The sequence below is a fragment of the Vicia villosa genome, linkage group LG3, assembly GCF_029867415.1.
Source record: "Vicia villosa cultivar HV-30 ecotype Madison, WI linkage group LG3, Vvil1.0, whole genome shotgun sequence".
Lineage (NCBI taxonomy): Eukaryota > Viridiplantae > Streptophyta > Magnoliopsida > Fabales > Fabaceae > Vicia > Vicia villosa.
This window is the reverse complement of record NC_081182.1, coordinates 147769222-147830169: the sequence shown is the minus strand read 5'-3', so window position 1 is coordinate 147830169 and position 60948 is coordinate 147769222. Positions and strand designations below refer to the sequence as shown.

The 60948-nt window shown below is 32.6% G+C and overlaps 2 protein-coding genes and 1 long non-coding RNA gene across 3 annotated transcripts; all 3 read right to left on the bottom strand.

Annotated features, from left to right (window-relative positions):
* Window positions 1-1047: 1047 nt before the first annotated feature.
* On the bottom strand, window positions 1048-3663 carry LOC131659137 (uncharacterized). Its single transcript, XM_058928370.1, has 2 exons — window positions 2791-3663; window positions 1048-2637 (listed from the first exon to the last, which is right to left on the bottom strand). Exons 1-2 carry the CDS (start codon window positions 3661-3663, stop codon window positions 1048-1050), a joined length of 2463 nt encoding a protein of 820 aa, XP_058784353.1.
* A 921-nt stretch (window positions 3664-4584) lies between these two features.
* LOC131656786 (uncharacterized) lies at window positions 4585-6966 on the bottom strand. Its single transcript, XR_009300292.1, has 2 exons — window positions 6503-6966; window positions 4585-5509 (listed from the first exon to the last, which is right to left on the bottom strand). It is a non-coding gene; the product is annotated as an uncharacterized LOC131656786 (long non-coding RNA).
* Window positions 6967-20691: 13725 nt separating this feature from the next.
* Window positions 20692-25665, bottom strand: LOC131656785 (coniferyl alcohol acyltransferase-like). Its single transcript, XM_058926394.1, has 2 exons — window positions 25153-25665; window positions 20692-21846 (listed from the first exon to the last, which is right to left on the bottom strand). Exons 1-2 carry the CDS (start codon window positions 25594-25596, stop codon window positions 20854-20856), a joined length of 1437 nt encoding a protein of 478 aa, XP_058782377.1. The 5' UTR covers window positions 25597-25665; the 3' UTR covers window positions 20692-20853.
* Window positions 25666-60948: the final 35283 nt, after the last annotated feature.

The window sequence follows — 60948 nt, the reverse complement described above, 5'->3', positions numbered from 1 at the left end:
AGACACGGTAGGGGCCTTCCCAATTGGGGGAGAGTTTGATATCGTGTGAGTCCTTACTTCTGAGGAGGACGAGGGAGCCGACCTCGAACTCGCGTTTGATGACTTTTGCGTCGTGGCACAAAGTGATTTGTTGTTTTATTTTGGCTTCACGGAGCGATGCTCCTAGGCGAATTTCTTCGACCATGTCGAGTTCTTCCCTCATGGCCTCGTCGTTTAGCTCTTCTTCAAGGGGAAGCTCGGTGTGACGGGATGGTTCTCGGATTTCTACTGGGATTACGGCTTCGGTCCTGTAGGTTAATCTGAATGGAGTTTCTCCTGGGGTCGAGTGGGGAGTGGTTCGGTATGCCCATAAAACGTTGTGGAGCTCTTCGACCCAAGCCTTTTTCGCTTCTCCTAGGCTTCGCTTGAGTCCTCGGAGGATAACCCTATTCGCGGCCTTGGCCTGCCCGTTTGTTTGGGGGTGTTCGACGGAAGTGAAATGCTGCTTCGTCTCGAGTTTGGCAACGAAGTCCTGGAATTTTCTGTCCGTGAATTGCGTCCCGTTGTCGGTGACGAGTGCTTGGGGTATTCCGAACCGCGCGAGCCCGTTCCGCTTGTAGAATCGTAGTATGTTGAGGGAAGTGATTTTGGCGAGGGCTTCGTCCTCGATCCATTTTGTGAAGTAATCTACGGCGACTATTAAATACTTGTTCTGATACGAGCCAACGGGAAATGGTCCTAGGATGTCCATTCCCCACCAAGCGAAGGGCCAAGGCGATGATAACGTTTTCAGCTCGTTAGGGAGAGCGATGTGCATGTCGGCATGGCGTTGGCACTTATCTCATTTTTGGATGTGATTCTTGGCGTCTTGTTGCATCGTCGGCCAGTAGTATCCTGCCCGGAAGCTTTTCGGGCTAGCGAACGTCCGTCGGGGTGTTGTGCGTTTATGCCCTCATGGATTTCTTGTAAAATCTCGAGGGCTTGAGTGGAGTCGAGACATTTGAGCAAGGGGATGGAGAATCCTCTTTGGTAGAGTTTGTCTTTGATCACTACGTAAGAGCAAGATCTTCATTTGACTATCGCGACCTCTTTTTGGTTGGATGGGAGCTCGTTTTTCGTTAGGAAGTTGTACACAGGGGTCATCCAGCAATGGGCTTCTCCGATGGTGTGAATCGTCGGTGGGTGGGCGGCTGCTTGTACGCTTGGTCGGGGGAGGGTTTCTTGAATTACAGACTTGTTGCTCTCTTTTTTCCTGGTGCTCGCCAACTTGGAAAGGATGTCTGCTCGTGTATTGTGTTCACGGGGGACGTGTTCGACTTTTGCCTGGGCGAAGTTCTTGATTTTCTCTTTGACCATGGCCAGGTATCTAATTAGGAGTTCGTTTTTGGCTTGATAATCACCGATTACTTGGGGAGCAACGAGCTGAGAGTCAGTGTAAATGGTAATAATCCGTGCTCCTAGATCTTCGGCCAGACGGATTCCCGCCAAGAGGGCTTCGTATTCGGCCTGATTGTTGGATGTTTGGAAGGATAGGATGAGCGAAACTTCAATGAGGATGCCCTCATTGTTTTCGAGGATGATGCCTGCTCCGCTTCCTGACGAGTTGGATGCTCCGTCGACGAAGATTGTCCATTCGTCGTTGGCGGACGTTTGAGGCCCGGGGATAGTCATCTCGGCGATAAAGTCGGCTAGGGCCTGTGCTTTCAGGGCCTTTCTACTTTCGTATTGGATGTCAAATTCAGACATTTCGAAGGACCAATTTAGCATTCTACCGGCCATATCTGGACAGCCTAGTAATTGCTTGATGGGATGGTCGGTTCTCACGACAATGGTGTGTGCGAGGAAATAATATCGTAGTCTTCTCGCAGCGATGATGAGCGAGAGGGCCACTTTCTTGATTTGCTGGTACCTTACTTTAGGCCCTTGGAGGGCTTTGCTCGTAAAGTACACGGGTTTCTGCCCCCCGCTCGTCTCTCGAATGAGTGGCGCGCTTACGGCCTCGGCGGATACGGCTAGATAGAGGTAGAGTGACTCTCCGACGTCTGGTTGGATGAGGACAGGGGGGTGTGAGAGTACTTGTTTGAGATGTGAAAAGGTTTCCTCTTTGCGCAGAAGTTTGAAAAATGGGAGAGCGTGCTGGGGGGCTTTAGCGACGAAGCGGGATAATGCGGTGAGCATCCCGTTCAGGACTTGGATCGACTTCTTGTTGTTCGGAGTGGGGATGTTGGAAAATGCTCGACACTTGTCGGGGTTGGCTTTGATGCCCCGTTCGGTCAGATAGAAGCCGATGAACTTTCCAGCTCTTGCCCCGAAAGTGCATTTCTCAGGGTTGAACCTTATCCTGCATTGTCTTGCTCGGGCGAAGACTCGCTCGAGATCGTCAGTGTGAGTTATCTCTTCTCGAGATTTGACGATCATGTCGTCCATGTAAACTTCGAGGGTGTCCCTGATTTCTCCTCGGAACACCGTGTTCATCATCTGTTGGTAGGTTGCCTCGGCGTTCTTGAGTCTGAACGGTATTACGTTATAGTAGTAATTGCCTGATTCGGTCATGAAGGCCGTGTGTTTCCTGTTGCTCCTCGCCATGGGTATTTGATTATATCCTGAATATGCATCCATAAAAGATAAAAGTTTGTAACCGGCCGAGTTATCGACCAGCTTATCAATGTTAGGTAATGAGTAAGCATCTTTATGGCATGCCCTATTGAGATCAGTGTAATCAACGCACATCCTTCATTTTCCATTAGATTTCTTAACGAGTACAACGTTTGAGAGCCAAGTTGAATACTTGGTCTCGGAAATAAAATTTGCCTCTAGAAGGTCTTTTACAACTTTCTCGGCAGCCTCCGCTTTTTCGGGAGACTGCCTTCTCCTACGTTGAGCTACGGCCCTAGTGGCTGGATTGATACTAAGGTGATGACAGGAGACCTCGGGGTCGAGTCCGGGCATCTCGGCAGCGCTCCAGGCGAACAGATCGGCATTCTGACGGAGGCAGGCTTGCAGCTGTTTCTTCGCGATCTCTGGGATTCCTGCTCTGATCTTGACCTTCTTGTTGGGTTCGTCTCCCAAAGGGATGAGCTCGAAGTCGCCGTCAGGAATTGGGAGGACGGGATGGGCGGACTTCCCTTTTGTTGCTTCCGGGTCTTCGGATGCGTGCTTCAGCTCCTCTTCGGAGAAACGTGCATCCAGGTCGACGGAGTGGACGTCCGGTTTGTTGCTCTGTTCGCCTTTCTTGTTCTTGCTGGATATCTTGGGCTGTTTGTTTACGGATTGGTAGCCTTTGACAGCAGCGTCGAAACATATCCTTGCAGCCTCGATATCTCCCTTGATCGTCACGACCCGGCCTCTCTTGGTGTAGTATTTCATCATCAAGTGGGCCGTGGATGGGACAGCAGTGAGCTCGACAATGGCTGGTCTTCCCAATATGCAGTTGTAAAGGGATTCGCAGTCGACGACGAATTGGGTCTTGATCACCCTGGCGGTTTCCTCTTCGCCCAGAGTCACTAGGATTTCAACGTATCCCCAGGGTTTGGAGGTAGAGTCGTTGAATCCTTGAAGGTCGGCTCCTACATAAGGAGTTAAATGGGAATCGTCGAGTTGGAGTGTTTTGAACAAGTGCGAGTACATTATGTCGCACGAGCTACCTTCATCGACCAAGATACGACGAACATCAAAGTTCACCATTTTTGTTCGCCATGTTGGCGTTGGGCGCTCCTCCGGGTAGTTCTTCGAGGTAGAAGGTGATTGGTTCGGATTTGCCTCTGAATCTTCTTAAGGAAGGGCCGATATCGGCGTTGCTGTCGATGAGATGATCAAATTTTCTTTTCACAGAGTCGATCGTGAGTTGGCCGGAGATGGCTCCATTTGAGATGAACATCGCTGTTGGGAAATTTTCCCAGTGGCTATATGCCGAAGTTAGACCCGGAGCGGGGAGGAAATCCTTGGGCCTGGTTACGGAGAGAGCGACCTGGAATGGCCCGTGATCGGGGGATTTATCTTCTTCAGACTTGTCTGATCTTCTATTATCCTACCGAGGGGCGTGTTGCACCCTAAAATTTGTCCACCCAATTTTACATCCATCTGGCTTATGTTTCTCGTTCATCTGCATCTCATCCATTAGGTCAGTTAACTCATCATACATCATCAATCGATAAACTGGCATTGGGATCAAGGTTTTTGGTTCATTTGTTTTAGAAGGATTTATTTATATGATTTTCTTGGGGAACAAGGTACTTGTTTGTTTGTCTTGCGAGTTGTGATTTGGATTTAGGATGCAAGTTTGAAGTTGGTTTAAGTTCAGAGTTTGTTCAAAAGAATCAAAGTCTCAATTATGCAAAGCTTGGGACATTTATGGGATTTCTTGGTTTACAAGCTACAAGTACAAAAAAGAGTAAACATATTCATGAGAATGTCCACCTTTCATTATCATTGGTCAAAATTCCATTTACATTCATTTCAAATATACCATTAAGAAAAAGAAAAAAAAAAGGATCTCCATATTTTGACCAAAGTCAGAATGATCCCAAGCCAATCAACATCATACTTGTGCACTACCACACTACATTTTCTAAGTGTGCTTTATACAGATAGATGTGAATCCAAATCTCAAAGAGGATGAAATCTTGTCTCATTCAAATCTGACCCGTGTTCATGATACAAGTCATCATCATCAAGAAAATTACAAAAGAAAAATTACAAAGTTTCATCAAAATCAACATTGTTTTACTAAAATGGATCCTAGACTTTTCTCCCTAAAAACACACTGCTGACTATATGGCTTCAGTTTCCTTTTCATGATCATTCATTTTCATTACAACACGCCTTCGCTTCTTCTCCGAACTGCCCATATTCCGTATGCAACCTCATGTCGTGCTAAGTGTATTTGTACAAAGCTTTAACAAACCAAGATTCAGCCCTGCAGCATACCAAAACATCTTTGCATCAGTTCAAAAAAAAAGAAAAGAAATTAAACCCGGTAGCATACGCAAATACAAGCCAACACTGCCTGCACACAGTCAACATTCAAACCAGGTCCATTTGATACTACAGCATAATTTCAGAAGGAAAAAAAAGAAGAAGCACTTGACAAGTAACTGCTGAGGATCTTGCACTTGGCCTGTTGCTAACAGTCCCTGCTCATTCAATACACAAGGCCAAACCAAAGTCAGCCTATAAACCAAATCACATCAGTGAATCAAAATAAACCAGTTTGCCTAAATGTGTGGCAGAAGAGCTAATGCTTAAACTGAATATCGAGTGGAGCAGAAAGAGGAAAATAATTGAATCAGAACTCCCTAACAGCCTACTGCAGTTACATTAATACAGTCACTAAAACATGTTCATCATTACTAAGGTTCATCAAATTTAGACTATGACAATCCATACATCTATACCAGACCAAAAAGCCAAACTCGCATCAGGTGGCGTCAAGCAATTCCCGTAACTTGTTGTGAAGACACTTACCAAACAGCTCCATGTTCGATTATGCTCCACATACTGTGACACCGGCTTGTCAAGACCATGCTCGGATCTGCAACCAAACAAGGCTTATCAGCATGGGGCAACATCATCATCATGCCAACAGTCAACGTCAGAATTCAATACATGAACATAAAAGAAAAAAAACAAGTTCAGAGTTAAGCCAAGACAGAAACGCCTCACATGTTGAAACAAGGAACTCTCACCAGTTCAAGCATAATGCATACAAGGCATGGCAAAGAAAAACTCTTCACAAATACATAACAGAAAATACAATTCCAATTAACCAATAAACCTAGTACAAAACAATTTCTAAACTAACCGAACCATAACAGAAAAAACCAACCTCCAACTAACTTTCAGAAAATAAGTTACAAGCCTAACTAATCCATAACTACCTACAACAAATTTAACCAATTCTAACAGTCTCTAACCAACTATCTCAACCAACCTAATAACTTCTAACTAACTTCAAACATCAATATCCATCACCTAACAGAATTACAACAACCTAGAACATCTCTAACAGATTTGTAACTGATTTCTAAACTACAATAACCAACTTCAATCCTCACCTTTCATTTCATAATCGATTCCTACTAATCTAAAGGCTGAGATTCCTCCATCCCCAACCAACTTCCTCATTCATCAACATCTATATAAACTCAACTACTCCTTCATTCAGCTTCTCTTCACGACCATTTTCCCCATTCTCCATTGATCTTCATCACTCTCATTCACCTCCATCTTCATCTTCTTCCCACTCTTCTCTCACTCACCCTCACCACTACACGCTCACCACCTAAAAATCCATTGAAGGTTCTCATTGAACTTCAATGGAGTAGAGCTAAACTCCATCACCAGAATTCGTCTCAACCTCTCTCAGATCATCTTCACGGAATCAATCTTTCAACCTCCCTCGGTTCAACTCTCCCATTCAGTCTCTCTGTAACTCGTCCTCACAAAATCACTCAGAAATCACGAAAAAGAAAGAAACTGAAGAAGAAGAAGAAGAAGATGTAAAAGAGAACTCATTAAATCATACCTGAAACAAGAAGCTCTTTCTCCTTCCCCGCGTTTATTTCGCGTATCTCATCGCCCTCGGAAGCTTATTATCTCCCCTCTGGCTCTCTTCAACGGTCGTTGCCATTTTACACGCCAGGTAAGTCACGGAACCTTCGATCTCTTTCACTTCTTCAGCATGTTCTTGCTAGCATTGCGTAGAACGAGTATCTGTGAGCGATAACCCTAAGGTCTCAGAGCCTATAGCTTCATCTTCATTGTTTAATTCAGATTGAGAACTTTTAGGGTTTTGATGTTAGGCTAGATATAGAGAAAATCTGAGGAAGTCGATAAGAGATTGTGTTAGAGGGCGAAGAAGGGGTTCGATTGGGATGTTTTTTTTCACGGTTTGGCCAAGCTCCGCCGCCCCCGGCACGGCGGAGCGATTTCCGGTGAGGAGTGTGTTTCGTTGGAACGAGAGAAGGAGAGTGAGTCTGAGAGAAGGACTTCAAGGGTCATAACTCATAACCACTAACCCTAATTTCCATCTTTTCCTCTTTCAATTATTTTTTCGTTTTTGTTTTATTTTTGAGTTAAATAAGTTTTTAGTCCCTATAAATATTGCAGTTTTTACTTTTAGTCCCTCCCTGCCTTTAGGCAACGGTTTTTACTAAAAAAACCTTTGCCAAAACCAGCTAAAATCGTTGCCTAAAGACAAGGAGCGACTAAAAATGAAACTGCAATATTTATAGGGACCAAAAACTTATTTAACCCTTTATTTTTTGAAGCATAATAAAAATCTGAATAATAAGTTTGGTGAATCACAAATAACTTTGGGCTATATGAATTTCACATTCACCCCCTCTTGGCCCAGGTGCAGCGTTTTTGCTGTAACAAAAACTCTACAAAACGCCCTTTGGGCTGGGCCTTGCGTCCTAATTTCTGTCTACACCACTAATTTCAATCTGCACCCCCCTGATTCACATACAAAACTAGTAGAATTTAGTTCTTTACTTAGAATTTTTTCCAATTTCTTTTTAGGTAACAAAATCACTATTTTACTCCTATCATTTTTAGATTTTTAATACAAATTTTGACTTAGAAAATATTCAAAAAAAAATAGTAGTTTTAGGCTATTTGTTTTAGTCTTTTACTTGATTTGTAATTCAATTTCTCCCATAAAAAATCAACATAAAAATAGTAGTATTTTTAATTCATTTTTGTATTATGTTTTTGACTTGCTACTTCATGCTTGTGTATAATTTTGTACCATTGTATCCTTACTCAATTTGGCTCATGTATCTTACTTATGACTTCTAATTATGACTTTATCTTCCATGTTTCTTTAATTCCTAACCTTAGGTAGAAACCATAATAACATTAGGATCTAGAAATTCTCAATTTTAACATTAGGCTAGTTAATTCAGATTAGGCTAGTTTCCCTTTTCTTTTCCTTTTCAACTTTAAAACACTTAACAAATACTTGAATTTAATTTCCCTTAAAAGATACCAAGAAAACACTTAAAAAATGCTTAATAAAGGTCAGACTAATAAAAATGGAATGCAAACTCTCGTCCCTCTTGGTTAAGGGGATCACTTGAGTGGAAGCTCCCAATCTTAAAAAACACCAACAAGAGTAATTCGAGTCTCCCTTGTTTAAGGGGTACACCCGAAACGCTCGACAAATCTCTCTTCTTTATCTCGCCTCCGAGGCATTCTTTCTCCTAATAAGACACGTTATTTCCGCTCCATTCCCAGCTTAAGACTCCAGAGGTCGAGCAGCGGAGTGCGAATGTAACTGTTCAACTAAAAAACACAAAACAAACAAAAACTAAAGAGCCGAACTACGACGCTCTGATTCCTGAAAAGGATACGTAGGCATTAGGTCGCGGGGCCTAAGCGAGCACAACTATTTATAACCCTTATTTTCCCCGTGTTTCTTTTCTTTCCTTTGCATGCATTCCCTTAGCATTAAGCTTTAGATTTATAGTACACACCCTTTAGATAGCAACAAACATAGGTGGATACCATCGAGTACGATGGGCGTGAGGGATGCTAGCACCTTCCCCTTGCGTAACCGACTCCCGTACCCTATCTCTGGTCGAAAGACCTTTTCTTATCCTTTCTTTATTCTAGGTTTTCTGATATTCCTTTCCCTCCTTGGGATAAATATGTTAGTGGCGACTCTGTTGTTCATATTTCGCGAGCGTGCGACAGGGCGTCTCCTCTCTTCGTGTATTTCGTGAGACGTCCTTCTTTTATGAGTGTTTCAATTGTATCTTTCAAGTGGACACAATCTTCGGTCAGATGTCCATGAGCTTTGTGGTACTTGCACCATTTGGATTTGTCTGCACCCGGTCTGGGAGCTCCTGGTTTTGGGAAACGGACTCCGGCATCTTTGAATTCAGTACTCTTGCATTCAGACCAGATGCGCTCGCGGGGAGCTGTGAGATGGGTATATTCAGTGAAGCATCCAGATGGGCCTCAATTTTCTTTGCTGTCGCGGGACCTTTCTTCTCTTCTTTTTTCTCCTCCGCGCCGAGGAGATGTGTCATCGCGCCTAGAGCTCTTCTCAATCCGAGGAGGGATGGCTCTCTCCTCGTAGGTGATGTATGCTTGCGCTTTGATGAGGAGTTCCTCCAATGTCCGCGGCTTCTCGATGCCGACGGCCTTGTGGAAATCGCTACCGAGTCGGAGTCCTTTATCGAGCAAATATAGTTTCATTTCCTCGGTTGTGGGCAGTTGGACCGCCTTGCAGTTGAACTGGTCCAGAAAATCTCGGAGCGGCTCGGTCGGTCCCTGTACTATAGCTTCCAGTGAGGCTTCGGTTTTTGGGTGCCGACAAGAAGCGGTGAAGTGGTGGGAGAGTTTGTCTTTGAACTCGGCCCAGGAGCGAACTGAATTCCTCGGCAGATTTTTGTACCAAGTCATCGCTCCCCCTCTCAGAGTTGTGGGGAAGATGCGACACTTGATGGCACCGGTGACAGAGTGGTAGTCGAGCATGGTCTCGACGCTGAGGATATGGTCCTCGGGGTCGGTGGTTCCATCGTAAAGATCCATTACGGGCGGTTTTTTCATTCCCTTGGGGATCTTGGCCCTCACAATTTCCCTTGAGGAAGGGCTCTGCCTCTCCTCGTCACTCTCAGGAGGTGAAGGAGTGTAGTGGTGATGACGGGGACGCCTTGGGGAGTGTTTCAGTTTGGAGGGCTTCCCGGTAGTTTTCTTCTTGAGAGTCTCCCCGCGCACTTTGTGAGGGGAAGGACGTTTCTTTGGAGGTGAAAGGTCCTTCTTCTTCGAGGCAGAAGTTTTCTTTGGAGGTAGGCTTCGATTTCGCTTTCGTCCTCGGGAGCTCTCATAGTCAGTTAGCCCGTGGCCGTACTCGGGTGATAGGCTGCCACGCCGAGGGGACAGACTATAGGACCGATAGCGATGTCTCCTTCTGGGGGGAGAACGGGAGCTGGAGGGGAATCGGTGGCGATGACGTCTTCTCGGGGGTGATCTGGAGCAGTGCTTTCTTTCCAGCGTAGCAATTATCCTCTTGTTCTGTTCGAACAACAGGTTGTTGGTCCGGTTGACTGCGCTGAGCGGTGCAGCTTGTAACATCCGTATTTTTCCTTAAATTGATTTAATTAGAATTTAAATTATTTATTGGAATTAATTGGCATTTCATTGAAAATTATGGAAAATAATAGAATTGGGCCAAGGTAGTGTTTAGTAAACGGAGGGGTGTTAGTCATGAGGCCTTTACTAAGGTTAAGTTTTATTTTCATAAAATAAGGAAAAGAAGAGGAAGGAAGTTAGAACGTGAAAAAGAGAAACTGAAAGAGGGAGAGCTGAAGAACGTGAAGGAAAACCAAAGAGGAAGAAGACCCAATTCAAGAATTTGGCTAAGGTAAGGGGGAATCTCCGGTTAGCATCTATTATCGCATTTTAAGATGATAATATTGATTAGGGATGTCGTTTGAGTCAATTGATTTGTATGTTAGGTTAGGGATGTTATGGTTGATGAAATTTCATGAATTGTTGGATTAAAATGTGTTGTTTTGATGTATGATGATGTATAATGATGTAATTTATGATTGTATGACTGTATTTGGTGCTTAGAGTCGATATTGGGGCTTGAATGTGTGAAATCGCAGGGTCTGTCGCAAACTTGAGATTTGGTAAAATCGCAGGTCCGCTAAGCGGGGGGGAGGGTCCGCTGAGCGGAGGACCCGACCTAGTTAGCTTCTGTCTAACGTCGCTAGAGGTCCGCTGAGCGGAGGTCTGAAGGAATTCACTTCTTCCTCGCGTCGCTGAGCGAACCTTGCTGTGTAGAAAATTGTCCAAACTTGAAGATGATGTATCTTTTGAACCGTTGGCCTGTTTTGAATGCCGTTTTGAGTATGATAAACCTCATAACATACCCTATGCGTTTAAATGAAGAAATGAGGGTAACTTTCGATTATTGATGAATCATGAATTATTGCTTGGTGAATGATGTATTGTGTATATATGTGATGAAATGTGATAATACATACTATGTTGAAGCAATAATCACGTGACGATTTATTGGTTGTTTGACGATGATGATTGGATAATATTTGAATGATGTTAACATATGTAAACATGCTTTGATGATGATGACGATGATGAAATGAGTATTTTGATGATGTTACACATAGACTTGACGATGGTATAAGTATGTTCATATATGTTTGCATTCATTCATATTCATTGATGATGTTGTATCCATGATGATGTGTTGGATCAGTAAAGGGCATGATTCTTATTGTGTGGAATCTGTGCTGGCAGGGCCGTATCTTGATGATGTTGGATCAGTCATGGGTTATTCCCATTTGATGATGTTGGTACAACATGCATAGTGTCAGTTCATACATATGCATACTTCTATAACATGATTGAATGTATTCCAGTGTTATAGTTATTGATGATGTGTTGGTTGGTTGCTTATGATGATAAAACTTGTCTGAATGTCTGTTTATGAATATAATTGGGTGAATGATATGACTATGATGTGTTATTATTTATGATGCAATAATATTTGTTAATTGCGATGAGACTCACCCTTACATGTTGTCATTTTCAGATTGAGGATAGCGGCTATTCGACTCGGTGAGGATTAGCTCATGAGTCAGTTGTTTAGTTAGCGTCAGGTGTCATGCTCTGATATTTGTAACACTGGGGACGCGATGTTTAGAGTTTATGGTTTATAACTCTGGTTATGTTTTAATTTTTGAAGGATAAGTTTTAAAGATGTTAAACTTAATCCGTATGATTTAATTTCTGCTGTGTTAACATGAAATGTTTTTTTTAATTGATGATGATTGCCTCAGTGAACGCATGACATAACTGAACGATGTTTAATTTATTTTGAATTGTGGCACCCTTATTTTGATGTACTCTGAATAATTTTATTTAATTTTCCGCGAGGTTAGAAGGGTGTTACAATAGTGGTATCAGAGCATAGTCGGTCGTTGTGACCAGAGTCTTTTGTCAGTCTTCCTTGTGTATGCGACTAGTGCGGGTTAAACATTGTCGATACTTTTGTTCTAATTAAATTGTTTGTGATTTAAGTAGAGCAATGGATAGAAGAGGAAGAAGAAACGATGATGCTATCGATGAGGCTCTGGGCATGATTGTTGGTGTGCAAGGAGGAAATGCCCGAGGAGCAGGGATTGGTGCTAACAGGCAACTGGGGAATTTTCAGAGGAACAATCCTCCGTTGTTCAAGGGCACGCATGATCCTGAAGGTGCTTAGAAGTGGCTGAATGAGATCGAACGGATTTTCAAAGTCATTGATTGTGCTGAGAACCTGAAAGTGAGGTATGGTACGCATATGTTGTCCGAAGAAGCTGATGACTGGTGGATGGTGACTAGAGCTGAGCTGGAAGCTGATGATGTGGATATTTCTTGGGCAGTGTTCAAGAGAGAGTTTTTGAGAAGGTACTTCCCTGAAGACGTACGAGGCCGAAAGGAAATTGAATTTCTGGAGCTGGTTCAAGGTAATATGACGGTACCAGAGTATGCTTCGAAATTTGTTGAGTTGGCGAAGTACTACGTTCACTACAACAATGATAAAGCTAGTGAATTGATCGGAAAAATAGCAAGTGTACTATTTTCACCGATGTAGTTATAATGGGTTTACCCCAAGTATCGATCTCAAGGACTGCACGTTAATATCGAGTTTCCATAGTGGTTCAATTAAACAAAAACTATATTTGGAGTTTTGTTTGCAAATTGTGACTAAAAATAATTAAAATAAGCAGAAAAGTAAATTGGCTTTTTGACAAATATGAGTATTATGCTAGGGTAAAGTGTGTGACTATTTCTATAATAACCTTGGATTTAGATCTCCTCAACAAGTTCATACTATTCAATTACCAGCCCTTTAGGATATTTTCCCCTAATTCCTTAGCGGGAAAACCTTTGAACATTCAACCTAAATCCTAATTCCTTAAAGATTTATTATGAAATCAAGCAATTGTTTTATCAAGAGTTAACGGGTAACTATAGGGTATCCCTATTCCTAGGTGATATCTACTATAATTTGATCGTACAAAAACCTTAACAACCGCGGTCCAGCAAATCGTTAACCGTAAATCAATCCTTATTTGTCCGACAAAGAAAGCATAAAAACATTGTATAATCAAATTGAATAATAAAACATGCAATTGAGGAAATCAAGAATTCAAAGTCATTACATGATCCAATCAGGGACACCCCATAGCATTGGGGATTAGCTACTCATATCGTTCAAAGAAAACAACATATAAAATAGAGACGTTACAAGAATTAAGATGATAGTTGATCTTCAGTCGCTTCCGTTCATGAAAACCTTCTTCTCTCCCAAACCCTTGTTTTCTCCAATCTTTAATCGTGCTTCTTCTCTCGGCCAAAAAGTCCCCTAATTCTTCTTCAAAACTTGGTTAAATAGCAGACAGTCACTTAAGTCGGTCGAAAATACCTAAAACATCCTTACAGGTCAGCTATTTGGCAAAATAACACAACTCTCATGAATTTTTCGAGGCTTCAACTTCTTTATCAGCTTTTGAATTCATCATAGAAATGTAGCTCTTTCTCTCAGCTTTCCAACAAATATTAGAACGTGTCGATCTGATTCCCGTAGGTCAAGTTATGAACTATTTAGTGAAAACTGATCAATCAGCGTATTGGCTGACACGGCCAGTGTTGCCTAACACGGGTGGCCGTGTTGCACCTGCTGAAGCATGCTGAAAACTTTTCCGAAACTCCGAATTTTGCATTTTTTTTCGTCCTGATTTGTCCTATTTTATTCCTCTGAGTCTGAAAACACTAAAACACACAACCAACGCATAAAATAAAGAAGAATGCTATAAAACTCTTAATAAAATTAATCAAAGATAACTAAAATAAATGGTAAATATACGTGTAAAAATCATTGATCATGAATTCTCAAAGTGCATCAAATTTGAGAATGGGTTAGAGACTACTCCAGAGGATAGACTAATTAAAGGTACGTGTTTCATTCATGGTACACATTTGGTTGCAATTATAAATACTGGAGCAACTCATTCTTTTATTTCTTTGGATTGCGCTAAGAGGCTGAATTTAGAAATATCTGACATAAATGGAAGCATGGTTATTGATACTCTTGCGTCGGGTTCAGTAACTACTTCATCTGCTTGTTTGAATTATCCTGTTGATGTTTTTGGTAGAGAATTTAGAATGGACTTAGTGTGTCTTCCATTGAAACAACTTGATGTAATCCTGGGGATGAACTAGTTGGAATTCAACCGTGTTCATATCGACTATTTTTCGAAGACGATAATATTTCCTGAAGCTGTTAATGCTGATGATCCGAACATGACTGCTAGACAGGTGAACGAGGCTATCGGAGATGGTGCAACAGTGTTTATGTTGTTTGCATCGATGGATTTGAAAGAGAAAGCGGTAAGTAGCAAATTACCAGTGGTATATGAATTTCTAGAAGTTTTTCCGGAAGATGTGAACGAATTGCCACTAGAAAGAGAAGTAGAATTCGCTATTGAATTGATTCCGGGAACTAGTCCAGTTCGATGGCACCATATTGTATGTCACCATCAGATTTGGCTGAACTGAAGAAACAATTGGAAGAGCTGCTTGAGAAGAAATTCATTCGTCCAAGTGATTCTCCGTGGGGTGCACCGGTATTGTTGGTAAAGAAGAAAGAAGGCTCTATGAGACTATGTGTAGATTACCGACAATTAAACAAGGTTACTATCAAGAATCGGTACCCGTTGCCAAGGATTGATGATTTGATGGATCAGCTGGTTGGAGCTTGTGTGTTTAGTAAAATTGATCTGAGGTCTGGATATCACCAAATTCGAGTGAAGGAAGACGATATTCAGAAGACGGCATTTAGAACAAGGTACGGACATTACGAGTATTCGGTGATGTCGTTTGGAGTTACAAATGCACCTGGTGTTTTTATGGAGTATATGAATAGGATTTTCCATCCTTATCTTGATAAGTTTGTGGTAGTATTTATAGACGATATTTTGGTCTACTCTAAGAACGAAGAAGAGCATGCAGAACATCTCAGAACTGTGTTAGAATTACTGAAAGAGAAGAAACTTTTCGCCAAATTGTCAAAGTGTGAATTTTGGTTGAATGAAGTTAGTTTTCTTGGACATGTGATTTCTAAGAATGGTATTGCTGTTGATCCTACGAAGATAGAAGCGGTATCTCAGTGGGAAGCTCCGAAATCGGTGTCAGAAATTCGTAGTTTTCTTGGTCTTGTAGGGTACTACAGGAAGTTTATAGAAGGCTTTTCAAAGTTAGCATTGTCGTTAACTAAATTGACCAGGAAGGGTCAGGCTTTTATTTGGGATGCAAAATGTGAAGAGGGATTCCAAGAGTTGAAGAAGAGACTGACAAGTGATCCTATCTTGATTTTTCCGAATCCGGCGGAATCCTTTGTTGTTTATTGTGATGCTTTATTGATGGGATTAGGAGGTGTACTAATGCAAAATCAACAGGTAGTCGCTTATCCGTCAAGACAACTCAAAGTGCATGAAAGGAATTACCCGACTCATGATTTAGAGTTAGCAGCTGTGGTTTTTATTTTGAAGTTGTGGCGACATTATTTGTATGGTTCGAGGTTCGAGGTGTTTAGTGATCATAAGAGTCTGAAGTATCTCTTCGATCAGAAGGAGCTGAATATGAGGCAGAGGAGGTGGTTAGAATTCCTTAAAGATTATGATTTTGGTTTGAATTACCACCCTGGTAAGGAAAACGTAGTTACTGATGCATTGAGTAGGAAGACTTTGCATATGTCTATGTTAATGGTTAGAGAACTGGATTTAATTGAACAATTCAGAGATTTGAGTTTGGTATGTGGAGACACTCCTACTAGTGTTAAATTGGGTATGTTGAAACTGACTAGTGGTATTCTTTAAGGGATCAGAAAGGGTTAGAAAGCTGATGTTGAATTGATCGATAAGTTGACTTTGATTAATCAAGGTAAAAGAGGTGAATTCGGAGTTAACGAGAATGGTATACTGAGGTTTGGTGACACAGTTTGTGTTCCTGATGTTGCTGAACTCCGAAAGAGTATTCTGGAAGAAGGACACCGTAGTGGATTAAGTATTCATCCTGGTGCTACCAAGATGTATCATGATTTATAAAAGTTGTTTTGGTGGCTTAGAATGAAGAAAGAAATTGCTGAATTTGTATTCTCCTGTTTGACGTGTAAGAAGTCACAGGTTGAACATCAGAAGCCATCTGGATTTATGCAACCGATGTTTATTCCTGAGTGGAAGTAGGATAGCATATCAATGGATTTTGTTTCTGGTTTGCCGAGAACTATTAAGAATTGTGAAGCTATCTCGGTTGTTGTGGACAGGTTGACGAAGTCTGCACATTTTATACCAGTAAGAATGGATTATTCGATGGAGAAGCTGGCTCAGTTATACATTGAGAAGATAGCTAGCCTACATGGTATTACTTCGAGTATTGTGTCTGACAGAGATCCGAGGTTTACGTCGAAGTTCTAGGAAGGTTTGCAGAAGGCTTTGGGTACTAAGCTGAGATTGAGTTCTTCTTATCATCCGCAGACGGATGGACAGACTGAGAGGACGATTCATTCGTTGGAGGATTTGTTGCGTGCTTGTGTACTGGAAAAAGGAGGTGCTTGGGATAGTTATCAGCCTTTGATTGAGTTTACCTACAACAACAGTTTTGATTCGAGTATTGGTATGGCTCCGTTTGAGGTGTTGTATGGTAGAAGATGTCGAACTCTATTATGTTGGTACGAACCTGGTGAGAGTGCTGTGATTGGACCAGAAATTGTACAACAGACTACAGAGAAGATTAAGATGATTCAAGAGAAGATGAAGGCTTCTCAGAGTCGTCAGAAGAGTTATCATGGCAAAAGGAGGAAAACACTTGAGTTTCAAGAGGGAGATCATGTGTTTATGAGGGTTACTCCTATGACGGGTATTGGTCGAGCCTTGAAGTCAAAGAAGTTGACTCCGCGTTTTATTGGGCCGTTTCAAATTTCTGAAAAAGTGGGAGAAGTAGCTTATCGTATTGCTTTGTCGCTGATGTTTGCAAATTTGCACGACATATTTCATGTATCTCAATTGAGGATGTACGTTGCGGATCCGTCCCATGTGATCCAGATCGATGATGTACAGGTGAAAGATAACTTGACCGTTGAAACTTTACCTGAGAGGATTGAAGATCGGAAACTGAAGCAGTTGCGTGGAAAGGAGATAGCTTTGGTCAGAGTAGCTTGGGGAGGACCGGCTGATGGGAATGTCACCTGCGAGTTGGAAAGCCAGATGAAAGATTCCTATCCGGAACTCTTCACTTGAGGTATGTTTTCGAGGAAGAAAACTTTTTCAGTGAGGGAGAGTTGTAACATCCGTATTTTTCCTTAAATTAATTTAATTAGAATTTAAATATTGGAATTAATTGGCATTTCATTGAAAATTATGGAAAATAATAGAATTGGGCCAAGGTAGTGTTTAGTAAAAGGAGGGGTGTTAGTCATGAGGCCTTTACTAAGGTTAAGTTTTATTTTTCATAAAATAAGGAAAAGAAGAGGAAGGAAGTTAGAACGTGAAAAAGAGAAACTGAAAGAGGGAGAGCTGAAGAACGTGAAGGAAAACCAAAGAGGAAGAAGACCCAATTCAAGAATTTGGCTAAGGTAAGGGGGAATCTCCGGTTAGCATCTATTATCGCATTTTAAGATGATAATATTGATTAGGGATGTCGTTTGAGTCAATTGATTTGTATGTTAGGTTAGGGATGTTATGGTTGATGAAATTTCATGAATTGTTGGATTAAAATGTGTTGTTTTGATGTATGATGATGTATAATGATGTAATTTGTGATTGTATGACTGTATTTGGTGCTTAAAGTCGATTTTGGGGCTTGAATGTGTGAAATCGCAGGGTCTGTCGCAGACTTGAGATTTGGTAAAATCGCAGGTCCGCTAAGGGAGGGGGGTCCGCTGAGCGGAGGACCCGACCTAGTTAGCTTCTGTCTAACGTCGCTAGAGGTCCGCTGAGCGGAGGTCTGAAGGAATTCGCTTCTGCCTCGCGTCGTTGAGCGAACCTTGTTGAGTAGAAAATTGTCCAAACTTGAAAATGATGTATCTTTTGAACCGTTTGCCTGTTTTGAGTGCTGTTTTGAGTATGATAGACCTCATAATATATCCTATGCGTTTAAATGAAGAAATGAGGGTAACTTCCGATTATTGATGAATCATGAATTGTTGCTTGGTGAATGATGTATTGTGTATATATATGATGAAATGTGATAATACATACTATGTTGAAGCAATAATCACATGACGATTTATTAGTTGTTTGACGATGATGATTGGATAATATTGGAATGGCGTTAACATATGTAAACATGCTTTGATGATGATGATGATGATGATGATGATGAAATGAGTATTTTGATGATTTTACTCATAGACTTGACGATGGTATAAGTATGTTCATATATGTTTGCATTCATTCATATTCATTGATGATGTTGTATCCATGATGATGTGTTGAATCAATAAAGGGCATGATTCCCATTGTGTGGAATCTGTGCTGGCAGGGGCGTATCTTGATGATGCTGGATCGGTCATGGGTTATTCCCATTTGATAATGTTGGTACTACATGCATAGTGTCAGTTCATACATATGCATACTTCTATAACATGATTGGATGTATTCCAGTGTTATAGTTATTGATGATGTGTTGGTTGGTTGCTTATGATGATAAAACTTGTCTGAATGTCTGTTTATGAATACAATTGGGTGAATGATATGACTATGACATGTTATTATTTATGATGCAATAATATTTGTTAATTGCGATGAAACTCACCCTTACATGTTGTCATTTTCATATTGAGGATAGCGGCTGTTCGACTTGGTGAGGATTAGCTCATGAGTCAGTTGTTTAGTTAGCGTCAGGTATCATGCTCTGATATTTGTAACCCTGGGGACGCGATGTTTAGAGTTTATGGTTTAGAACTCTGGTTATGTTTTGATGTTTGAAGGATAAGTTTTAAAGATGTTAAACTTAATCCGTATGATTTAATTTATGCTGTGTTAACATGAAATGTTTTTTTTAATTGATGATGATTGCCTCCGTGAACGCATGACATAACTGAACAATGTTTAATTTATTTTGAATTGTGGCACCCTTATTTTCATATACTCTGAATAATTTTATTTAATTTGCCGCGGGGTAGAAGGGTGTTACACAGCTGTGACTGGGTCAGCGTTAAGCTGAAATCGCTCAACAGAGAAGATGGAGATGAAGCTTGGGAAGATGAAGGACGTGATTGGAGATGTTTGAGAGAGAGAGAGAGAGAGAGAGAGAGAGAGAGAGATTAGTACAGAAGAAAATGATGGAAGGAGAAAGAGAAAGATTAGTCACAGATTTTGAAACTTTCAAAGAGAGAGTAAGGGAAAGGACGAGAGAGATGGAGAGTGTCAGAAGATATTTTATTTCAAATTTGAATTTTGAATTAAAGATTGGAAAAAGGTAAAAGAGGAAAATCAATAGCAATAGTAATTCAACCTTATGACATCATCAATCGGTTCAAATATAGCAAGCAAAAGCATAAAACAACAACCATGTAATTGGAGTTGAACAATATGACATCATTAGTTGCAAAAAGCAAATTTTGGACCAAAATTGCCCCTATTTTGTTGAGGTGGTAGAAGAAGAGGGAAGGTCAATTGGGAGTTTTCCAGAACAATTAATGTTTTATATGGTAGATGCGAATCCCTGGATAAATAAAAGGATAATGCCAACAAGGAAGCATACAATATTAATAATTAACGACTACTTTCTATTTAGGATGGAACCAATGTAAGTCGGATATTTGCAAGGATTAATAATTTGGCTAGAATATTGATCATATCTTTAAACAATATTTATCTAACCTGATCAGAGTGGATCGTCACGGTGGCTGGATCTGACTTGTTGAACAAAGAAGGGGGTACCTGCAAGGTTCTCTGATGCCAAAGTAAGTAGCAATCATAGAAAGAGCAAGGGTTTAAGAAGTAGAGAATGAATACCTGACCCTCAAGTGAAAGAGGGTATTTATAGCCCCCAGCACTGGGCCAAGGTTTCCTATTTGGGTCAAATCCAATTGGAGGCCCACGTGCTAGAAAACTGCCAGAACACCCTCTGTCAGGGCTGAGTCAGCAGGTGACACACGTTCTGGGTGAACGTGGCGTAGGATTCGGAGGTGGTTGGCCGAATACTTTGCTGAAGCGTTATTCACGTGATCTTCGCGTGAACCCGTTCGTAACGGTGAATGGGGAATGAGCCCAAGAAGAATGGGCCTGCTCGGCTAGCCAGGGGAGCTGGGCCTACTCGGCCCACTCCAAAACAAATATTATCATTAAAATTATAACCATAAAGAATTTTAACAAAAAATACCAATCAAACATGTAAAAAAAATTAATATCAATCATTAAAATTACAATTACAAAAAAAAAAGTAAAATTTAGAACATCCAAATCAACAAAGCACCATCAATTATAGATATTTAAATATGAGCTTAAAAGTAGTGCACTGTTAGTGTAAATTTTTTTACACGGTCAACGCATCACAACCCTTAATAATAAATACTTTATATATGATTTAAAGAAAAAGTTAAACGTTTATAAAAATTAACGGTTTGGATTTCACTGACACTGTAAAACTGTTTTACATCGTCGGTGTATTTACATTAAATCCTTTAAATATATCCATTGAAATCAACATTGTTGCATATGTTACAAGCTTGACAACTATATGTGATATGACATTGTATTTCAAGACTAAACACAAATTTAAAGTACTAAGTAAACACTTTTAACTATGAAAACAATAAGCCAACATGCATGATTATTAATAAGATATTCATCACTGATTGAGATAATCCCATGTTAATGGGACAAAGACGTGGTCTGCCTTCGATTCCATGATCTCCAAATGTTGTTTCAAAAGGTGCATGTACACAATCCAATCACCATTCCTTAAAGGACTTGGCATTGGCATCACATAACCAGCTTCACCACACCAAGGAAAATGGTAAGATCCAAACACAACTTCCCCCCACCCGAAGTTCATTTTTTCTTCCGGAAATCTTTGTCCGGAAGACACCACAAAAGCTGGCCCTTCCTTAGAGCCACCACAGTAAATCTTAGCCAATCCAGGATTAGGTCGATTCATTTCAACCCAATCAATGAGTCCTAAGAAATGCTCTTCTGTTGTTGCTATAGATACGAACTCACGAACCTCATCAACCACCCATCCTAATGGTTTATCAACCAACTCCTCCACCGGTTTTGCACCAAAAGGTATAGAAAGAACATTTCCAAAATAGTTGGCCATTTCTTCACCAATACTATAATTTTCAAGTCTCTTTCTTCCATCAACCACTATACCCATTTTGGCAATGGCCATTTTACTATCCTCCTTTATAGCTGCATGAGCAATCAACTTCCACAAGTAGGCAGAGAAAGACTCAAGCTTTGTAGGCTTGGTATTATAATTACTACCATTGCAAGTCCCACCAGCGAGTTTTTGCAAGCGGTAGAGATCCTCTGCAGTGACATAGTATATACGGCTGAGTAATGGTTTGGTAGTGGTGGATGAAGGAGGAGGGAGTTTGGAAATGGGAATGTACATGTCGTTGATGGAATGGTGGATGGAAGTTGGATAACCACGAGGGCTAAGGAGGGAGCGACGAAAACATGGTTTGTTAGTTGTTGTTATGGTTGTGGGCTTGATGGGCTTTGTGGGATGGGCCATCTCGGCCCATGAAACTAAAAACATGTTTGTTGAATAAGCATCTGCTATGCGATGATCAAATGTACATGCCACTACTATCCCACCACACTTCAATGAGGTTGCCTGCATAAAATAAATGATAGATTTGGTTAATACAGTAAATTTCATTTACTAGCTTCAAAAAATTTCATAGAGTGCATATTAACACATGACATTTTAGGCTCTGTGATGTTGGAATGATATTACTTTTTTTTTCTTTCTTTTATTAAAAAATAATACTTTAACAAAACGGTTTAACTTTTTAAAAGTCGCTTCTTTAGGATGAAATGTATTTTTAGTCATTTATATTTTGTCTCAATAATGTTTTAATTTAGTTTTTAAGACATCAAATTGTTTTTTTTTTTATTTTATCTAGCAACATTTTTTTGTATACATTTTTTTCTTTTAATATGTCAAAAATTGACTACAAATATTTGGTGATTAAAGTTCAATTTTTTATAATAAAAATTTTCTGTATTAAATATTTTGTTGAATTTTTTAAAATATTTTTAAACAAAGCTTCCAGTAAAAATTTTGTTCAAATAATTATTATAAAAATATTATTTTATGAATTTCGTCACTTTGCTATAATTTCTTTTGAATATCAAAAATTTAAACAATCACTTAAATTTTAAATTATTTTAAAGATAAATACTTTATTACAAAAAATTATGATTTTGATAATGTGTATTTATATTATGGGATATCAAAAATATTTTTTTAATTAATAAAAAATAAATTAAAAAAATTAATATAAAAAATATTTAAAAATACTTTTTTTCAAAAAGGACCCTCATAAAAATAAAAAACTACAAAGAATCAAAATAATATGAACGTAAAACAAATTAATAATAGCATAAATTTAACTTTTTTAAATAATAACTAAGTATAAAAATTATTACTATAATAATATTTTTTGAATTCACCCATGATAATAATTATACTTGATTACAGTTTTGACATATTTTATCTTATTCACAGAATTAATCCTTAAATTAAATTATATTTATTTATATTTTAATATTTTAACATTAAAAATTATTAGCGTGTCCATTTCTTAATGATGTTTACTTTATATTTTTTATATTTAAAGCTCTTCAAATAAATTTACCCTCACTCACATTTTTTTTAAAGTGTAATTTAAAAATTTTATTTTATAAGTCATTAAATGTGGAAAGAGAAAACTATTCCTTATTATTTTTAACCATACTATTCCTTATTATTTTTAACCATTAAATTGAAAATAATTAATGGTCAAGATGTGGAGTAAGTTATTATAACTTACTATTGGAGTCAATATAACCCTCCTCATATATATATATATATATATATATATATATATATATATATATATATATATATATATATATATATATATATATATATATATAATCATAATTCGTTAAGTTTCACAAATAACATTTTATTTATAAATGAACATATTATTAATTTTAAGTGTAAAAATGATAGAAGATTAAAATTATTTGAATTTATATCATGGCGAGTAATTCTATAAATTATGTACATTAGAGGACCATATTTAATTAAACATAAAAAGTAATATTTGAACTAACTCTATGGTTAAATAGAATATTCTTTGGAAAAAATTATGATGTACTTTTTGTTACTTTTTTGAAAGCCAAAAAGTAGAAATTAAATTAAGAGTACAAGATGTGCTAAGACAGTACACATGAATCCAAAATAACGATGCAACCAAAACTAAAATACTAAAGCAATTAATACATCCAAAAACCAAGACAAAACTGCTACAAAAAGTGTTACGTAGAACAGAAAAACTATGATGTACTAAACAAGACAATGATGGCAGCATAAACGTGTGTTTGTTTAGGTATATGATTGTGGATGAACCATGTGATTAGCTCTGTAACAATTTTTTTAATGAATAAAAATTATTAATTTAATCTATAAATTATCACTATATATATTTCAATTATAATATTCATAATCACTTCTAAAGAATCTTTTAACACTAGAGTCAATTAAGCAAGAGGTTGCCCTAATACTTACAACAATAACAGCAAAATGTTAGGCAAATAGTTGAGGTTGAATGGATAATTGGCCTCCCGTTTAAGAAAACAACTTTTAAATAATAAATATAATATTTATATACATAAAATATAATAGAATATAAAATAATAAATATAATATTTATCTACATGAAATATAAAAGAATATAAAAATTAGTTAGTAATTAATTTTTTTGTTTAATATTTTTAAAATAAATTAGTTTTTTAATATCTAAGGAATTTTTTGTATATAGAGCATCTAATATAATCATTTATTATCTTTTCAATATAAAATATAAAATTTTTAAAGATATTGATTTATAAATATAAATAATTTATTTATATTAATATATTATAAAATATATAAGAAATTTTTATTTAACTCAAGTGTCAGTTGAATTCATATAGATTAACATTTTTGAATAAATATTACCAACTTGGTTCAGGGTTTGATGGCTAACATTTGCTTATAAAAAAGAAGAGAACAAATAAATATCTGTCGTGTTATTTTGTTTTCCACAACATTAAAGATGTGGTTTAGAAATAAAAGATGAAAAAATCTTTAAAAATTATTATTTTCGATAACTTGTCAACTACTTATCTAACATGACAATAGCGATAAAAAAATAAAGTCACGATGGTAATATATTTATTGGGAAATGCTAACGAGTGTCCCAGGGGCACTCTTTAAGGCCTTAAAATAGCAAGTTTTTATTGATAATATGTGTATTAATTACCTCGGAAATTGAAATTGTTAACTTTTCTATAGAATATATTCTTTAATTAGAATGCTTAAAGAGTGCTCCTGGGGCACTCGTTAGCATGACCCATATTTATTTGGAGAGGAAGGTGATAGGTGTATGGATTATATCACCTATAAAATATTTATTTATTTTTTTTTAATTAATTTGAGACTTCTTCCTCACACTTGATTCTCAACAAACATTAAACTATTATCCTGTAAAATGTTATTGTAATACGATTCACGTGGAATAGCTATTTATTATAGTTTGTATTTGTTGATGTTTTGTGTCAGCACTATAGTGACAAAATGAATCCATTCATCCCAAAATTCTATGGCCAAAAATAAAAAGAATATATATAAAAAACAAATCACACAGATGTGTTAAACTTAGTAACATAAAATTAATTTTTTATAACATATTTATATAATAAAATTTATAACTGATTTAAAAATTATTATTTTATAGTATCTATAAAATTTAACATTAATAAAAAATCATTTAACATGTTTAACGGTATGACTGACAATGAACCAAGCTAAAAATTCGATTTAAAAATTAAATCGTTAAACTAGATTTATGAACTAAATTAACTGAATATGAACTAAAAACTAATATACCTGTATAGCGAAGACGCCATGCTTCTTCTTTGGAACCAGCTTTCCCTCAACATATTCATCAGGATTATAAAAATTGAGACATTGAAGCTCAATATCAGCCACAGCTTCAACAAAATCAACCCCACGGTTATTACAAAGAAGCTCAGGTTCACCCATAGAGCTAGACACAACTTCACCTGCAAAAACATAGTAAGATACCAAAACTTTAGCCAATGCCTTCTTGAGAGACACAACCATAGATTCAAAGGTTATTAACGTTGTTGGTGTCGACGATGTCGAAGACAGCATGGGATTCTTGTAACAAAAGAAAACTCCAACATCTACTTTAGGTAGAAGTAAGTCAAGATTAGAGAGTGGGAGGGAATGTTCATGAATTGGTAACACTGCTGCTACCACCTCTTCATTAGTCATACTCACAGTAAAATTTCCATTTTCAATGCCCATTTTTTGTTGTTGATATGGTTAAGGAATGAAGGGTGTATTTAAATTGATTGTAGTTTGGAGAAGTGGTTGTGTTGTGTATATATATAGTCGTAAAGTGCACAGAAAAAAGAGTGATGAAGTGGTTTGTTTTATGGTCAACGTTGGTTCATCAAGTGATGATGGTAGATATCATTGGACAGCAAATCATTCAAGGTTATTTTCTATTAAAAAATAAATGTTATTATTATTTTCAATAACATTTGCAAGAGTTTTTTTTTTTTTTATAAGCAAAATTTATTAAATAGAGTACCAGGGATACTCAACCCGATACAGCAACGCTTAGTCAAAAATTAGAAAATCAAGAGGTGAATGTAACCAAAAATACAAAGTGGTACAACATACTCCACATAAGTGCAAATTACAATGAAGTTTAATTGAAATTCCTTCGGTTTAAAATTGTTTAGTTTGAATAGTGTTTTTTATGATTTTAAAAAAAATTATCCGAGAAAAAATTATCGAGTCGATTCGTGGACTAATTGCTCTTTTTAAAGTATTTCTCGACACTCTTCAAAATTGTACAAAACAGTGACTGAACCACAACACCTCTAAAACAAAACAGTTGACACTATAATAAATAAATAATATATTACACGACAAAGCTTTCACCTCGTCTAACAAATAATCAATATGTGTTCCGAAAGTGACATGATTAATTTTAAAAAATATATATACAACTTATTTCGTCACTTAAGAGAAAAATCGAGGGAATAGATCTATCGGGGACATCAATTCGAATCCTTATTACTGTATTTTTTGTTTTTTATTTATTTTTCAATTGTCTTAGGAACTAAGCATTACATTTTCTCAGTTGACGTATTTCTCTTTTCTCCTGTTTTATTTATTTTAAATTACGTAATTAATATTTTCAAATGTCCCTATTTATTTTATTTTTTAATTTGTATTGTCCCTCGGTTACTTTGCCCAACCAAGAGTTAATATCATTTGCATGCAATTCCCAGAACATGATGCTTTTATATTTTATTTTATTTTTAAATTAATCTATTCCCACAGTTATCCACTATACCCGACGTGTAAGTTCTTTTGCATGAACACTTCACAGAACTGGACTATAAATTTTCATTTACCTATCAACACTCCACATTTTATTCTCTTAAAATATCATAAGCGATTTCATTTTCATCAAAACTCAGATTTCATCTTCCAACAATAACTCGAACATCATTTCTTCCAACCTAAAGAAGCTTTGTTATCACGTTTTCGGTACGTAACTCACTTTATCTATTGTTAGTTTGATAAAAAATGTTGTTTTTCTTAAATAGTGTTGGTTCGAGAAGATGGTGTTACGTACTGACCACTGAAAATGTTAAATGTATGTTCTTAGAAAATGTATTATGAGTATAGTATAATTCATATGTATTAGGTGCCTTAGCAAATATCTTGAAATGTTGGTTTTCATTAGTAGTATTAGTTTAAAGATATGCATTAGTTTAAGGATATGTTGGATGTATGTTCTTAGGAAGTTTACACAAAGATGAGTGATTCAACCAACATCTTTGCTAGTACTAAAAGTCAAATAAAAACTAGAGGTGTCACGATAATGACCAAGGTGTCAAAAGCTCGTGAAACCGGTGTTCGCTTCCCGGTTGATTTTTGTTAAAGAACTAGTAAGGCTTATGGTGAACATGCTGATAATTTTATGGGTTACGTATTATTACAAGGTAGCAAAGTCAACAGTTTAATATATAATTGACACAATGTTGAAGATGATTTGAAAGATAAATTATGGATCGATGTGCGAAATTTATTATAAATTTTATAACTTTTTTTTACAAGTATAGATAACCATTTTTTTTGGGTTTAATACTAATATCATATGTATTATGTAAATGTAGGAAATGTTTATCGTTCCAGATGTTTATATGTTTGAGAAAGAAATGGATTGGACATGCTGGTGAACGTCGTATGGGCTTTAAGACACAACTCACAAGTGATTATATTACAAACCCAAAGAACAAATTAGATCCTTCATATGTGATGTATTCATTTATTTGTAAGGGCGTTTGGAAGGAGTTTGTCAAGTCTCGCACCACTCCTGAATTTTTGGCTAAGAGCCAAAAAGAAAAGGAGAATAGAGCATTAAATATCTATCCACATAGATTATCTCATGGAGGATATGATAAAATGGAAAAGATAATGATTCAGGAAAAAAGATAACAAAGAGAACAAGAGAGGGGAGATCCTTTTAGAAGCCCTAATCGCAGCCAATCTCCATCATTACGCCATGAGAAATGGAAGAGGGCGCATCAAATACCAGGAGGCGAGTTCACATCAGAGGATGCACGCGAAATTGCGAAAATGATTGTAAGTATATACTTTTTTCAACATTAATTATTTAAGTTATTTCAATTTGGTAAAGATGAAAATTTATATGTGTTATAGGATTTACTGGTTGAAAAATCCAAAGATAGTATCTTTGTTCCACGAGAATGTTATGACATCTTGGTAGAAGCAACTAGAACAGAGGAGCATGGTGGGAAGGGCCAGTCCTGGGCCAGGGCAAGCAGGCCCACCACCTAGGGCCTCATAAAAAATGGGGGCCTCATATTTTTTGAATTTGGGCTTAAAAAATATAAATAAATTATTTATATATAATTTATGTGCAGCGGTTGTCTACGCCTGGATATGCTAGTAGGTCGTGTGTTCTAACCCTGGGACAAGCAAATTTACGTTTTTTACAATTGTTTTAAAAAACGGTCATATTTTATAATATTTTTAATATTAAAATTAAATCATGGGTTGTGTGTGCCATATTTTATAATATTAAAATTAAATCATGGGTCGTGTGTTAAACAACCATGTTACTTATAATTTTATTAAAACTTTATTAATATTAGTATTATTTTTAATATTAATATAATTTTTAACTACATTATTATGATTATATGTATATATATATATATATATATATATATATATATATATATATATATATAAGTAAATTAATAGATTTAAAAGATTTTTGAATAAGAATTAAATTAATAAACTTAATAAATATATATTATCAAACACCAACTTTTAAAATTAGAACATAGCTTTTAAATTGTTTAAGACGACCCTGCTACCAAACCAAATATTAATTATAATATGACATTTTTTTATGTTAATTATACGGATAAATAACTAAATTTAATTTTGTTGATATGATTTACAATTTAAATAGATATTATCAAACACCAACTTTTATGGTGAAAGCATGAAAGGTAGTTGTTATGCTCCACAACATAATATTGACACCACATTACATAAACTAGATAACATGCAAAAACTATTAATTGCGATAGAGGAGATGCAGGGTATCTTTGAGACAGGGGCGGATCTATGTTATGGAGTTTGAGGGCTCTTGCCCCCACAAGAATAATAATCATTGTTACTAACTTATATAAAAATATATCATTTAAACTTTATTTCAATTTTAAAATAAAAGAAGTTGTTTCCACTCATTTCAGTTACAAACCTCACAATCTATTACATATATTTTTTGAACCATATTTCTCTATAGTATTATTATTTTCATTAAAACAAAAAATTCTTTATTATTATAAGTATGTTATTTCTACAAATGGATTTGATTATTTATTCTATATTATTTTTAAAAATATAGTTGAGAAATTTCAGAGAGGTGTTAAAAAAATTTAATATGCTATTATTTTAGTAATATTCTGTTATGAGCTTGTTTTAAATAAAAAATATTATTAGCACAATAGTTTAGATTATTAAAAAATAAATTATTGAATTGTGATTTTGTGATTTTGTGAATTTTTTTATTTACTTCATAAACAAGAATAAAATATCATGCTATCATTCTAAAATTAAAAATAATATTCGAAGATTTTATTACAAAAGTCTATAGTCAATAGGGGAGAGTGAAATTTTTTTCAATAAAAAATAGAATTCTTTTAGAATTTTAATTTTGATTATGTTACAAAAGTTGTAGATTAGTTGAATTATATATATAAAAAAATTTGTATTTTATTTACATATAAAAAGAGATATTAATTTTTTTGTCAAAGTGATATTATTCTATATTAGTTATATTAAATAATTTATTCACAAAATAAAAATACATAAAAAGTAATTTTAATTTGTAGAAGTGTATTTATTTTATTAAATCAAAATTGTTTTATCATTGATAGTTTTTTTGCCCCCACTTAAATATTGTTCTGGATCCGCCACTGCTTTTAGATGATATTAAAATATGAATTAGAACAAGAATATATACTCCATGAGAGTTTTATTTTGGAGATGTTGAAGGGAGATGATTGGTTGGACGTAATCGTAATTGCAAAAATTATTTAACTACGAATAAATTATATGAAAATCATCTGTAGACGCGAAAATAACCTGGAAGCCATTCGTGTGGATACCATGTTATAAAACATATATTAAATATTGTCTCTGGTGGCATTATTTATTCATGGATTAAAATTACAACAAATATGATTAAAATGTTAATAGCTCCCACGTAAATAAGTAGCTGTGATGCAACTACAAAGTGCAAATTTGCTAAAATATATACAAACAAGAACCAGTTCCAATGAAAAAGCAAAAAAAAAAAAAAATTGGGTTGGTAAGTAATCTTACTCCTAAACTTTCTAATATCAGACTCGATCCTAGAAAGAGTAAAAGAAAATAGTGCAACATTTTAGGCAAATCCATTATATGTAAAAACAGACAAAGTAATCGAAATTTCACAACCTTATTGATATGATAAGGTATTAGCTGTATTCATATACATGTAATTTATTTATATTTTTTCAGTTAATATTGTTATTGTTAGCTTATCATGATTTAAATTTTGTTTAAATCATATGCGTTTAGCGACTGAACACCATTTCCACCAAAAATATAAATGACATCCGATCACGTTGGATCGGTGTCTTCCTATCTTTGTATGAATCTCAACAACACTATTTTTTCTTAGTTGTTGTAAGCATTGTATAGAGGTTTCGTCATTATAGGTTCAAATATGTATAGGTTCTAATGGTAGAAGTTTTATGTATCCCAAATATCATATAGGTTTTGTAAGCATTATATGGTTCTGTTTTCAAATATGTATAGGTTCTCTTGGTGTACCATTTTGGATATGTTTTCAAATATGTATAGGTTCTCTTGGTGTACCATTTTGGATATGTGTACATTTAGTTTTGTAAATAATGTAATTTAATATTCAGTGTATATTTAATCATGATTTGTATAAAATAAAATTTTATGATTCTATCAAAACAAATTTAGTTTAAGTGTAAATAAAAATACAGGTCAGTCAAATTGAAATTTAAAACAAATTATAAATGAATAAATAGGTTATACCCCTCGGTTATTATATCAAACCAACGTAAATAATTTCTTTTTCCCTCGAATATTTACAAAAACTGAGAGGTATATGGCGCACACTTTATAGTTTTGAAATAAAAAATACTTTTGTTGAGGATTGGACGATTGACCATTACAACTTTCTTCTTAATGGAACAAAAACCGAGGGGTAATATAATAACCCTATTTAAACTTGGTATGAATTAGTATGATGATGTCTAACTAATGGAGATTAATTATTCTAATCTAGCTATAATCCCTTAATTTAAAATAAGGGGAAATGGTTAGAATTTTTTATTAGAGACAAGTGTAAAAAAGTGGTAACTCCCCCAAGATACTATATGAATCAAAATTAAGCTAATCCTCCTCCTTATATTTCCACTTTCATTCTCTCGCTTAAGTTCAGAAGTTTAGAGTGGAGGAAGCTAGAGAATGGGAGTCTGGCGAGTGATATAGGGAAGAAGAGGATATTGGATCAAGCTTCCATTTCATGTGAGAATTTGGATTTGATTGGAAGAATAATTCAAAATTTGTTTCCTTAGAGTGAGGGCTTGATCAAGATTACATCAAGTATTCTTCATAAATTCAATCATCAAGTTCATTCTTTTAGCGATTTTACTTCCTCATTAAACTAATCAACTACGCTTTTACATAATGTTACACGAAGATACTACTCCTCACAATTTTTTTAACGATTTTACTTCCAAATTAAACTATGATTTCAAAATCTTCTAAAAGAGAGTATTTTATTCAAAATCCTTCTAGATTGTTCAGACACCATATCAAACCATCATGAGTTACCTTAGGGAACAAGGAAATATGACTTTTGGTAAACTCAAATCCTATTTTTGTGATAAAAGAGTGGAGTTTATGAAACAAATCACGGGGGACTTATTTCAAACCCAAGATTCATTTTTGAAATTTATAAACCAAAGTGTCTGTTGAGCCATTAATAAAGCTAGAAGCTTGAGCCATAAATATGGATTCATCGAGGTCACCATTTAGAAAGGCATTTTGTATGTCTATTTTTTTTATTGGGAAGTTTTTTGAAATAAATATAGTGAGAATTAACTTTATTGTTGTTGGTTGGATGACATGACTGACATTTTTTGAAAAATCTAGCCCTTCTTGTTTATGGGAGCCCTTTGCAACAAATATGACTTTTTATTTTGAGATTGATCCATCATGATTATATTTTATCATAAAGACCCATTTGTAGCCAATAATGTTGCAATTTGGTGGAGGAGGGAAAAAGTGTTAAGTTTTATTGTGGATGAGAGATACATATTATTCTTCCATGACTTAATTTCTTCCATATTATTGTGCTGATAACTGACTTTCACAGTTTTGGCTCAGGAGATAGATTGTTTGCAGAAAAGTAATATATATTTTAGGTTTAAAGATTTCATGTCTTCCTCTTGTGCTCGTATTGTGATCATTAATAATGCAATGCCTAACAACATTGGTATTAGATTGGCCAAAATTATTGGAATTGACAAGTTAAGTGGTAGCTTTAGTGTGAGGTGGTTGAGAGTGATCTATAGTGATAATAAATTAGCGTATTATTTTATAGGGCTTTAAATTCTTAGTGAATTTGATTAATCAACAACATCAGTTTGGTTATGATCAGTACTTGATGCTTTAGATATGTTCTCATTGTGTGTTGTGTCATGCAAAGTGGAAACATTATTATTAGTGACAATAAGATTTATTTTATTTTGGCATAATATGTTAGGAGTAGTATGAATGTAGTCAGCATTAAGTGAATATTGATAGACATATGAGGGATGTGCTGATGTGCATAAGGTATATCCTTATGCACGATGCATAAATACTCAAATATTGTTTATATTACTCAAAATATTATATTTATTAGTCAAAATAATATACAGATTATTCAAAATAGTATAAATATTACTCAGAACAATGAATATATTACTCAAAATAGTTAAAATTCGATATTACTCATAATGGTGTAAATATTACTCAGAATAGTGTACTCATTACTCATAATTAATAATTACTCATAATTAATAGATGTGTACAAATAATTTATATATTATTCATGGATTGTGATATTATTACTCGTTTCTAACTAAAATGTTATTCAGAATAATTTAAATATTACTCGTACGAGACTTATGCACCGTGCATAAGGATATACCTTATGCACATCAATCTGACCCGACATATGAGGTTTCTAATAGTGCAAGTTAGGATTGTCTTTGTTGTGAAATCAATGCCAAGAACAAAGTATTATAGGTTTCTTTTCTTGTAAAGAAAACCCACATGGGTAGGAAAGAAGGAAGCAAGAAGAACACAATAAAATTGGTTATAAACTGTTAATCTTTACTTTCTCTTTGAAACAAGATTACAAGTGTTACATAATAACAAGTAACCTCTCTCACCCTAATTAGGATTTGTAGTATGCAATGTTGAGAGACTGGTATGATATTTATAATAAAACTAACACACTAAAGTAATGTGCTTTTACACACAGACCCATTATACAAGCTAACTTAAACAATTTGGCATGACAAACAAGCCTAATTCGACATGCTTACAATCCTAGCATACTTGGACTACAACGTGTTAACAGAATTCGATAGCCTGCTAATTTCCTGTCGAATTGTCGAACCAAGAAGCTACCCTTCGATAATACTAGAGTTTGATACAATATATCATAAATCTCCACCTTAGAACAAACTCTATAACATCAAGGGAACAAACCACCTTTCTTCATGCACCTTCTAAACAACCCTGCTGAACCAGTAGGACTTTCATCTTCAAGTGCCACAAACTGAAATCGTTCTCTCCAATAAGTTTTCAATCTCATACTTTGTTGACGACATTCTTCTCCATGCCCACCGCACCAATTTGTTGTGAAATCAATGTCAAGAACAAAGTATAATAGGTTTCGTTTTTGTAAAGAAAACCCACAAGGATAGGAAAGAGGGAAACAAGAAGAACACAATAAAATTGGTTATATTCTTTACTTTCTGTTTGAAACAAGACTACAAGTGTTACAGTATAACAAATAATCTATCTCACCCTAATTAGGATTTGAAGCATGCAATGATGAGAGACTAGTATGCTATTTATAATAAAACTAACACATTAAACTAATGGGCTTTTACACAAAGATCCATTACACAAGCTAACTTAGAAAACAAATTAACTTAGAAAATAAACTAACTTAGAAAACAAGTTAACTTAAACAATTGGACATAACAAACAGACACAACTCGACATGCAAACAATCCTAGCATACCTCGACTAGAACATGTGAACACATTTCCACGACATGCTAATTTCCTGTCGAATAGTCGAACCAAAAAACTACCTTCGATAATACTAGATTTCGATCGAGTATCTAAAAGTCTTAAAAGAGAAAAACATTTTCATCAAATTTGACATGTCTAAAATTATATATTTTGACACGTTTAAATAAACAAATGTATCCTTTATGATTAGGATTTTACCCTAAGAAGACACATTGTTCAGATTTAAAGTCATATTTATACTTAATGTATGGTCTAAAATGTATGGATAGCACACGCAACCAAAAATTTTAAAGGCAACACAATCAGGGTCTTTATGAAATAGAGTTAGCATAGGAGATGAATGATTAAAAATAAAATTAAGTAACTTGTTTATGATGAAGACTGCATTCTTGAAGGCTTTTCCCAAATATTCATGAGGCATAGCTGAATTGGCTAGAAGTTTGAGGCCAATTTAATTGTGGTCGTGTGTAGGGGCGGATCCAGACATTATATATCGGTGTGGCTAAACATGAAAGTATGACTTAAATTATAAGAAAAAATAGACAATTTAAACTAGCGGTCATGTCCGGTAAAAACCAAAAAATTGATAGTTTTCAAAAATTGGCGGTCAAAACTGGTAAAAAATGGAAAATCTGCAGTTTTCAAAAACTGAACGTTTAAATGCTTACTTTTTTTTCTCAGACAAAATGACATCGTTTTGATAATCTTTTAAAAAAAATTAAAATAAAAATATAAATAGACGTTGTGCAAAACTTATTTAGAACAATTTTTTTCATTGGAATTAAATTTATTAGACATTGCAATATTGTATTACATTATTTTGTATTTTGTACTATTTTATTGTGTGTGATAACTATATTTAAAATTTAAATTGAAAGAATAAATTTTAATATTTTAATATTTTAAATTTTCTCGTGATTTTTTTAGAGCTAAGTCATATGGTTTGACGGATTTATTAACTATATAATTTTGCTGTAGATATTATTTTATTTGACTGAATTATCTAATTTAGTCAAGTTTAATAATACAGCTCGACCAATGATCAGATAGTTCAACTAATAAATCAGTGATACAGTATTTTCGTCATTTTAATGACCGATTTAATTTTTAAAATACTGATGGTAAAGTTTGAGAGGGAGAAAAAATAAAATTGTAAAAAAAGAAAGTTAAAGAAAAAAATAGTTAACTTATTATTTTATTTTTAATTATAAATAGTTAAGTTTGAAGACTGCATTCTTGAAGGCTTCTCCCAAATATTCATGAGGCATAGATGAATTGTAAGATAAAAAAAATCACCTAAGCATGTTCTTTACAAAGATTATAACATATAATCACTTTAGTGCGGAAGTTATAAAATACATATATGAACACGAACATGAATATAGGATCATTTATCATGTTGATCTATTAAAGATTAATGAAGAGTAAGGAATCAAGGAATACCTGGATCCATTGTAGAATTACTCGTAGGCTATAGCTCTTCCTCAACCAGTACTCCTCACGCCTCAGTACTCTTCAGATGGGGAGAAGAGTGAATCTGCTTTCCGTACTGATATATTGGGGACCATAGCCCATTATATAGGTGATGGCCCATCAGGGTTCCCATTATCCCGAAATGGGCCATCAGACATCCACCCAGTTCGGCCCATATCAGTTAATTAATAAATAATTAATTATATAAATAGAAAACTAATTAGCCTTATTACATAATTTGACCACTAAATCAATTAAGGCTTCATATTGATAAATAGCTAATATAATCAATTTAAATATATATGCCCACATAATATTATTTAAATATTTTATTTAATAAAATATTCTAACAATCTCCCACTTGGGCAATATATCTTAATGATTATATCATTATTCTTTAGGCGCGCATACGAATGCTATTTATCCTTAGATTTCTCCTTTACAATCTAGTTCACCTCACACATCAATAAGGGACCATCGCGGCTATCGTCACTAACTTAAGACGTGAAGGAACCCCGATGACCACCAAATCAATGCATTTGATAAAATAAATCGATATGGATGAGTGGCATGGAAATCTCATGCAATGTGATCTCTTTATCATGTCTATTTCCAACTGGTCCAACTAAAGTCTTTAGTGAGATCAAAACTAAAGTTCCTTAAGTGTAATTTAAAACAAAATATTTACACATAACCAAAACATAATGTTATAACAATAAAGATCAATAAACTTTATTTCTGCAGAACTTCAAATATAACATAGATTGTTCCGGAAAAAAAAAACTGAAACCAAAGTATAGAACATATAACAAAAAAAAATAAGACTCCCACTATTCCAAGGCAATATCAAAACCAAGACCCATGTGAGTAACATGCCCATGAAAAGACTTAGGCGTTAAGCCTTTGGTTAGTGGGTCAGCTAGCATTAAGTCTGTCCCTATATGTTCTATCAAAATCTGTTTCTCCTGGACTCTTTCTTTCACAACAAGATACTTGATATCAATAAATTTTGATTTTGTAGCACTCATGTTGTTGTTCGAGTAGAGTACAGCTGCACTATTGTCACAATAAATCTTCAAAGGCCTATGGATGCTCCCAATGACGCGTAGGCCCGTGACAAAGTTTCGCAGCCAAGTTGCATGATTTGATGCCTCAAAGCAAGCCACAAACTCCGCTGCCATGGTGGAAGGAGCCACTAAAGTCTGTTTTGCAGACTTCCAGGAGATGGCTCCTCCAGCCAAGAGGAAGATATAACCAGATGTGGATCGTTTGCTGTCCGGGCATCCTGCAAAATCAGAGTCAGAATATCCAATGATCTCCAAGTTATCTGACTTTTGATAAGTGAGCACAAAATCTCTAGTTCTCTTCAAGTAGCGCAAAACACGCTTTACTGCCGTCCAGTGCTGCATACCAGGGTTGCTCAAATATCTTCCAAGAACTCCTACAATGAAAGCTAAGTCGGGACGAGTGCAAACTTGAGCATACATGAGACTCCCTACAGCTGAAGCGTAAGGAATCTTATCCATCTCTTTCTTTTCAAGATCCGTAATGGGGCACTGTTTGAGACTAAATTTATCTCCTCTAGCAACAGGTGTGTCTCCTGGTTTACTATCTTTCATGGAGAATCTATCCAAAACTGTATCAATATAGCTCCTTTGCGATAATCCTAAGATACCTCGAGAGCGGTCTCTAATTATTTGGATTCCTAAGACAAAGGAGGCGTCCCCAAGATCTTTCATCTCAAAATTTTTTGTGAGAAATATCTTGGTTTCGTGCAATAAGCCTATATTGTTGCTTGCCAAAAGGATATCATCTACATATAACACCAAGAAAATAAATTTACTCCCACTGAACTTGTGGTATACACAATCATCAACTGGATTAGCCTCAAAACCACAAGAGGATATTACTTGATGAAATTTGAAATACCATTGACGAGAAGCCTGTTTAAGGCCATAGATGGATTTCTTAAGTTTGCAAACCATAGACTTTGGATCTCCCGATACAAAATTTTCTGGTTGTACCATATATATCGTTTCTTCAATGTTTCCATTTAGAAACGCAGTTTTAACATCCATCTGTTGCAGCTCCAAATCAAAATGAGCCACTAAAGCCATTATGATTCTAAAAGAGTCTTTCGATGAAACTGGAGAGAAAGTCTCTTTGTAATCAATGCCTTCCTTTTGAGTAAAACCTTTAGCGACAAGACGAGCTTTATATCTCTCAACATTACCCTTTGAATCCCTTTTGGTTTTAAATATCCATTTACAACCAATGGGTTTCTTTCCTTCAGGTAATTCAACAAGATCCCAAACATCATTGTCACCCATCGATTTCATCTCATCCTTCATGGCATCAATCCACTTGAGAGAATTAGGACACTTCATAGCTTGACGAAAGTTGATAGGATCTTTTTCAGTCAAGCCAATGCCATCCTCATGTTCCTGAAGAAATACAACATAATCATCTGGAATTGCACTTCTCCTCTCTCTAATGGATCTTCTTAATAATGGCTGCTCTTGAGGTTGTTGAGTTTGAACTGTAGGTGGTGCTTGAGGAAGAAACTCAGTGTTGTCTTCTTCTTGAGGGATGTTAGGAATAACATCTTGATTTGTTTCTGGATCCATTACTGGTAGAATGACAGGTATAAAGACTTGTTCACTCCCAGTAATAGTTTCTTCATCAAAAACAACACTCCTTATGCTTCCTTCCCCTCCAAACTCTACATCCTCAAGGAATCTTGCATTTCCCGTCTCAAAAATTGTTCTAGTGATGGGATTGTAAAATTTGTACCCGCGAGAGTATTCGGCGTACCCAACAAAGTAGCAACTAACAGTTTTTGCATCCAACTTACCTTCATGAGGCCTATAAGGTCTCGCTTCAGCTGGACATCCCCAAATGTGTAAGTGCCTAATGCTGGGCTTTTTCCCAGTCCATAACTCATAAGGGGTTTTAGCTACTACTTTACTAGGTACTCTATTAAGAATATAAACTGCAGTTTTTAATGCCTCTCCCCAAAGTGACTCTGGTAGGGAAGAATGACTAATCATACTTCTCACCATATCCTTAAGAGTCCGATTTCGTCGTTCTGCAACTCCATTCATGTTGGGTTTCCCCGGCATTGTATATTGCGGAACGATTCCACACTCCTTGAGGAAAAGCGCGAAGGGCCCAGGACGTTGTTCCCCTGATCCATCATATCGACCATAGTATTCACCACCACGATCTGATTTGACAGCCTTGATTTTCTTTCCAAGCTTAAGTTCAACTTCAGCTTTGAAAGACTTGAACATGTCTAGGGACTGAGATTTCTCATGAATTAAGTACAAATAGCCATATCTAGAGTAGTCGTCTATGAACGTAATAAAATACTTTTGTCCATTCCATGAACCCGTAGGGAAAGGACCGCATATATTCGTATGAATTAGTTCTAAGACGTCTTTAGCTCTATCAGCATCAAAATTTCTTTTGTTTGTTTGTTTACCCTTAATGCATTGTATGCAAACTTGAAAATTTGTCAAATCTAAGGGTCCAAGAATACCCTCTGACACAAGCCTTTGAATTCTCTGTTTAGAGATATGTCCTAATCGCTTATGCCATAAAGTGGCAGAACTTTCATTTAATTTTCGTTTTGTACCATGTGACTCTATTTGCATTATTTTGTTATAAGGACGTTCAATTTCAAGCATATAAAGATTATCATTTAAAGACCCGCAACCAATAACACTTGAATCAAACGAGAGACTAAATTTATTATTTCTAAATGAACAAGTATAACCAGATTTGTCCAAAACAGAAATAGAAATTAAATTCCGCCTAATAGACGGTGCAACATAAGTCTCAACCAAATCCAAATGAAAACCAGTCTTTAACAATAATCTAAAAGTCCCTATAGCCTCTACTGCAACTTTATTGCCATCGCCCACATAGATGAATCTTTCGGCATCACTTGGCGGACGGCTCCACAGGCAACCCTGCATGGACATACTAATGTGAGTAGTAGCACCAGAATCTACCCACCAAGTATCCTTAGGTACAGAAACTAAATTAATTTCAAAACAAACAAAAGTGAGAAAATTACCCTTCTTTACACGCCATGCGGCGTACTTGGAACAATCCTTCTTCATGTGTCCAGCTTTCTTGCAAAAGAAGCAAGTGGACTCCTTAGGTTGTTCCTTCGCCTTCTTGTTCTGAGAAGGATTCCCTGCAGTTCTTTTCCTTTTGAATTGAGAGCTAGTAGCCAAATGAGCACTTTCAGTCTTATCTTTCTTCAGCCTCTCTTCCTCTTGTACACAATGAGATATCAGCTCATTAAGGGACCATTTGTCCTTCTGAGTGTTGTAGCTCACTTTGAATTGCCCAAAGTGTGCAGGAAGAGATATCAAAACTAAGTGCACAATTAAGTCCTCAGGAAGTTCTAACTTCAATGCCTTAAGTTTTGAAGCAAGATGAGACATTTCCATGATATACTCTCGTATGTTCCCTTTACCTTTGTAACTCATTGAAATCAATTTCGACAAAGTAGTGCTTGTCTCAACCTTATCATTTTTAGCAAAAAATTGTTCAATGGTTTCAAGGAACTTCTTAGCACTCTCACTTTCAGCAATCGAGCCCCTAATAACTTCAGGTATGGATCTTTTGATCATCATGAGGCACATTCGGTTGGAGCGGTCCCACTTTTCAATTTTTGCTTCATTTGGATTCTCATCAGTGGCGATCGGGCGTTCTTCCCTCAAGGATAAATCCAAGTCCATGCATCCGAGAACGATCTCAACGGATTCTTTCCAAGACTTGAAGTTCATCCCATTCAGCATAGGGATGGAGTTAATTTGAGCAACAATGTTGGGAGCGGTAGCAGCAACAACTAAATAAGTGAAAATAAACATACAATAACATTAGTAGGCATGTCAAAATAACCGTAGAGACATGCACAATAATCTTAATATGAAAATTAAACAAGACCTTAACAAGATACCAAACGCACCATTAATTTTCAATCTTCAGATTGTAAAAAATTAATTGCAAACGGTACTCTCAACGTAACGATCAAATATTGACAATAAGTCCGGTCAAATAATGGTCACCTTAGGGCAGCCCATTATCCACATGGAAAATAAATTTATAATTATCACATATTTACCATCACAAGTATAAAATTACACGGCCAAGTCGTGCCATGCTTCGGGCCGACTACAACTCGCATGAGTAATTACACACCTCATCTTTTGTAAACTCAATTGAATTAATATTATGCAATAGAGGTTACTTCGGCAACATATTATTTAAAATAATTCAATAAAATTTACTAGATAAATTAATAAATTAAATGGGAAGGTCTTAAAAAAAAATTTCATGAACAGCACTTGCAAAATGCAATGCCAATTGTATGTTTATATTATATTATTATCTAACTATTGTGTTTATGTCATGTACATACCAGTATAATAAACCGATATTATTAAATAAAATAAACACTTTTATACATAATTATAATATATAAAAAAAAATTTATATAGTAATACATATAAAAAAAAAATAACGTATAGATTCAAGTAAATTTTCATTATAGTATTATTATAATACATATAAATACGTATTGTACCTAAGGAAGGCAAAGATATTATAATGAATCAATACGTTACTTTTAAATTAATTGTGAGAAAAAAGAAAAAAAAATATAATGTCATCAATTAGTATTATTGACATAGCATTGATGTTATGCATTTCTTCATGAACCCGATGGTATCATTATATGTCATCCATTAATATTAATGACATTAGTATCAATGTCATCAATTGTAGTATTAAAAAATATAAATATATTAATTGGCCCACATAATATCCTCTTAATTATTTAACGTTCTGATGAGAAAATGGAAAACATAAATAAATTCATTCCAGTATAAATAGCATACTGTTATTTAACTCACAGAGACAATATAAAATTAAAAAGAAAAAACTGTATTTTTTTTTCTCAATTTATTAAAAGATGTATAAAAACAACATATTAAGCTTGGAAAGCTCTGTACGGATTATAATATCATAAGGGGAAAAAAAATTAAAAAACTAACAAATAGGACCATCAAACACAATTAGCCTAATCTCCGTAATACAATTAATCCCAATAAATCAATCATGATAGTAGCTCTGATACCAATTGTAAGATAAAAAAAATCACCTAAGCATGTTCTTTACAAAGATTATAACATATAATCACTTTAGTGCGGAAGTTATAAAATACATATATGAACACGAACATGAATATAGGATCATTTATCATGTTGATCTATTAAAGATTAATGAAGAGTAAGGAATCAAGGAATACCTGGATCCATTGTAGAATTACTCGTAGGCTATAGCTCTTCCTCAACCAGTACTCCTCACGCCTCAGTACTCTTCAGATGGGGAGAAGAGTGAATCTGCTTTCCGTACTGATATATTGGGGACCATAGCCCATTATATAGGTGATGGCCCATCAGGGTTCCCATTATCCCGAAATGGGCCATCAGACATCCACCCAGTTCGGCCCATATCAATTAATTAATAAATAAATAATTATATAAATAGAAAACTAATTAGCCTTATTACATAATTTGACCACTAAATCAATTAAGGCTTCATATTGATAAATAGCTAATATAATCAATTTAAATATATATGCCCACATAATATTATTTAAATATTTTATTTAATAAAATATTCTAACATTGGCTAGAAGTTTGAGGCCAATTTAATTGTGATCGGGTGCTTTCTTTAAGCATTGTTGTTTGGGACCAACTCAATAATTTATAATATTTATAAAAACAATTTAAATATGATTTATAAATAAGTCTCTATAAATTCTGAATAAGCTGTTTATAAATAAGCTTTTAATCTTTTCGAAAGAAAGATATAGATAAGCAATGAACAAATAAAAAATAAAATGCGTTTCAGTTGAAGAAAAAATGTATTTAACAGGACCAAAAAAGTTGTTCAATGTTGAGTTTAAAAAGTCCCCAAAATCTTTGTTCTTTGTTAAACTAGATATAAAAAATTTCTAATAATTAAAAAAACTATCAAAAGTACAATGCTCCATTAAGTAATTGAAAAACCATTCTATCATTAACAACAAAAAATTAGGAATCTATTCGACAGATTGGATCAAGTTTCATTGGTTCTAATTTGAATAATTAAACAGAATCTGGAGTGGGTGAAATATGTCAGATTGTAAAAAAATCACAAATAATTAAGAAAATATTATTTGATAAAAGTGTTGCACAGAGATCTTAAAATTTTCTCTGTCAAAAATATTTTTAGGTCCATAGAGAAACAAGAATATTGTGACTTTCTTTTTCCGGCATATGCACCCCTCAAGTATATTAAATAGTGGGAAATTTTTTAATTAGATACATACATAAAAAATTCTTTTAAACATAACGAAATCAAAAACTTTTAATTAATTAAAAATAAATATAATATTTTTTCTCTCCTTCATAATCACAACTACCCTATGAATCAAAATAAAATTAAAATTAAAATTAAAATAAATTAAAATTTATCTTACTTCTTATTGATTGTATCTAAGAATATAACTTATGGTTGTTTCTATGCAAGAATTCCTCTTGATAATGTCTCAGTGTTTATTTTATAAATTATTTTTATATTTTCACATGTTAGTTATCGGGGTTCTGTCTTTCTTGATTGTTAGGAAGTCTTTTTTGATTGTTAGGAAGAGCAGGTAATAAGAATATTAATAGATAAAATTTGGACATGATACTATAATACTCGTTTCTATGTCCGCGATTTGAAAATTGGCAAATAGTTCATACCCACGTGGACACCAATGTTCATACTCATATTCTATAAGTACCTCAATACCCATACTCGTACCTATTTACATGCGTTTGTAGTAAAATTAAATCAATTAATTATAAAATATCATATAATTTTTTTTTTTGAAAGGAAATATCATATAATTTTAAGATTGTTAACAATATTAATAAAATTATGGAAGTTATTGTTGAGTTAAGAAATAAACATTTTTATTAAAATGTGTAATAGTTTAATTGTGATATATTTTTTGAAAGTTGATAAAGATGCATTTTATATAATAATATAAATAATGTTATATGAATATGTAGTGCGGATTTAGGACGGGGTGGGTAGTAAGATACCCGTGCCCACATTCATACTCGCTTATTTTATTGAGTAATTATTCGTGCCCGTGTTCGTATCTATTTTACGGATTTTTGTCCTATTCGTTAGTAGTATTTTTTGCGGGTATCCATAGGGTATGAGTTAAATTGTCATCTCTAATAAGTAAAAAAACAAAAACAAAAATTATAAGTAGCAAAACAATAATTGTGTAAGAAAAAAATTATAAAGAAATTTAGAAAAAATATTAATTATTTGAGAAAAATTTAAATAATAAAAAAAATAAAAACTTAAAGGTATAATAAAAAACAATATTAATAATTTATTAATATTATAAAACGTATTATAATTTAGCACAACTAATTTTTTTTCAAAAAATATTATAAAAAATGGAGCAAATATATAATATCTAGGGTGGCAAAAGAGACTATAGTCAGTCAGGTTGGCAAGTTTACTCGCTAAAAAATGACGAGTTGAATTAGGATTTTGAGATCACCTATTCGCCTCATTCCGTCCTGTGAACCCGCACACCCGTCGGACCACAAGCCACTGCAATTCTTAGGATGCAGAGCTAGTGTCACCATTAGAAAGTATGCCAACACTTTATGCAGCCAATTCTTAGCATAAATTAACTGTATTAAGAAAAAACAACTTAAAAGTAAAACCATAGAATAAACAAAAATATAACATATAGCATCACTAAACAATTATGTCCATATCATTTAATTAATTGATTTGTTAGCATGTGATATTATTCCATATAGTATAATTGCTTGGAGACGATGATGCGTAGAAAAATATAATGGAATCTTGTTCTAATTGTTCCAACTAACCAAAATTTAGATTTTTCCAATGAAGCAAATGGCACACTCAGAGAAAATGACTCCAGTGCACACAAAAAGCCTACATGTCATACATAATGGTACAGTATATGTAAAGAGAACAAAGGAATCATTCTAAATAAAATGTCATACCATAATTTTTAAAATAACAACAAAGAGTGATATTAAGTTTGGAACAAATTGACATTGTTCTGATTTAATGGATTGGAATCTCACTAGCTTAAAAAATTACATCAAGAATGATCTAGTACCTATAGTATCTACCTGCTAATGCCTACTCAACCGAGGTTGGAAGAGAAAATGCTAGCTGAGCACGTTCAAGCTCGTATGTGCAGAAACTTTTCCTACTATAAACTTAGTGCAGAACAAAATAATCTACAAACTGAAAATTGAACAAAGAATAATTCTTCAAAAATTAAGTGAAAATCGTAAAAAAGAATCTATTAATTTACTAAAAAAAGTAAAAAGTAAAAATAAGCGGCAAGTTGGCGCTACCCGCCAACCCATCACATTGGCGGGGTGAGTTAGATTTTTAAGTTCAATTTCATTTAGCGGGCTTACCGCCTCCTCCTTTTTTAACGGGCTTAAGGCGAGACAGGACAGACGGTCCGTTTTGTCACCCCTAATTAATTTGTAGTATATATTTTGATATATATATATATATATATATATATATATATATATATATATATATATATATATATTATATATATATATATATATATATATATATATATATATATATATATATATATATATATATATATATATATATAGAAGAAATTCCTTTTCTGGAACTTCAAACTGAATAACGTGGATAGCCGGGCATTTAATTTTCTTTTCCATTTATGATTTGGGAAGTTGGGACATTTAATTTGATGTTAATGATTTGGCAAGATTTAATTTAAATTTTTCGATGGTTATGTCATGTTACATCAGAGTCTTGTTAACCAGTATCTTCAAGATAATGGTTAAGCATTCTTAAAAAAAAATATTTTATAAAAAATTTAATATTTTAATTTTTAAAATAAAGATATTAAATACGTAAATTATCAAAATAAATTTACTATTTTAAAGTTTTAATCATTGCCCTGAGGGCATTACTTAGGTTATGTTACATGCATGATATGATTGTTACAATTGACAATGTAGAACTGATAAAATATTACATGACTACGTTAACAATCGGCAGCCAATGGTAATATCAAAAGTCAATCTCATTTGCTTTTAGCCTGCAATTATTTTTGGATGAGTATTTACTATTTAAAATTGCTATAATGTATTTTTGGTAAGTTTGTATTTTTTCATTTAAAAAGATGGATAACTTTACTCTAGTCAGGCCCGGCCCAAGGGGTAGGCCAACTAGGCTACTGCCTTGGGCCTCCAATTTTTTTTCTTTTTCTTAGTATTTTTTAATTCTGATATATTAACATTATATTATATTTATTTTATTGGCCATTATTGAAAACGTGTTCCACTGTGCGCTTTGATGTTTGTATTTCTAATTTGAACTAGTAACAAACCCGTGCGTTCGCACAGGTTCTCGTACGGGACGCGCATTTATTTTAGATATATATTTTTTAATAGAAAAGTATCTGATACTTAAAAAATAATAATTGAATTTATAGAAAAATGTAGCACTCTACAATAAATATAACAACTACACACATCAGTAACATTGACCAACACTATAAAACATAAATATATTTTTATTGTAAAATATTAAGGATTTTTTATTTTACTATTTTATAACATGAACTCACATTAATAATAATAATAATAAATATAATAATAGTTAATATAAAAATTTAAAATAAACACTATAAATTGACTTTATTATCAATTATTAAATATGGAGTAAAATAAATTAAAATAATTTAATAAATCATTTTGAATTCAATAAATCAATTTCAAATATTTTATATTGAATTTTATTCTATAAGTCGCCTTAGGCCTCAACATGTATTAGGCCGGCCCTGACTCTAGTGAGTTGCTTTAAACATAACTAGCGTGATACCCGAGCGTCTGCACGGGTACCCGTTGTGACCGTGTTATTTTGTTCACTATATATATATATATATATATATATATATATATATATATATATATATATATATATATATATATATATATATATATATATATATATATATATATATATATATATATATATATATATATATATATATATATATATATATATATATATATATATTATTCTAGAGGTAAATGTCATAAAACCAGATGTGTAAAATATAGAAATTTCTTTTTAATAGGTTGGGGCAAAGTTTGGGATATTTTCATCAATAAAAATTATTTTCCCGTTAATATTCAATATTTCGATCAGTAACTTCATGTTCCCGTAAATATTTAATATGTTTATCAGTAATTCATGTTCTCGTTAATATTGAATATTTTATTCAGTAACTTCATGTTCCCGTTAATAATCAATATTTTGATCAGTATCTTCATGTTCCCGCTAGTATTCATTATTTTGATCAGTAACTTCGTAATCCCATTAATATTCCAAACTTGTTCCCGTTAATATTCAATATTTTTATCAGTAACTTCATGTTCCCGTTAATATTCTTTATTTTGATCAGTAACTCCGTTTTTCCGTTAATATTCATTATTTTGATCAATAACTTTGTGTTCCCGTTAATATTCAAAAATTGGATCAGTAACTTAATGTTTCCGGTTATATTAAAAGTTTTGATAAGTAACTTTGTCTTTCGTTAATATTCAATATTTTAATCAATAACTCCGTGCTCCCGTTAATATTCAATATTTTAAATATTAACGGGATATCCGTGCATTCGCACGGGGACTAGTGTGGTACGCTCATTTGTTTTAATATTCAATATTTTAATCAGTAACTTCATGTTCCCGTTAATGTTCATTATTTCGATCAGTAACTTCATGTTCTCGTTAATATACAATATTTTGACCAGTAGTTCATGTTCTTGTTAAAATTCAATATTTTATTCAGTAACTTCATGTTCCCGTTAATATTTAATATTTTAATTAGTAACTTCATGTTCTTTCTTATTTTGTTCAATATTATATTTTTTTATAAAAAAAAAGAAATTGATATAATTATTATTATGATACATTTCGTTCAGCAAAGATACATAATAAACTTAAAAATGAAATTGATAAAGAATAGAATAATGAAGTGTTATTTTATTAATATGCAATAAAAATTGGGAAGATCAATAAAAAATACACACTGTCGATTGTCCAATGCAATAAACTTATTCACATTTACTTTCAACGTATTCCAAATTTGTTTCCGTTAATATTCAATATTTTTATCAGTAACGTCATGTTCCCGTTAATATTCATTATTTTGATCAGTAACTCCGTGTTCCCGTTAATATTGAAAAATTTTATCAGTAAGTTAATGTTTCTATTGATATTCAAAAAAATTATCAGTAACTTCGTGTTCTCGTTAATATTCAATATTTTGTCAATAACCCCGTATTTCCGTTAATATTTATTATTTTGATAAGTAACTTCGTGTTCCCGTTAATGTTCAAAATTTGTTCCCGTTAATATTCAAAATTTTGATCAGTAACTTAATTTTTCGGATAATATTCAAAATTTTGATCAGTAACTTCGTGCTCCCGTTAATATTCAATATTTTAATCAATAACTCCGTGCTCCAGTTAATATTCAATATTTTGAATATTAACGGGATACATGTTCATTCGCACTAGGACCAGTGTGGTACGCTCATTTGTTTTAATATTAAATATTTTGATTAATAAATATTATTTTTCCGTTAATATTTAATATTTCGATCAGTAACTTCATGTTTTCATCAATATTTTTGTTTTGGAATTATTTATAAGACTATTTAAATCAATTGTAAACTTATTCTCGTTATTATTCAACATTTAATTAAATGTGTTAATATCAGTACCATATGCGCGTACCATATAATTACCCGTGTGTATCCGTAATATATTATTTTGTATTTGGATAGAATTGACCCCATTAAATTTTTAATGGTAATATTTCAATTATATTATATTATGTATAGATAAATATATATTGATTATTGATGAACTTGTCTAGTTAAAATTTTAAATTTTATAAATGACAAACAAATTGTATGATTAATAAAAAATATCATAAAATTTTGATATTTTTTATTCATATATTACTTATGTTTCATTCTATTACTATTTATTCATACATTACTTATGTTTCATTCTATTATTATTTATTCATACAGTACTTATGTTTCATTCGATTACTTATGTTTATTAACACCCATAGTTATTTTTAAATATGTTTTTAAAAAAATAGTCAATAGATCTAATATATTTATTTTATTTGATAATCTCTAAAAAATTTCATTAATATATATATATATATATATATATATATATATATATATATATATATATATATATATATATATATATATATACATACTAGTACTTAGACCCGTGCGAGGCACGGGTTAAATATTTTCTAAGTAAAAATTTTCATTTTAAAAACACTTATAATTTATAAATTTGGCTTATAGTTAGATTACTATTGTATAGATAAAATATCATTGTTATTAATAATATACATAAAAAAGTTTACTTAACTAATTTATTTTGTAAATTATAAAATAATTTGGGCATTTCTAATTTATTAATAATTTGTGTAAATTTTAAAAAAAAATTAACTCGTTAAATAATTGTATCAATAGTTGCCTTTTTCCGTTTATAAAAATATTTGCAACTTATATAATTGTATCATCAATTGATTTTTCCCGTTGATAAAAATATTTATAACTTATTACCGTTTATAATAATAATTGTATCAACAGTAAACTTTTTCATATTTGTAACTTATTCTCTTTTATATAATTGAATTAATTAATTAATGTTTTAAATGTCTCCCATAAAATTAAATTAAATATGAGTAATCAATTAAATAATAATTAAAAATATAGTAGAAATCTTTAAATTACATAAAAGAGTTTAATAAATATGTATTGATAGTGGGAAAACTTGCTAAAGAAGGAAATCAAAAGATAAAAAAAATATCAAATCTATTTGGAGCACGGCGGGTCGCGCAACGTTATTATAAGTAGTAAATAATTATGTTAGAGTAATGATTAAAAAATATAGATAAAAAATATACTATTAAAAATAATAAATAAAAATATGTCAATTCGTGCTTGTGATCCAAATATGAATTAATTGTATAGTGTAGAATTATTTTATTAATTTTTAAAGGAAAATTGTGTTAATTCAATAAAATTAGAAATACAAATTAAGTAGTCTCGGCTCGTATGTATTATCTATTTTAGTAGAAAAAATAAATTAAATAATAAAAAATTAAGTAGTCCTAGTCTCTAGGGCATGTTTATTTTAAGTAGTATTGACCCGTAAAAAATGTATAAAATAGATCTTTTATTTAATATATAATAAAATAAATTGAACAAAAAGAATGACAAATTTGTATTTTTCATAAGAAAGTTGTGTTTTTCATACATCATAATTGTCCATCATAATTGTCTCATGTCTAAAATAAATATTTATAGTAATTTTTAGTATAAATACAATTTGCATAGGTATATAATTATGTGTAATTTCAATGTAAATATTTTTAATATTAAATTTAAATATACCATAAATATTAAGTTGTATTTTAGTTATAAACTAAAATCCATTTTAATATGAATCTATTCAATAATAATATATAATGATATACTCCCTCCGTCCCAAATTATAAGAGAAAATTACTTTTTAGATTCATTGAAAAATTAATGCATCTAGTCTTTATATAGACCAAATACATTAATTATTCAATGAATCTAAAAAGTAATTTTCTCTTATAATTTGGGACAGAGGAAGCATGGTTTAGGTAAGAAAATTATATCATCTCATTCACTAAAACAGAAACAAAAATGTCAAACTACATTAGCCTCTAAAATATTTTACTAACACAAATGAAAAATGACTCTTACGATATTAGAAGATAAAAAATTGAATATAATAAAATATATCAAATTAATTTATTGATCCTTTATTAAATATAGTAAGAGGATATAAATTGTCCAAATTCTACAATATCAAATTTTATAGTAATAAATTTATGTATTAATCAAATATTTTAAAAAAAATTTAGAATAAATATTAACATTTCATTTAAAAAAATACAAACTTTTTCGATAAACTAATATTTTAATATAATTCGCTACACTTTGATTGTGTTTGTAATTATAGTACATATATTTTTTATTAAAAAATATCACAAATAAATAAAATTTATAGATACAAATTACTATATTTTATTTTATTTATTTTTTAATAAGATAAAATATATTTTTGATTCAAAGTAAATTTTATGTTAAACAAATTTTAAATTCTCAAAATAATATTAAATTTAATAAATTATTTAATTATTGCTCTAAATTCATACTTTGGTTATAGGTTTAAAAGAATAAATATGTCAGTTAAACCAAGTTTCTATGTAATGGTCAAAAGAAAAATAAAACTTCAAATATAAACAAAGGGATGATATTGAAATAAAGTAAGTAAAAAGATAAGATACAAAGATCTATTTCAATTTAATACAAAGTAAATAACTTTTTCTACAATTGTTACGACAAAAAAAATGATAAAATGATAAATGTAATAAGATGGAGGTATATCTACATCGTAACGACAATAAAGCTAAGGATGGATTATTGTGGATTTTAAATATAATAGTAATAATGAAATACATTAATGAAATACATGTATTAAAAAATAAAATAACATTTCGTTTTTATTTTTTTTAATTGGAATACATGTATTAAAAAATAAAATAACATTTCGTTTTTATTTTTTTTAATTGGAATACATGTATTAAAAAAAAAATGAACAATCTTCATCTTCAAGTCTCAAAGTAACTGAACATTGCTATCAGTAATGTTATGGAACCCACCATTAATCGAACTGTCATCTCCTCTCAGCTTCACGGTTCACACACACAAAATCAAACATTTTTAAATCTGAAAAATTTTAATAATCAAAAAGTTATCTCCAGAAAAAATCAAAAAAGCAACCAATGATGTGGAACTTAAGAAACATCATATACTTATAACAACAACCTTTGATATCCTTACCCTTACCGAAGTCAAATATTTTATACATAATTCAGAAAATCAATATCTACTAAAAATTGCCCAACCAAACACCCAACCCAAACCTTTTTAATTTCATCCAATTGCAAAACCACCTAACCACCACAAACTTCGGGCGGCGACGAATTCCACAGCATAACCCTTCGGCAGATCTGAAACAGAGAGAAAAGAAATAATCAAGAATCAAACTTTACCTCTGTTGTTCAAAAACTTTAAAATTTTATGAACTTCATAAAAAAACCAATACGTATTAAAAAATGGCTCTGAAATGGGATTAGGGCTCTCTCTGAGGTTTATATAGGAATATGTTAGAATTCAAAAAGTTTGTATTTTAATGTAGGAGGAAAATTCCAAAGCCTTGTTTGAATTTGAATAAATGAATATTTTGATTAATATGTGAAAGAAATATCAAAAGGCATGAAAATGGTTGGAAATGGAAAACTGAATTGATTTAGCGTAAAAGTCTATCATATTGGAAGCATTGTAACTGATGAATTGTGAAAATGAATTGTGAAAATGAGTTGGTTCACGTGAAAAAAATTTGGGGAAAATAAATGGTCCATAATTATTAATTATTAATTATAAATTATAAGTAATTATTAATTATAAAATAGGCTGATAATTAATTATAAATAATAATGATAAGACCTAAGTAAATATATAATAATTTTTTTAAAAATTGAATTATTAAATTAACAATTATAGTAAAATTTCCTATTGTAGAAATAATAAAAATAGTAAGCTTTCTAGAATTGTGACATTTGTCAAAATTGCCAAAAATCTCATTTTGCTTTATTATATTGTATGATATATATATATATATATATATATATATATATATATATATATATATATATATATATATATATATATATATATATATATATATATATATATATATATATATATATATATATATATATATATATATATATATATATATATATATATATATATATATATATATATATATATATATATATATATATATATATATATATATATATATATATATATATAACTTTTAGATTTTATATTTTAAATAATTTAGTAGTATTAGTAAGAAATCTTATTAAAGTAAAAATAGAAAATAGTAGTTAGTTTAATTATGCATTTTTTATCAAAAAAAAATCCATACAATATATAAAAGAAATGATATGCCTAAAACACTTTATTAAAATATGTATCTAATAATATTAATTCTTTTGTTAAATGAGCGGTTAGACATCTTCTAACCATATGAAATTTGGTTTCAAAATTAGGTTGATAAAATCATTATTTTGGAAAGTTTCTATTAAATAATTTTAAAGGAAATCAAGTGAGATAAATTATTTTTATTAATTTTTAATGATAATTTGATTCACTCAATTTTTGGTGATACAACATCAATATAATTGGAGTACTAAATATATTTGTAAAGTATTTATTTTATACCAATTAAGATATTGGTAAGTAATTGATATGATTTTAATGTATTGATTCTATATCAATTAAATTATCCTCAACGTAATGATTTTAACGTATGGGTGGTTAAAAAGGCTTTTATATCTTACAAAATTAGATAATTTTAGGTAAATCATACAAAAGTACAATATTTTCTCAAAATTATATTTTTTTTAGGTAAATCATACAATATTGTAAAAACAGTATAATTTTGTAAGATATGAAAGTACAATATTTTCTCAAATCTAATAATTTAAAAACACATGTGGTAAGTACTAAAAGAATAAGAAATCAAAAGTTGCAATCACATGCATTAAATCATAAATTAAAAGTTGCAATCAATCAATCAATGATTACTAAAGGTAATTATGATATTTAACTTTTTTATAGATAAATGATTTATGTCTTTTCATTCTAAACTCTTTATTTACCTAAAAAAATATACTATTTTTTCTTTATTCTTTGATTCTATTTTCTTATACAATTCAAAATTATGTATATATTTTTAATTTGTAATATTTTATTATATTTTATCTTTATTTTTGTTTTGTTCGACCTTACAATAAATAAATATCAATAATATTTTATAAAACTAACTTTATAAATTATATATATTGATAAATTTAATTTTTTAATTTTACTTAGCTAAAATATTCTTTAGTTCTATGAATTAATATACAATATTATGTTATTTATATATTATAATATCTATAATTTTTATAATTACTAAAATTTAATATAAATATCACTCAAACATAAAATCAATTAATCAATGAAATTTATTTATTAAAATTTGCAATAATATACCAATTATTTCCATATCAAGAAAATAGGTGTGCTGCTTCATTATTTCAACAAACCATTCTTTAAAATCACGTTCAAATCGACCATAATGCTTGGACTATTATGAATAAAAAGTTAAAAATTGCAATCACATTAAATCAAAAATCAAAATCATAAATCAAAAGTTGCAATCAGAGTAAATCAAAAATTAAAGTTGCAATCAATTAAAGATGATTATGATATTTAATTTTTTTTATAGGTAGATGATTTATGTCTTTTCATTTCAAAACTCTTTATTTACCTAAAAAAATATACTGTTTTTTTCTTTATTCTTTGATTCTATTTTCTTATACATTTCAAAATTATATAAACATTTTTAATTTGTAATATTTTATTTTATTATATCTTTATTTTTTGTTTTGTTCGACCTTACAATAAATAAATATCAATAATATTTTATAAAACTAACTTTATATATATTGATAAAATTAATTTCTTAATTTGACCTAACTAAAATATTCTTTAGTTCTATGAATAAATATAAAATATTATCTTATTTACATATTATAATATCTACAATTTCGATAATTACTAAGATTTAATATAAATATCACTCTAACATAAAATCAATCAATCAATCTATGAGATTTATTTATTAACATTTGCACTTAAAATATAAAAAATTAAAGTTCATTCTATGAATTAATATAAAATATATGTTATTTACTTATTATAATATCTACAATTTCGACAAAACTTGCGCAAGCATAACCCAATAAATTCAAGCAGATTATTGACACCAGCCAACTTGATTTCTACTTCTACTGCTCAAACTTTCAGGGCAGTCAAAGAAGAATATTTATTTCAAACGATTAACGAATCGTATAGACGAGGCTTGCAACTGTCTGCACCAGAAAAAAAAATCCATAACACATGGATTAGGACAATATTTAAATTGTTACTAAAAGAATAGAAAATAGGGATTGGAAACAACCCAGGTAAAAAACGAACCATATACTATGGAGTGATACACTACAAATTCAACCTGCAAATAACATGAAAGATATTTTCTACCAAGAAATGAAAGGAACAAAGGTTAAATACCGGTCTGTCCATGAATAGTCGTGGGAATGGCTGGAATTGCAAAAATAGTATAAACCAAAATTTCCACGATTAGGTTTGATGAACATGATAGAGAATGTGAAAGTATGATCGGTTATATATATATATATATATATATATATATATATATATATATATATATATATATAAATATATATAGTAATGATAAAACCGTTTTGGAATGTGGAAGGTGGAGGGCTTAGAAGGCAGAAGGGTTGGAAGTTATGGATCGAAGAATAGAAGGTTGAGGCTGCTGATGTGGAATATTGTGGAGACAACAGCTGATGTGGACAGTCCCAATGATCAAGAAAAGAGAGATTTTTCTTATATGATAGACTGTTTTGGTGAAGCAAGTAGCAGACTTTGTTTCACAACATATCTTCTAATGGCCGATTTGTACCCATCCACAACATACTTTCATTGTTATATTATTTTTTGGCACAACATATCTTCTAATGGCCGATTTGTACCCATCCACAACATACTTTCATTGTTATATTATTTTTTGGCACACGGTAAGTTGGGGAATGCCACTAATATTTGTATATTTTATTTAGTAGAAGCAATGCATATATATAGTGGAAAGGATTCTTATAAATTCAAGAGTATCCACATTAAATTATTCCATAAGAAAATTATAGTCTCAAATTATTGAATAATTTAATTTTTTTAATTTTAAAAAATATTACTGCGTAAATACCTGCAAATTTTATTTCCTGTGAGTTTACTTTCAGAAATTGATTCCTACAGAATTATAATTACCCACGGACAATTTAGCTGAGAATTACAAACCGCAATAATATCCTGCGAATTTTTAGTTTAATTCTACAGGTAAATCTGCAGGAATATTGTTTTCTTGTTGATTCCAATTACTCCATGTATTGTCAATTTTTGCTTGCTAGAAATGTTTGGATGTCACCTCAGTGGTACACTATGAGCCGGGAGAGCTTTTGTTTCTTCAACGTATATATGTTTAAAAAAAATCTATTTAATAGCGTTTTTTTGTTTTTGATAGTACTTAAAAGCGCTATTAACTATGCTGCTATTGTAAATATTTTTTGTTTGATAGCATTTTAAAAGCGTTATTATAGTACTGGTAATTAATAGCATTTTTCCAAATGTGCTATCATAGTATTGGTATTTAATAACATTTTTTTCAAAAGCGCTGCAGAAGTAGACATTTTGTGTTTTATAATATGTATTTTGCTTTGATTTTGATAGCATTTATCAAACAAAGTGCTATTAGAAGACACATGTTTAATAGCGTTTTTCCATAAAAGTGATATTATAGTATGTTTCATTAATAGCTAGTACACTTATATTTTTTTTACACAACATCATTCTTTTGGTATATATATATATATATATATATATATATATATATATATATATATAATTTGCAATTAATGACATCAGAATTCATTAAAAAAAATATTAACCAACTAAAATATTTAAAAATGAAATAGAACCACTTATTCAAGAGCAAATGTGATATCATATATATCTACCACTGCCATATATATCTACCACTATCATATACGAGTACTTCAAATCAAATTCCAAATAAAAAGTACAATCACTTAGTTATGCTTATTCTTTAAACTAAAGAAAAAATATCTAAAAAATAAGAAACACTACAAGAATAAATCCAATTTGCTAGGGGCTAAACCCCTCACTAGAGGCAAAAACCCCTCACAAATGCAAAATTTGCGAGGGGACAGCTCCCCTAGCAAAACAGGGGGTCGCAAATCAATTACCGAGGGGCTCTCCACTTTGATAAATTGCCAAGGGCATATCCCCTCGCTAAATGTCATGCCAATTTTCTTCTCTGCGGCTTGGAGACGTAGGCACCAGCTAGCAGTCTGCAAGGGGGCAGACTGCGTCAGATATTTTCTTGGGGAAAAGCCCCTCACAAAATGCAGTACTTTTATTTTGCTTGGAAAACCCCCTGGCAAATTGTTTTTCATTTGAAAAAAAATATAATTTACAAAATCATACCTAATAATTAAAATAAAAATATAATTATAATATAATTTAAATTAAAAAATATATATAACAATTCAAATTAAAACGAAATTATTATAATACATATAAATAATTAATATTTAAGCAAATATAATAAAAATGAAACTCCATACAAAATTACAATAATATTTAAAAATAAGTTCAAAATAGTTAACACAAATTGTTCCATACAAATTAAAATAAACTTAAATATATAAATTTTATTACTCCCTCCATCTTGTTCCTCCTCTTCTTCAACAACTCCTCCATATCCACTAGTTCCTCCAAGTCCACCACCAATATTTTGTGAAACAAAAAATTGATCAAACCTTTGTGCCCGCTCATTTGCAATCTGCATTGCTTCTTGATACTCTTGTGCATGCCTCCTTATTTCTTCCTGTAATTCTCTTCTCATTTCTTCCCGTAATTCTCTTTCTCTTCTTTGCATTTCCTCCTGCATCTCTAATTGTTTTCTCTTCATCTCTTCAATTTCCAAATTTCTTGCTGCTACTTGTTGTGCTGCCTCAGTATTTTCCAAGTTTCTCACAGTTTCAAGCATTTCGGCGGTTAATATAGGTGGAGTGGATGATCCTTCTCCATCAGCATATCTCATTTTGAAATCTCTACTACGCCGCTTGATATTTTTGGAATACCCTCCAGTACAATACATTCTCCCATTTTTCTTCTTTCCACCTGAAACCTTATACCAAGTCTGAAACCCAATACTAGGGTCAACAGGATACCCCAGTGGTGGTTCAGGTATTTCAGGATGCTCTAACAACTTTGTGGAAAGTTCTCTATCAAAATTCTCCTATAAAAAAAATTAAATGTTATAATGATTCAAATAAACTATGTACATATAAAAGAAATAAATAAAATATCTTTAATATAAAAATAACTTACTTGAGTGATTTTTGCGCGCTCGTCAGTAAACTCTCCATTTCTCTTGAGATGAGTCTCCATGTGGAGCTCATTAAGAAGTGGAGTTTTGCCTAATTCTTCACGTTAAATAAGTAAAAAGAATTAGTTATACATAATGTAACATTTAAATAATAGATTTAATAAAAAATTAATAAATTTATGTACAATCCTTCGCGCAACTTCAGCCACACTAATACTTCCTGCTGTGTAGTTGCAGCCACCAACTTCAGATGCTCTATTTTTCTTTGCCTGCTCAGATATTTCCTTAAACTTATCAGAATTCCAATGATCAATAAGCTTTGGGAATATTTCTTCTCCTATCCAACGTGGACGTGTCCCTTTTGCTTCCCATTTAAGTCTAACATTCCTCATGGTATCAGAAAACCGAGCAACACATTTTGAGTGAAAGTTTTCTTTAATCGCGGCCTCATCTCTAACATCCCAACAACATTGCTCCTACATTGTTGTATGAATTTAAAAATATTAAATAAAGTAGAATCATGAATATCACAAAAATTAAAAAGGAAATGTCAAAATGAATAAGTAAATTATACCTGAAATGCCTGAAACCATTTTTCCTTATCATCTTCATGTACAGCTCCATAAGACAGCCAAAATTGTGTGTACTTCTCTTTAATAATCTTTGTTATGATCGATACTGCCTGATGTGAGGGAACAATTCTAACAACAAAATCTTGAGTTAGTATTGATTAAATAAAACCCATATTTAAAATATAATATAAAAACACAAAAACTTACGATCCTGAATCGGATAAATGATTAGTCTGCCCTTATGATACTTAATTTGTTGAGTCGTATTTCTTTTCAAAATACGCTTCCTCCTCGTTTTCTCCTTAGCATTAGTATCTCCAAGAGCACTAGTATCTCCAGGAGCACTAGTATCATCCTCTGAAGGAATGGGTAATGACATAACATCAGAAAAGTTCTTCTCAATATGCATAACATCAAGATTATGACGCAACAAATTATCCTTCCAATATGGGAGGTCCCAAAAGATACTTCTTTTTGTCCAATTGTGGTCAACCCCATATCCTTTAATTCTACGTGCTTTACTATAGTCTGTGAATTTTGGTAGGTCACAAACACTATTCCATACTTGAGTCGATGACAATCGAGGGGGAGGGAGATCTTTTACTTTTATTCCTTTACTAAAAGCATCTTTATTCCTTCTAAATTCATGGTTGGTAGGTAAGAACCTACGATGAAAGTCAAACCACGAACTTTTCCCACCAAGTTCCAAAGTAAATGCTTTTGTGTGATTCATGCAATGCGGACATCCCATTTTACCATATGTACCCCATCCAGACAACATGCCATATGTAGTAAAGTCGTTAATTGTCCACATCAAAGCTGCTCGCATATTAAAATTTTGTTTACGAGACACATCATAAGTCCACGTTCCCACCCACAGCTTCTTGAGATCATAAATTAAAGGTTGCAGATAAACATCGATTCCCACCTTTGGACTCGACGGTCCCGGAATGATGCATTTCAAAAACATGTAAGGTTTCGTCATGCACATCTCAGGAGGGAGATTGCCTTTGGTCAACTCCTTTACTGCTAACTAAATACCTCGGACTCTCGCAAAACTTACATTCCTCTAATTCCCCATCATTTGTACCAAACTCGTTGTCATAAAACAACATGCCTGAACTAATGCAACAATCAACCTTTTTTACTTCTAATCCCAACTTCGACACTGTCATACCCCAATTTTGGTCCTACGTATTTTCATGTTCATGTTCATCACCCTACCTTCTAACAGCAAACCCCCTGAACCGATTGGCTTTTGTCTTTGGGCCAACTCTATTTTATAGCCCACACGTTTTTATTTACACCCTCCACATTGCTATATTTTCAAAGCCCATTTTATTATTCTTTACTATTTTCTTTGTTTATTTTAAATCTTTTTTTAGTAGTTGTTTGATTTAGATTTTATGATATCAAAAATAACAAAAATATGTTTTTATATTTAGATTTCATCTTTATTATTCAAAAACTCAAAAATTAGTTTTCATTCAATAAACACTCGATTCAATGTCGAGTCTATTTCAAATCTTATCACAAAAATCTCTTTTCTTAACCAAATCAAAAGATCAAGTGATAAGGGGAGTACACCTCTTGAATACCTTGATCTTTTGAATTAAAACACATTAATAAAATCAAAGAGGTCAAGTGACAAGGAGTGAACACCTCTTGAATACCTTTGATCCTTTGTATCAAACATTAAAAATTCTTTCTTAATTAAATCAAAGAGATCAAGTGACAAGGGGTGAAAACCTCTTGAATACCTTTGATCTTATTAATCAAACATTAAAAGTTCTTCCTTAATTAAATCAAAGAGATCAAGTGACAAGGGGTGAACACCTCTTGAATACCTTTGATCCTTTGAACCATAAATTAAAAAGGTCTTTTTTAAGAATCTTCCTTAATAAAACCAAGAGATCAAGTGACAAGAGGTGAACAACTCTTGAATACCTTGATCTTTTGAATTAAAATACATTTATTAACAAGGACAACAAGTGACAATGGGACTCGCTCCTGTTGAATACCTTGGGTAAAGACGCGCTAGGTGAACACCTATGCTCAATCCTTTACTAAAAGTCCGTCAATACCCTCTTTTACCAATTTGGATAGCAAGTGACAATTGGAGTCGCATCCTTTTGAATATCTTGGGTGAACAACGCGCTAGGTGCACACCTATGCTCAAAAGGTTCACTAAACATCCCTTTAAAAAACAATCTTCAATTTCAATCAAACCTTTTTGCCTTATGGCCTTTTCATATTAAAACCTCTTTTCATAAACGAGACTGATCGGCCA

What these genes read in the sequence shown, in the direction of transcription:
- LOC131659137 (XM_058928370.1), bottom strand. Translation starts at nt 3,663, where the DNA reads ATGGTGAACTTTGATGTTCGTCGTATCTTGGTCGATGAAGGTAGCTCG. An exon ending in TTGTAAAAGACCTTCTAGAG is followed by an intron (nt 2,638 to 2,790) that starts GCAAATTTTATT and finishes AACATTGATAAG; the next exon opens with CTGGTCGATAACTCGGCCGG.
- LOC131656785 (XM_058926394.1), bottom strand. Translation starts at nt 25,596, where the DNA reads ATGGGCATTGAAAATGGAAATTTTACTGTGAGTATGACTAATGAAGAG. An exon ending in ATGGCGTCTTCGCTATACAG is followed by an intron (nt 21,847 to 25,152) that starts GTATATTAGTTT and finishes TATTTTATGCAG; the next exon opens with GCAACCTCATTGAAGTGTGG.